Below are 72,089 nucleotides of genomic sequence, written 5' to 3'. Positions count from 1 at the left end.
CTGTAATATTTGGGATCAACCAAATTATTCTGAATTCACGAAATTAACAATCCCCCTGAAGCTTGTCGAGGTACTATTTGAATGACTTCACTGTCAGTCTTTTGTTAGGGTTTTCCACCTTATATTAGTTCAGAGATTGCTTATTCTGTTTGGTTAAAAAAAAGTCAGGGGGAAGGCGGTGGTAAATTTAGTGACACTTTAGGAGGAAGTAAATTTAGGACAAATTGCATCAAAATTATTTTCTGGAGTTTGAGAATATTTCTATGTTTAATATTTATAGAAACATATTTCTATGTTTCCAAAAGCTCTCGTGACTTGACTATAGTATGATTTTATTGTGACTTGAGTTTTTTTTAAAGCTAATTTTGGATCGAAGATCGTCTTCCCTCTGAAAGATCAGTTTATAGTAAGATTCATGACTCCTCACTTAAAAAACAAAAAACTTTTATTTTGGCTACTACTCTAATTCCAAACCATTCATGAAGATGGTTGTTTTTGTTTTCGTCATTAGACAGAGTCTTCCTGGCCTTTCAGCAAAGCTGGTAACTCTTCTGCCATTTCCAGATGAGTACTGAGAAGTTACTAGGCTTGTTAATTTTAGGAAAGACAGATCAGAGTTAAATAAAGGAGGAGAGAAAGCCAACACTCCCTTTGTCTAGGTTAGTTGTTCTCACATGGGAAGGGAGAAGGATTCTGCACAGCAGGGGACATTTGGTAATCCCGAGAGATATTTTTGGTCTTTGCAACATGGGGACACAACATAAGGGTGGGGAGCTGCTACTGGCATCTGGGGAGTAAAAGCCATGGTAAGCCATCTTACCATGCACAGGGAACTCCTTACCCTCCTTACCCTCCTTACCCTTACGCACAACAAAGAATTATCTGGCCCAAAATGTCAAGGATAATGAGGTTGAGAAAACCAGACTAGTCTAGATATTATTTCTTTTCTTCATTAAGTCACACTTAAAAAAATTCTTTCTTGCATCTCCTCTTCTGACCTAAGGGGTTCTTTTGAATGTTAGCTTCTGAGATTAGAAGTAATCAGTAGCTGCAGAAAAATATCAGGTTTTCTCCAAATCAGTGGTTCTCAACATTTCTGCACATTAGAATCATATGGGAGAACATTCAAACTATGTCCATGTCCAGACTGTACCCTGAGACCAATTAAATTCAAATCTCAAGGACTGAGACTTGATGACAGTATGTTTCAAAGTTTCCCAAATGATTCTAATGTGCAGCCAGGGTTGAGGACCATGAATCCAAATACTAGAAAGGTTATTTTCTATACCTTCCATGCACCCACAAAGAGAGAAGTCAGTGGAGGGGAATATAGCAATGTCTCTCTCAATGTAGAAATGCTTTTTTTTTTCCTCCAGGAGTTATGTTGACTATTTGAATCAAGAGTTATTTGAGAGTTTTCTTTCTTTTTTTTTTGAGACAGTCTCGCTCTGTTGCCCAGGCTGGAGTGCAGTGGTGCGATCTCAGCTCACTGCAAGCTCCGCCTCCCGGGTTCACGCCATTCTCCTGCCTCAGTCTTCCCAGTAGCTGGGACTACAGGCGCCCACCACCATGCCCAGCTAATTTTTTGTATTTTTAGTAGAGACAGGGTTTCACCCTGTCAGCCAGGATGGTGTCGACCTCCTGACCTAGTGATCTGCCCACCTCGGCCTCCCAAAGTGTATTTGAGATTTTTCACACATGTGGCTTGATCACATGTGATATTTCACTTTTTGTGGATGGTCAATGCACGGCCAAAATTTTAGGTATCTACAACTTTTCAAGGGTTTCCTTAATCTTTTTTAATGAAATTACAAGGGAAAGAGAATTATGTAGCCCTGTTCCAGTATCCCAGAGCTTGACTTTCACCCGTACTTGAATCTGAAGAGGACAGCAATGTTTCTGCTATGGATCTCACGCATCTATTGAACCTGGAAGCTCCTGAGCATCCTGAAAGGCAAAGGAAGGTTTTTCAATTTACTCTCTTTGTCCCTTCCACCCCCACTCCCTGTGCCCGTAGCAAATACTAGTTAAGCAGATGGTTTTGGTGTGATGCCCTGGAGGTTAACAGATGTGAATTCTAATGGCATAAGAGGACAAACATTTTCCATTGCTGCATTCAAACCAAGCGCATGGTCTGTTGCCCGCAAAAACAAATGGTGCTTTAATACGGGTGACTTTTAAAAACTCCACACCAGGGTCAAAAGACTTCTCAGAGTAAGGGGAGAAAAAGTTAGTAAGAAATACCTGGACATCACAGGAAATGAACTATTTTTAGTAAACCATCTACTTCTTATATCCAAAGAGTTGGGTATTAACATGATAAAACCGGAGTTCCAAAAAAATGAAAAGCTCAGCACTCAACCCCAAAGAGTAGGAATAATTTATTGCCACTTGATGTCCAATGCCCTTCTTGAAGTCAAAGTGTCCCTATAAACCTCATAAAATTAATCAGAAAAAAGTAAGGAAGAGAAACAAAAATCAGCCAAAACTTGCAGCATATTCAGCGTTCATCACTAGGTCAGCTTGCTCTCTGACTGCTTCCTCATAGTTGTTTGGTGCCTACTGTTCTCGAGCCAGGTAGACCCTTGATTATAATTCCCCTTAACTGCCCTATAAATAACTAAAACATTATAAAATGTTGTTTCCTACTTAAAATATTCTTTTAGGTGCTGCATACCAGTGAAACTACTAACATCAGCTGGTCTAAAGAACCCCACCGATGTCAGCTGATCTGGAGGACCTCACAAGAAGCTGACTCACCCAAGAATGAGGTTTCCACATCCTGATGTTTTCATCCTTCTGACCCTGACCAATCAACAACCTCAATTTTCCAGCCCCTTGCCTTCGATGATCCCTTTAAAAACTCTAGCCCAGAACTCCTCAGGGAAATAGATTTGAGGTCTCCTCCCATCTCCTCATTCAACTGCCCTGCAATCATTAAACTCTTTCTCTGCTACAAAACCTGCTGTCTCAGTATATTTGTCTGTTATTGCACAGCAGGCTAATATAAATAGGAACCTCTTGGTCCTGTAACAGAGCCCTAAATGTTTAGGAAAATAGGTCTCAAGAATCCAGGAATTTTATTTTAATAAATATCTTCAATAATATGCAGTCTTTTCATTCTCAGCAGTAGATCTAACACTATTCTGATCATCTGAGTAACTACCTTATAATTAAGTTGCCACTTATTATCAGTACATGAGGTTGCCTGTGTGTCTATATGCAAAACCTGCAAAAGACAAGTGATGTTGCACACTGTTGCCCCAAGGCTTTGGAAAAAGATGGGAGAATGGAGTCATCACATGGCACAAAGCACAGCAATCCTACAACATTCACTTTATAAATGGGTACACCGCACAGATAGCAGGTGTATACACTCCACCTTGAGACAACAGGTTATTAACAGTGACCAGAGCCATAAATAGACAGTAAAGCATTCTTTTATTCCAAATTTAATTAAAATATTTGATTATTAGGTTATTATCATTTGGTAATTTCTACTTATGAAAACATACATTCTCTGCTTTAGCATTTTTATTTTAAAATATAAAAATAAACTAAATTTAGTATTATACCAGAGGCTGGCCAGGCGTGATGGCTCACGCCTATAATCCCAACATTTTGGGAGGCTGAGGCAGGCAGATCACTTGCGGTCAGGAGTTTGAGACCAGCCTGGCCAACATGGTGAAACTCCGTCTCTACTAAAAATACAAAAATTAGCCAGCCGTGGAGGTGGGTGTCCGTAATCCTAGCTATTTGGGAGGCTGAGGCAGGAGAATCACTTCAACTCAGGAGGTAGAGGTTGCAGTGAGCTGAGATTGTGCCACTGTGCTCCAGCATGGACAACAGAGTGAGACTCTGTCTCAAAAAAAGAAAAGAATTATACCAGAGCCTACATCTTTCTAGCATTAAACCCCAAATCAGCGGTTTTGCTGAGGCAAATCATAATTTATCATATTTAATAGGTATTTATAAATTTGATTTTAATTAGTCTTATGTTTTGCTCGTACTTATTGTATAAATTTCTTTTGGTTTTACATAAGAGCCATAAGCGTATTCATTTTCATACTTAGATACTATTACAAAATGTTAGTAATTGCTGCAATTCTGTGAGCATTCTTATTTCCTTTATAAAAGATTCACACATTGGTTGATTTTGAGAAACACAGGACTAGAAGATTTTCTTTCAAACCAAGCAGGTTGAATTCACATATTTAGACTCCATCTGTGCTGGGAGTCTGGGTAAGTCAACTTAGACTTACAATTTCCACTCTGCTGAGAGAATCTGAAGACAGATTTTACCCAACTTTCCCTGCCTTGACCAGAAGTCTGTATTTCCTTCCCATTAAGCCCTAAATGGGCCTGCTGAATACTTGCTCAGGAATAAAGAGAAGAAAGAAAGTAGTTAAATAAATTTAAAATCTGAAAATAACATTACAAACAGAAAGAATATAGATTTTAATCTTTATTTTAAACTAATGCCCATATTTATTTTATCTAAAATCTCCTGTAACCTGTTTCAGGAAATTTTCAAGTCTAATTTCAAAACTAATGCCCATAATTCTTTTATCTAAAAATCTCCTGTAACCTGTTTGGCTTCATGATCTCAGCTCCCTGCAAAGTCCTCCTAACCAAATACTGTGGGGCATTCTCAGTCTCACAGATGCTCACAAAGATGCCTGCTCTGGTATCACATGTTGTTCGTGCCCCCACTCCCCTCCCTGCAGTAGCTCTGTAGTGACCAGTCCTCCGGTCATGGCTGCCACCATGCGGGACACTCCTCCCAGCGCTCTGGGCTGTTGAGTTCAGAGCAGTGAAGTAGAAGAGAATGCCCTCCCCCTGTTTTTATGTAACATTCTGTTAGCAGGATACCAAAATACAGTGGCCTTGTGCTTTAGTGTCTTACAGAATTTATTTTTAAAGGAAAAGAAAAAATAAACTTAGTTTTTAACCTATAATTCTCTATCCCTAGGATTAAGAAGTAAAATTACTAGGTCAAAAGTAGAAAAATCTCTATAGTTTCAAGGCTATATGAGAATTTCACTTCCAAAAGATGGAAACAACTTATAACACTTTATGAAAACTTGAGTGAAGCAGTTTCTTATAGACTTGCTGATACTTAACTTTTAAAAAATGATTTTACTGGCTGGGCACAGTGACTCATGCCTGTAATCCCAGCACTTTGGGAGGCTGATTTAGGAGGACTGCTTGAGACCAAGAGTTCAAGACCAGCCTGGGCAACAATAGTGAGACATTGTCTCTACAAAAAAATAAAAAAATTGGCCAGGTGTGGTAGTGTGTGTGTGTGTAGTCCCAGCTGCTCAGGAGGCTGAAGCAGGAGGAATGCTTGAGCCCAGGAATTCCAGGTTGCAGTGAGCTGTGATCACACCATTGCACTCCAGCCTGGGTGACAGAGAAAAACTCTGTCTCCAAAAAAAAAAAAAAAAAGAATCAAAGAATCATTACCACTTTATTCTATTTTCATTACCATAATTTATATTTTTATCTATTCACATTTACTAGAAAGTTACTAGTAAGGTCAAAGTCATAGAAAACTGATAGTAATGTAAATGATTCTTGTCATGAAAACGTAATTTGGGCTAGGCATGGTGGCTCAGGTCTATAATGCCAGCACTTCAGGAGGCCAAGGTGGGTGAATCTCTTGAACCCAGGAGTTCAAGACCAGCCTGGGAAACATGGTGAAATCCCATGTCTACAAAAAACTGCAAAAATTAGCCGGGTGTGGTGGTGTGTGCCTGTAGTCCCAGCTACTTGGGAGGCTGAGGAAGGAGAATCGCTTGAGCCCAGAAGGTTAAGGCTGCAATGAGCTGTGATCATGCCACTGCACTCCAGCCTGAGTGACTGGAGTAAGACCCTGTCTCAAAAAAACAAAACCAAACCACAAAGGTAGTTTGCATCTGGCAAAATGCAAGGGACTATTGCCTTGTAGATATTAACCTGTTTTGTACCTGCTAAGCAAATTCACTTCAGCATTTCTAATGGACTTACATATTTGACTGCTCTTTGGATTCTCTTTGAGCCAGCTGTAAAATCTTCATTTCCTCATTAATTAATAAGTAAAATCTTTGACATGTGCTTTTTTTATAGGACAACCATTATTTACCTTTTAAGAAATATCCTTTGACCAATGTATGTAATCTCAGCACTTTGGGAGGCCAAGGCAGGAGGACTGCTTGAGGCCAGGAGTTCAAGACCAGCCTGGGCAATGTAGTAAGACCCCATCTCTACAAAAAAATAAAAAATTAGTAGGGCATGTTTGCACATGCTTGTAGTCCTAGTTACTCAGGAGGCTGAGGTAGGAGGATCACTTGAGTCGAGGCTACAGTGAGCTATGTGCTGTACAATAAGGCCATGTCTATGCAGACATGGTGAAAAGGTAGAAATGAAATTCAAACTTACTTCAAAATAGTTTATCTTCCCTGGCACAAACTGAAACTTTTATGATGCTGTGGAGAGTATGAATTACTACTAAGTCCAGTTGACTAAAATATCTCGAAAACACAGTACATCTTGACACATTAAATAGAACCTCAAACTGCCCGTATGTTCTAAGACTCACTGAAAGTTTGTCAGTTGTTCTCGTGTTTGTTCTACTTGAGGTAGCCCACTCGCTTTCTTTCCTTCCTTCCTCCCATCCTTTCTTCTGTTCTTATTTCCTTCATTTTTCCTCCCTTCCTTTTTTTCAGTTGGCTTTCTAAGCTACTCTAAATTACCAATATAAATCCAATGCCTTCTTATTTATTTGCGAAGAGCAAATACCATTCATGTTATTCAGTGGCCACCTTGTGAAAGCTGACTACTTCTACAAGGATTGAATTTCTATCTATAATCATTAAGTGGGGCAACAGAACTAAGAAGACATAAACAGCACTTAACACAGTATATTACTTTGAAAAACAGATGAATTTTTTATGTAAAATGCTACTGAAGCACTCACTTAAACACAACCATTCAATTTTCTACCTCGAGCCCAAAAGCTCTCTTTGTTGGCCTAAGATATTTTTCTTTATCTAGCATGCCTGATGTTGCACGTCTCTTTCTCACTCTTCATTCTGCAAGACATGCTCAGATTCTCTTTCCATTCAATTTATGACATAGTTCATTGAACGCTACAGCCTACTTGAGGATTTTAAAAAAATATTCTCTAGCCCTGCAATAGAAATTCATTTTTCCAATAAGAAATGTGTGATGTCCCCATCAGCTAAGTCTCCTAATTCATCTGTCTGTGTGAAAAAGCTCTTCCCTCCAGGCCCCTTCAGAATTCATATATAAATTGCTCTCTATGTATTAGCATCTGCAGTGAAACTAGCTTTCACGCTTTTTAAAAAATAAAAAATATATATATTTTACAATTCCAGAAGTAGTAGATAATAATCAATTCAAAGTATTATTATCTAATTTTTTTCTGGTTCTCAGGGATCTATCCACAGTTATGAGAGGAAAGAATTTCTAAATGACAGTGTACTAACAAGGCATTAAAAATGAGACACGTTATTCTACACTCGCATTGTACTGTTACCAGTAGCATTTTTCTAATCAATATAATAGTTAATCTTAATCCAGGAATATGTCCCAAGTGTTTAAAATGGAAACTTGAATGATAGTAAATATTTAAAGGATCTAAACATGTTTTTTTAAAAAAAACACAAAAATAGGAACTTATAAGTCATTGTGTGCTAGCATTAGAAATTTTAAAAATTAAGTAAAGTGCCTCCAGTAGCATCTCTGGTGTGGCATAAATAGAAAATGCATTGTAAATATGAAATTACGTGGTCAAATGTGATTAACTTGCAGGGGAGGGGAACAAACAGGGCCAGTTTCCCTTGTAGTCTCATACTTTGTTTGTATAATCAATTGGCCTGTTTTATCCTTAGAAGGTTTTAAGAAAGGGCGTTCTGACTGACTGCAAGCTTCATTATATACTCAAACCCTTAATACAGTTTTCCCAAGATTTATAACCAGAGATGGACATTGACAGCTTCACCTCCCCTAACCTGATTTAGCTAGCCTACTCCATCATCTACATATACTTTCATTAATTCAACTGTTATTGAGTATCTCCTATGTACCAGGCATTGAGCTATGTGTCAGGTAAATATTTAAAGGATCTAAACATGTTTTTTTAAAAAAAACACAAAAATAGGAACTTATAAGTCATTGTGTGCTAGCATTAGAAATTTTAAAAATTGAGTAAAGTGCCTCCAGTAGCATCTCTGGTGTGGCATAAATAGAAAATGCATTGTAAATATGAATGCATATTTACATTGGTTGCTAAAGGGAAAGATGAATAAATCAAAGTCCCGAATCTCAAAACTTCTAAAATCTAGTAAGAGAGACAAAAATGTGTAAGTATGGTAATAATAAAAAATATAATATCTCATTGAAACAAGTAGAATTTTTTTTTTTTAATGTTGAAGCACTTCAGTAAAGAGTAGCCATTAAGCTGGACCCTGTCAGTTAAATAGAACTTTCACAGGCAGGGATGGGGGAAAGGAAATCTAATTCAATCAAATAGTTTGAATTATTACAAAAAGGAATGTACATGTAAATCTTAGGAATCGTGACTAATTCATCATTGCTAGTGCATAAGGAAAAAAGAATCTAGAAGAGTAATTATAAAAAGCAAGTTCCAGACCATGATAGAGTCCTTCCTTGCCATGATGTCTAACAGCATTGTCATGGAATTGTGTATGAGCTTTGTATTAGTAAATTCTGAGACCTTCCTGATGATACTGAATGATACAATTTGGAAAAAAAAAATTATTATCACCCTTCTTCTGATGACTTATAATTCATATTAATTGAAATAATTATGTCTTCACACATTTCTAAAGCTCTAATTTCAGCCTCAGGCCAACACAGTAGGATAATGGGTATGCAAGGGTTACAAAACAGAAAAACTGGATTGTCCTCCCAAAGCATTGCAGGATGAAGGATTATTTGAACCGGCTTATTTTCTCTATAGTCAGGAAACTCTAAACAATTTGCTTGATAATACATTTTTTAATATTACATGTAAAATATTACATTAAAAAAATACAACATTAATCATCTGTTAATTACATGTGATTTTTCGATGTTATGTACATAAAAAGAAAGTACTAGCCCTATGCTTCTACCCCCTACTCCAAAGCAGCTGGAAAGTAATATTGTTCAGTGCTGATATGGATGCAGAGAAATGGGTTTTCGTGGATTGCCAGTGAGGGTGTAAATTAGTAGAGCCCTTTGGAAAAATGTCTATTATCATATTGAAATGCCAAGAAATATGAATATAAATTTAAAAATTTGAGCAATCCTTATATGAAATCCCAATATGTTTATAAAGGTAGATGCTGTTATTTATTACTCATTGTAATGTGGGACTAAATAAATAAATGTTCCTTAAGATGGAAATGACAATCAATTTGGCAAAAGCATATTATTGAATATTATGAAATTCCCAAAAAATATGAGTTGGATATTTACACACTAGCTCACTGGAATGACTACTACATGCTGATGAGGAAGAAAATAGAGTTTAATGTGTGTAGTATACAGAGTAATCATATTTTTATAAATACTATCTTTAACCAAAACTTTACTATGAGTATATATGTATATGGGAGCATGGGAGACATGGTTCAGGGCTCTATTTCACGATGTTATTATGAGTGCCCTTGAGATACATTTTTAAAAACCAGGAAAATGAAACATACACTAGTATTTTATTCCTAGCTTAAACTCTCCTCTGTAATAGAAATAGAAAGAACAATTGTCTCACATTCTTTACGGAAGATGTTTACCATTCTCCCTGAGCTTCTGATCCACTCCTGTCCCTTGCATAGCGATGACAGTGCCTCCTAATTCAGAGAAAATATAAAAGCCCCAGCATAGGCAATTCATCACGTTTCTACCTACCAATGTATAAAGTTGTCCATATTCATTTCCAATCTTTTCATCTATTCCAGGCTGTCTTCTCCCCACTCAAAGCTATCATCTACTTCTGCGCACCCTGGGTTCTTCTCCCATCCCCTTTCTCCTTGATTTTAACATTTACATCTCTACCCAACTCTTCCCTTCACTCTGTAAACATGCATAATCCTTCTCCTCTTAAAAGCAAGACCAAGAAACAAAACAAAACAAAACACATTACTTCCTTTAACCTTGTGTTCCCCTGTTGGGGTGTTATGAAAATTATTGAATAATCAGTATGGCACCATGTGTACAAGAGTCTGAGTAAGGGCCTGAAGCACCTATTGAGCTATGAGTGTCCTTTTAGTTACTGGATCCTGGGGATGTCACTGAGTTCTGTGGAGCATCCAGGGTAGCTGGGATGGCAGGGCGCATTGGGAAAACTTGGGACAGTGACTGTCTACCATGTTTTCTATTGTCATTAATATCCAAACTTTCAGTTTCATCCACAGTTTATCACTGAAATGTTTTTCCTTTGAAGTATCCACTGATCTTCTAATTGCAGAAATGACAGTCAGCTCTTAAATATGCCTGATGATTGGGCTCTCTGCTCCATTTGTCACTTTACTGTCAAATGCATTCTATTCCTTCGGAATGATGTTCTCTCCATTTATATCTACGACATCTGCTGCTCTGCTTCAGTGATTCGAAGGTCTCATCTTCAGTTTTCTGGATTTCTGATTCTAAAAACACGCCCTGGATGACCCCCACCCAGGTCATTTTTTACCAATCACCATGACATCCAAATTCATGACTTTATCTCTCATTTCTCTCTTGAGATTCAGACTTTCAATCCTGGGATTCCTCCTCAGCCATATTAGAGCCAGATTCCACTTTGCAGTGAAGGCAATTGGAGCTCAGAATATGAGTATGACATAATAATTTTCTAACTTCAAAAAAGTTATTACTATGAAATACTATGTAACAGAGTTAAACATGTTGAAAAGTTAAATGACAGCAGAAGTTACACAAAATTTACCAAAACACAACTCCGTGTGGTATTTCATAGCTAAGGTACTAGAAATGCAACAGACTAGGGCCTCTTTGTGGTTATTGACATGATGTTTTGTTTTTTTCCTTCCTTTTTTGTTAATTTAATGTTTCCCCTGCGGCCTAAAAGACTAATGAAGCTTCTTAAGTTACTGCAGCAGTCCCAGACTGTAACTTAGGCACAAGAAGCTGGGTCATTAAGCTAAAGGTCTCTGGATGAGCATCATCTCTAACAAGCATAAAGGTGATCTTGACCCATATTGTCATTCAGGGAGTAACTTTCCTCAATCCCAATAATAAAACCATAATTGAGTTTCACAGATGAAAGGCAATCAGATCAAAAAGTTTTTGGTTAATTTTGATTTCCCGTACAATGAGATCTTGACAAGGTCTTTTGAAAACAGAGATCTCTAAAATTTTTTAATAAAAGAAAATTAAAAACAGATGTTTCTAATAGTAATTTAGATATTCATTTGATTTATCAGAAAGTTACTGGCAAACACAATTTAGAAAAGTTTACTTTGTCTTGGGAGTAAAAGAGATATATGTATATTTCTCTTATATATTTAAATATAAATTTGACTCAATATGTAAATATAAATATATATATTGAAATGTTAAATTATCATATATCTTACTTTCAATTTCTGATATAAGTATTTTCAAAAACCCCTGATTATTCAAAACCTCCAAATTATTCAATTTGGCAAAAACAATTTAGCAAATAATTTGGCCAAATTATTATAAGAAACCAAACAATTTAACTGCTATATAGAATGGGAACAGACTTCTTATTTGAGCATAATAATGCTTTTAAAGTTTTAAAAAATATATTTTAAAAAACATGTAAATATATTTAAAGTAGTAAATAAAATATTTTGAGTCTCAATAATTTGTCCCAGTCAGGGACTGGGATAAATTATTTAAGAATTCTGAAGGAAGTGAGTGTAAATATGACGGTAAATGTGAACAGAAAAGGTATTTTCTTAAACATAAAGTGAACTTCAAAATATATGTCAGATGATATTTAAAAGTGCATTAAAATTTACCTTAAGATTGAATTCACATTTATATTATGAAATAAATTTATGATTAATGAGCACCCATGATTTTATGAATATACTTATATCAAAAAGAGCTAATCTGTAAATCACTCAGTATATATTCATAATTGAAATATTAATAGTAATATGAAGTGCTATATTTTAAGCAGAACAGATATTTTTTGCATATATGGCCAGAGGTAAACCGACACTGCCACCAAATCTAAATGTATGCTCCTGTCTCTGAAATACAGCAAGAAAATTTGCTGTACTGCCGATGAATAAAGGGTTCATAAATTTAATATAAAACATCAGCAAATGAAAACTGAAAAGTTTAAATGAAAAGGAATGGAGGTCAAAACTATTAAAAAGTAGTGATTTTTCGGAAAAATAATTATTTTAATGTTGATATTTATGATATCAACCTCCTATATAATATCACTATTCAATAGTTTCTAATTACAACATTTAGAGTATTTATTGTCAAAATTTTTCTGAGTACATAGTGACATACAATATTTAAACTTATTCTTAGTGCTCAGTGTTTTCTTCTGTGATCATTCCCCCACACTATCACTTTAAATGCATTTATTTTTATCTTTAAATAAACTACAAAGCAGAGTAACCATGGCAGGTCAAGACATTAGTGAATGGTGTGCTTAAAGAACTGTAAAGTTCTAGTTCTAAAAGATTTATAATGACTCTGTTTTCCTCGTCATAATGGATTTAGCTAATTTTCTTTTTTTTATTATTATACTTTAACTTCTAGGGTACATGTGCAGAATGTGCAGTTTTGTTACATAGGTATACACGTACCATGGTGGTTTGCTGCACCCATCAACCTGTCGTGTACATTAGGTATTTCTCCTAATGCTGTCCCTCCCCTCACCCCCCATCCCCCACCCCCCAACAGGCCCTGGTGTGTGATGTTCCCCTCCATGTGTCCATGTGTTCTCATTTTTCAACTCCCACTTATGTGTGAGAACATGCGGTGTTTGGTTTTCTGTTCTTGTGTTAGTTTGCTGAGAATGACGGTTTCCCGCTTCATCCATGTCCCTGCAAAGGACATGAACTCATCCTTTTTATGGCTGCATAGTATTCCATGGCATATATGTGCCACATTGTCTTTATCCAGTCTATCATTGATGGGCATTTGGATTGGTTCCAGTTTTTGCTATTGTGAATAGTGCTGCAATAAACATATGTGTGCATGTATCTTTATAGTAGCATGATTTATAACCCTTTAGGTATATACCCAGTAGTGAGATCACTGGGTCAAATGGTATTTCTGGTTCTAGATCCTTGAGGAATTGCCACACTGTCTTCCACAATGGTTGAACTAATTTACACTCCCACCAACAGTGTAAAAGCATTCCTATTTCTCCACATCCTCTCCAGCATCTGTTGTTTCCTGACTTTTTAATGACTGCCATTCTAACTGGCGTAAGATGGTATCTCATTGTGGTTTTGATTTGCATTTCTCTAATGACCAGTGATGATGAGCTTTTTTTCATATGTTCGTTGGCCACATAAATGTCTTCTTTTGAGAAATGCCTGTTCATATCCTTCGCCCACTTTTTGGTGGGGTTGTTTTCTTGTAAATTTGTTTAAGTTCTTTGTAGGTTCTGGATATCAGCCCTTTGTCAGATGAATAGATTGCAAAAATTTTCTCCAATTCTATAAGTTGCCTGTTCACTCTGATGATAGTTTCCTTTGCTGTGCAGAAGCTCTTTAGTTTAGTTAGATCCCATTTGTCAATTTTGGCTTTTGTTGCCATTACTTTTGGTGGTTTAGTCATGAAGTCTTTGCCCATGCCTATGTCCTCAATGGTATTGCCTAGGTTTTCTTCTAAGGTTTTTATGGTTTTAGGTCTTAGGTTTAAGTCTTTAATTCATCTTGAGTTTATTTTTGTGTAAGGTGTAAGGAAGGGGTCCAGTTTCAGTTTTTTGCGTATGGCTAGCCAGTTTTCCTAACATCATTTATTAAATAGGGAATCCTTTCCCCATTTCTTGTTTTTGTCAGTTTTGTCAAAGATCAGATGGTTGTAGATGTGTGGTGTTATGTCTGAGGCCTCTGTTCTGTTCCATTGGTCTATATCTCTGTTTTGGTACAAGCACCATGCTGTTTTGGTTACTATAGCCTTGTAGTATAGTTTGAAGTCAGGTAGTGTGATGCTTCCAGCTTTGTTCTTTTTGATTAGGATTGTGTTGGCTATGCAGGCTCTTTTTTGGTTCCATATTAAATTTAAAGTAGTTTTTTCCAATTCTGTGAAGAAAGTCAATGGTAGCTTGATGGGGGTAGCATTGAATCTATAAATTACTTTGGGCAATATGGCCATTTTCACAATATTGATTCTTCCCATCCATGAGCATGGAATGTATTTCCTTATGTATGTCCTCTCTTATTTCCTTGAGCAGTGGTTTGTAGTTCTCCTTGAAGAGGCCCTTCACATCCCTTATAAGTTGTATTCCTAGGTATTTTATTCTCTTTTTAGCAATTGCGAATGGGAGTTCACTCATGATTTGGCTCTCTGTTTGTTTGTTATTGGTGTATAGGAATGCTTGTGAATTTTGCACATTGATTTTGAATCCTGAGACTTTGCTGAAGTTGCTTATCAGCTTAAGGAGATTTTGGGCTGAGATGATGGGGTTTTCTAAATATATACTCATGTCATCTGAACAGGGACAATTTGACTTCCTCTTTTCCTAATTGAGTACCCTTTATTTTCTTTCTCTTGCTTGATTGCCCTGGCCAGAACTTCCAACACTATGTTGGATAGGAGTGGTGAGAAGGGCATCCTTGCCTTGTGCCAGTTTTCAAAGGGAATGCTTCCAGTTTTTGCCCATTCAGTGTGATATTGGCTGTGGGTTTGTCATAAATAGCTGTTATTATTTTGAGATACATTCCATCAATACCTAGTTTATTAAGAGTTTTTAGCATCAAGATGTTGAATTTTGTCGAAGGCCTTTTCTGCATCTATTGAGATAATCATGTGGTTTTTGTCATTGGTTCTGTTTACGTGATGGATTCCATATATTGATTTGCGTATGTTGAACCAGCCTTGCATCCCAGGGATGAAGCCGACTTGATCGTGGTAGATAAGCTTTTTGATGTGCTGCTGGATTCGGTTTGCCAGTATTTTATTGAGGATTTTTGCATTGATGTTCATCAGGGATATTGGACCAAGTGGACCTAATAGACATCTACAGAACTCTCCACTCCAAATCAACAGACTATACATTCTTCTCAGCACCTCATCGTACTTATTATAAAATTGGCCACATCATTGGAAGTAAAACACTCCTCAGCAAATGCAAAAGAACAGAAATCATAACAATAGTCTCTCAGACCACAGTGCAATCAAATTAGAATTCAGGATTAAGAAACTCACTCAGAACTGCACAACTACATGGAAGCTGAACAACCTGCTAATTTTCTTTACTTAATATATTTTTAGTTTTCTAAGAAGGCAAGCTGGATTTTTTTTTCAAACTTTTAGGATTAATAATATATTAGTCATCGTTCTCCAGATCCAACACTATATAATTAGCAATGGAAAAAGTTAGGTGTGCATTTTTACCTATGTATTTCAATATAATTTCAAATTTATAGAAAATTTGCAAAAATTGTACAGACTCTAGACACTAATATAACTTTTGCCAAGTGTGATGGTTAATACTGAGTGTCAGCTTGATTGGATTGAGGGATACAAAATATTAATCCTGGGAGTGTCTGTGTGGGTGGTGCCAAAAGAGATTAACATTTGAGTCAGTGGGCTGGGGAAGGCAGATCCACCCTTAATCTGGTGGGCACAATCTAATCAGCTTCCAGGGAATATAAAGCAGACAGAAAAACATGAAAATGAGAGATGGTCCTAGCCTCCCAGCCTGCATCTTTCTCCCATTCTGGATGCTTCCTGCCCTTGAACAGCAGACTCCAAGTTTTGGGATTCACTCAGACTGGCTCTCCTTGCTCCTCAGCTTGCAGACAACCTATTATGGGGCCTTGTGATTGTGTAAATTTTATATATATACGTATATATGTATATATATACGTATATATATATACATATATACGTATATATATACGTATATATATATACATATATACGTATATATATACGTGTATATATATATATAGAGAGAGAGAGATACATTCCATCTATCTATATATATATATGGGAGTTTATTTTATATATATATATATATATGAGAGTTTATTTTATATATATATATGTCTCCTATTAGTTATGCCCCTCTAAGAGAACCCTGACTAATACACTAAGATAAACTAATTATTTACATTTTGCTCTATTTACTTTGCTCTATTTACTCATTCTTTCTCACTCTCCCACATACACTCCAGTGTATATATTGTTTTCTAAGAACAAAGAAATTTTCATATTCAATCACACAATAATTATCAAAATCAATAAATTTAATATTAACATAAATCATTCTCATTATGTCCTCAATAGTTTTTCCCGGTATAGGATCCAATCTTGGATCCGGTCCATGATCCTGCATTTATTTGCCATATTATCATGTTGCTTTAGTCTCTAATATGAAGTAAGTGTTTTTTCTGCTCTTATTTGTCATTCTTCCCCTTAAAATTTTCAAAGAGAAAAGCCTACTTCTTTTTGGAATCTCCTTCATATTGAGTTTCCCATTGGAAATGATGATGATAATGATGCCCCTTATCAAAATATTACCCATTAGTGGTAGCACATATTGATCATTCTTGGCTGAGGCAATTATTATTATTATACCTACGATTTAGTGACTTTCTAACCTCTTCTTTTTTTTCTACATATTTTGTTGATATTCTATTGCAAGGAGGAACTTCCCTTCTCTCTCATTTATTCATTTCCTTATATCAGTTTGGGTTCATAGATTTCTACTTTATTAAACACATTATGATCTTTTACTGTAGTTACTCATTTCTGATACTCAAATTGTGCCAGGTGTGTACATTTGGAGCCTCTTCAGTTTGGCCCTTGGGTGCTTTCCAACTGTATCTGAAATTCTTTGAGAAAGCATTTACTTTCTGGAAAAAAATATTCTAGGTAGATGTTGTAGTTTACCTACCCAGGCCCTGGAACCATCCATTTATCCAAGGAGTCCTCGTTATTTTTATTGCAGAATGATATTTGAAAACCAGGATCTGCGAGATAGTTATGATCATTGCAATCAATATGACATTGCTGCTAGGTACTCTTAAAAAGTAGAACACTGAAGTATTTGTGTGTGTGTATCTGTGTGTCTCTATCTATCTTCCCACCTACCTACCTACCTATCTATATTGGAAGAACATTAATATTATAGTTCCAATTCCAGTCCAATAAAACAAAGTTAAAATTTGTCTTTCCGTTTTCCATATTAGTACACATTGTCTAACAGTTAGGAATAGCCCCTCCTATCATCCTCAATATATTCATTCATTTGATTGCAACTAAAGTGCCAGAAAATAGTTTCAGGATTGCTATCCCACACCACTACAAAATAAAAAAAAATCTATTAACTGTTCATTACTTGTTAATATGTCATTATTTGTATATTATATGTCACTAACACTCACCTCTCATACACAGTTATTGTGTATGTATGAGGGGTGAGTGTGAGTAGTGATATACGGTGAAATGCACAAATCTTAAATGCACCATTCAATGAGTTTTTGAAAATGCACACTCCCATAATCTATAAAGATAAGAAACATTAAGGTAATCTGAGAAAGTTATCCTTCCACTCTACACAAAGCACCAGTGTTCTGATTTGTGCACCATTAGATTTCAATATTAAGTACTTCATGTAAATGGAATCGTATGTTGGCTTATTTCACTCAGCATAGTGCTTTTGCTATTCAGACATGTTGTTGCATGTATCACTAGTTTGTTTCTTTCTATTATATTCAGAACTCATTGTGTAAATATACCAGTTTGGTTACCTTTTCTGCTGTTGATGGATATTTCCATCTTACCATTTTGGGCTATTTTGAATAATGATGCTGTGAGTACGTATAAACAAGTATTTATATGGATATATTTTAATTTATCTCGGGTAAATATCTAGTGATATGTTGCCAAGTTAATGAGTAAGGGTTGTGTATAACTATAATAAAGTGTCAAAAACACATTCCAAAGTGATTATATCATTCTAAACCTCAATCAATATCGGAGTTATTCTATATGCTCAGTAAGAATCAGTTTAAGTCTTTAATTTCAGCTGATTTAATTTATGTGGTATGATATCTCATTGCAGTCTTGATTTACATTTCTATGATAACTAATAACTGAGCTATGGTCTTGATTTACATTTCCATGATGACTAATAACTGAGCAATCTGTATATGCTAATTGCCATTTCATATTTCATATATCTTCCTTTATGATCTAAGTGTCTATTCATGTCCTTTGTTCTTCTATTTGTTTGTCTTTTAATAATTAAACTGTAGGAATTCTTTATATATTCTAGACCAGCCTTTGCCCAATATAGATTTTATGCATATTTATTCTAATTTGTGCCTGTGCGCATATTATAAGTGTCTTTTCATGAGAATACTTTTCATTTGGATGCAGTTTACATAGTATTTTTAATGCTTTGGTTATTCTTTACTGTGCTGTAAGTCCAGAAGATATACTTTTGTATTCTTTTAAAAGCTTTACAGGTTTCATACTTTTTAAAATAATTTCTATCAATACATAACAGTTGTATATATTTATGGGATACACCTGATCTGTTGATATAAACACACAATGTGTAATGATCACATCAGGGTAATTGGGATATCTACCACCACAAGCATTTATCATTTATTTGGTTAGAAACATTCCAATTCCACTATTTTAGTTATTTTGAAATATAGAATTATTGTTACTTATAGTCACCCTATTATGCCACCAAACACTAGATCTTACTTTGTCTATCTAACTACACATTTCTACCCATTCAACAACTGCTCTTTATTTCCCCCTCCCCACTCTCCTTTCCTGCCTCTGGTAACCATCTTTCCACTCTTAGATTTTGTATTTATGTTTAAGTCTATGCTTCATCATGAATTGATTTGTGTGTATGGTGTGACATGCACACACATACACACACAAAGACTCATTCAATTGAACAGTGTTTTTAAATCATTTATTAACAGTGCTTTCCTTTACCAACTGAATTGCTTTGGCAACTTTGCTAAAAGTTCGTTGAACTTACTTTTTTGCTTTAGTGATCTATCTGTCTATTCTCGTGTCAGTTCTATATACTACTGAATACTCTGGCTTTAATTTAAACTTTGATGTCAAATAGTGTAAATGCTCCAATTATAGGCATCATTTTCAAGATTGTTTTGCTTATTCTGTCTTCTATATGTCCATATAGATATTTTAAATATTTTGTCATTTAATATAAAACAGCCTCTTGAGACTTTGGTATTTCACTGAAAACATACATTAATTTAGGGGAGAATTCACCTCTTAACAATACATATGTTCCTCAACTTATGATATCTCAACTTATGATTTTATGATGGTATAAAAGCAATATGCATTCAATAGAAACTATTTCAAATTTCCATTTTGCACTCTTGAGAGATGATAGATAGATATTTAGATAGATAGAGACAGATACTGATATTCCACATCTGTTCTTCCAATGTAAACATATTTACCTTTAAGTGCTTGAACATATTTAATATGACTGCTTTAAAGTCTTTATCTGCTAAATGCAACATGTAGACATCTCAAGTTTATGATTTATTTAATATTAACTGCCTTTTAATTTTACTTTTGGTCCTGTTTCTCATATTTCCTTGCATGTATATTTTTTATTATTTTCAACTGAAATTTGTGGACATGTATTAAACTCTGGATTCTGTTATCTTCCTCTGAAGAATGTTATTTTTAGTTAACTTGTCTGGACTAACTTCACAATCTGTCTCAATTGTGGTAGCCAGCATCTAGACTTACTACTTGGTTCTTTTAGCCTGCCAGTTATGTTGCTTCAGAATGTTTGGAGCCTCCCTTATGTAAGTACTGTTGAGGAGTGAACCAAAGATTTGAGAACAGTTTATACATGCAGAGTTTTAGGGGGACAGAAACATTCACAGCATCACTGCTACAAAGTATATTCTTCCCTTGAAGATCCAACACAATTACAATGATAAGAAAAAAGGGAATATTGTTTATACTATATCCCCCACCTTTACTCTCTTCCTGTATGTATCTTTTCATGAAAATCCAATAAGCCCTAGTTCAAGTTCTATCAATGAAAACAAATATTTCACTTTTCTAAACTTTTAACATATTTGTTTGCCATATTATCCATTTTGGAAGAAGATTGCATACTATTTTATACTTTGCTAAAAGTGTTTTATATAGGTATCATTTATTTATCCAGTATATTTTTCATATCCTTAAAGGAAAGCCTTTATCTTATACTGCTTTTGTGCTTTTGGATTATTTGGAAAAAATTAATTCATTGTCAGAGCTATGACTACATTGTAGAGTCCAAGTGTAACTGAATTGGGAGAACACAGAGTGGGATTTCCTATATGTCCTTCTCAAACTACAAGTGAAGAGCAAGCATATAATACATAGACACCCCCAAATTAGAAGTTATTCATGTTACAGTCAACTATAAGCCATCAATCATCAACTTGAGCTGCTTTAGAGCACGTGAGTCCCTGATTCATTTGTCAGAAAAAGACAGACAGACAGACAATGAAACCTGGATGTTGATGAATTTCCATGGACTCTCTTTGCTCTTTGGAAGGATGGCGGGATGGACTTTAATTTGCTTCACTTTTGTCTGAAGCTATACATATAGAAAAGAGACAAAATCAGGATGAGATAAGAAATAAAGCATAAATTTCACACCTGAACATACTTTGTGAATATCCTCAGTAAGCAAGTTAAATAAACATTTAGAATTCCAAGATAATATTAACATTCTTTGTGAAAGCTTTTTATTTTACTAGGAAAAATAGACAATTTTACAATTAAAAATATGTTCTATTTTGCATGTGTATGACATATTATACCTTGATTCTTACTTTAGTTCAAATTTTTTGCACATTTAAAAACCTCAAGCCGGATTCTACTCATAGTTACAGATACAGAAATCCTATAAAAAAAAATAAATTGATTTTATCAATATATAAAAAGGATCATATGTAATGTCTAAGTTGGATTTGGAGTTTTGATGATTAGTTAGCATCATTAGTTTAATAATCATATGAATAGATTAGAAGAAATCACATTATGTCTTCTAATAGTTTGAGAAAATCCATATGATAAAATTCAATATCCATTCATTAAAAAATTCTTAGCAAACTAAAAATAGAGGGAAACTCCCTTTATCTGACATAATATATACCAAACCTACAGAAAACCTCACACTTATTGATGAATAACTAAACTATCACTTTGATTTCGAATCATCATCAGGAGAAATATCTCCACTTTTATTCAACATTGTAGAAGTTTTAATCAAAGCAACAGAATGAGAAAATAAATCAATGTATAAGGATTGAAAAAAATGGGGAAAAGCCTTTTTCCCAGACAATAGAATAATATACAAAGGAATGTAAAGTAAACATCTAGGACTAATTAAGTTGTTTAACAAGGTTGCTGGATATAAATTTGACATACATTATTAAATTGCACTCCTATTTATAAACAACAGTATGAAAACAAAGTTTCAATAAATTGCAATAGCATCAGTGAATATCAATTTAGATATTCTGGGAATAACTGTAAATAGATGTGTGAGATATCTTCAAGAAAATTATAAAATATTACTGAGAAGCATTAAAGGCAGTTAACTAACAAAGCTACATACTATGTTCATTGTTTAAAAGTTGAAACATTACAAAAATATGAATGGAATGTTATCCCACCCAAAACCATAACAAATTTCATATAATTTGACAACATAATTTAAAAATTTATCTGAAAGTACATTCTTGAAGAATAAAGCTCAGCTAGGCATGCAGACTTATAATAAATCTCTAGTAATAACAAACTATGGTAGTAGCACAATGACAACGAGAGGCCCATACACAAAAGGAAAAGAATAATATGCTCAAAGATAGACCAATTTATTTATGGACACTTGACAAATGAGATATTAGCACTGCAGAGTAGTGGGGGGAAAAAAGCTTTGCAGAAAATGATGTGGGGCCAAGTGGAAATCAATTTAAATAGGAAATAAACTAAATGGGACTTGCATGGCCCTGTGTTTAAAATTCCATTCTAGGTCTCTTTGTGAAAAGCATGCCCATAAGGCTATGCAAAAATAATTAACAGCATATTTTTATTTCCTGGGGCAAAGACTAAATTTTAAAGCTCCCCCAAAGCACAAATAATAAAGTAAATGATTGATAAATTCCACTATATAAATATTGACAACATTAGTGCATCACAGACACCATGAAAATGGTGCAAATGTAAACCATAATGTCAGAGAATATATTTTTTAAAAATATAACTAAATAAGGACTATAAAAACAAAAATACCACCACCAACAACAACAATGACAATGACAAACTCTTACCAATAATAAGATAAAGACAGGACTACCTAAATGAAAAATGGGCAAAATATTCAAGCAAATGCTTTATAAAGAGGGAAGGCAAATATCAATAAATATTAATAATAAGCAAAATATAAATTAAAATAAGTAAAATATAACCACAAACTCACTGCGAGGTTAAAAAATGTAATCTGACAATACTATGTGTTGCTGAGGATGTGGAGATGTCATCTCATATCATGAGCATATAAATTGATACAACCATATCAAATGGCAGTGTGACATTATCTAGTAAATCTGAGAGTATGCAAAACTTATAATCCAGCAGTTTCTCTCCTCAGTGTGCACTGTAGGGAAACATAAGCACGTGCAACAATTATACACAGGCAGCTCTCCATAATATTATTCTGAATAGCCCCAATGTGAAAACACTCAAATAACCATCAGCAATAGAAAGCTCAATAAGTTGTTATAGTCATAAAATATTCAGCAACTAAAGTGAATAAATCACAGCTGTATGCAATAATATAGATGGATTTTACAAACAAAATATTGAGCAGTAGATGCCAGACACAAAATAATCCATATAGTATGGTGGCTGTTCAAAACTAGGCAAAACTCTGCTATTTAAGAAAGCATATGGCCGGGCATGGTGGTTCACACCTGTAATCCCAGCACTTTGGGAGGCTGAGGCAGGCGAGTCACAAGGTCAGGAGTTCAAGACCAGCCTGGCCAACATGGTGAAACCCCGTCTCTACTAAAAATACAAAAAATTAGCTAGGTGTGGTGGTGGGTGTTTGTAATCCCAGCTACTCAGAAGGCTGAGGCAGCAGAATCACTTGAACCTGGGAGGCGGAGGTTGCAGTGAGCCAAGATTGTTCCACTGCACTCCAGCCCAGCCTACAGTGCGAGAGCCCGTCAAAAAAAAAAAGCATATTACTTTTTTTTAATGAAAAGAAATGATTCTCAGTTAAGTCAGGATATTGGTTACATCTGGGAGGAAAGAAAAGTTTGCAATCTGGTAATATGCCCATGTTTCTAGATGGGGATGTTTCATTGCGCTGTCTTCTAACTTGATGATGTTTACATAATGTTCACTTTATATGCATCCATTAAATGGCACATATATACTTTACACTATGTGTCATATTTAACCATTGGAAAAAAATGTAAATTGAAAAAATCTTCCGATGACTATCTTCAAGACTTAGTTCCAACACATGAAGACTGACTCAACTCATTCAAGTAAACTTAGTTGGGTCCTCTTTGACTCTAAAACATCCTGTATTTATATATCTTATAATGCTGGCTTTGTCTTATTACGGTTTTACATGTTACTGCCCCCTGCACTGAGTTATTGACCCTCAAGGGCAGGGACTACATCTCTCCCAGTTTTGTTTCTGCAGGGCCTAACACAGAACTTAGTACTTGCTGGTGCTAAAATATCTTTTAATCAATGCTCGATCTCACCATGGCTATCTCCACCAGTCCAATGAGACCCAGCATTTCATTATTTGTCTATATCATATTTTTCTCCATTGAACACCGAAAGAAAACTATGCAGCATGGCTTCTCTACACAAAGCTAAATTTAAATAATCTTAGAACTAGAACATTTACATAATTGTAGCTATGATCACGTTTATGTAATATTGGGTCTTTTTAATAATGTCAGCTGTATATAACAATTATTATCATTGTTCATAATAAATAGAGATAAAAAGTTGGGTGTTATTTGTTATCAGTGAAGGCTGATGAAATATTTGTCCCAGTCTGATTTGGTGGAAGTGGATATAGCCCAGCAGTTGTGATATACAGGCCCTTGGACATTCTGGTAAACAAAAATAAACAAAGGAATTACAGTTCTTAGGAGGAAAAAATATGGTGCTTGTTTTCAAATCTCTTTGTACCAACGGCAACTTAGAATAAACAACATATACATGTCTTAGATCATATGCGGTAGGTAATGCTGTTCCCTAGATGCGCGTTTCCAGGACAAGAGTGCACTTTTATCCCAATAATTTATTCCAATAATCCGACTATTAAAACACCCTTTTAGGTGAAATTTTTCTTAATGTTTTATAAACTACAGAAATATATATGACAACAAAATATTAGTACCCTGGCCAGGATTAGAAACACAAAAATCCAATTACAGTTGTTTTTTTTTAAGAAAAAAAAAGGAAAGAAAAAATATGTGAACAGTTTACATAAACCAGGAAAAAGCTAATCATAAAGAAATTTAAAAAAAATACGTATAAAAAGTTCTTTATCACATAAGGTATGTTGAAGGAATGGGGGATATTGCAGAATTTTATTTTGGGGTGGCTTAGGGCTGACATTGACCAGTCCACAGTCCTATTAGTTGTGGTCCTCTATGGTTTAATTAAACGCTTCCAGAAAATAAAAGTGAAGCCTTTCATCTTGACCCTTTTTCAACTTTTCTCCTCTAAGACACTTAAAAAAAAAAACGCAATTATTATAGAACCCATCAGTTTGTATTTGATCTCCATTTTTTCCCAAAAATACATATCGACTTCCCACGCATTATTTCCTAATTTCAAAAATGGGTATCATGGATTGTTAAGCATGCACTTAACACTAAACAGGTTGACTGTTCTGGGAAAGATCTCGCATACTTAATTACCATTTCATTTCATCCGGTACAAGAATGCCATCTACAGACATGACTGCGCATTTCCATGAGCTTCTCTGAAAGAATTGAAAATAAATGCTATAAAGGATTCCAAAAAATGTAGTTATTATTCTGATTCTTTTGTAACATTTGTTCTTTTTTGGACTAAAATAAGTTTGAAGAACAATTCATTCCCATTATGTACCATGAAAATGTTCTGTGCAATCCATGCATTTATAATCCAAGAGAGTTCTAATCCCTGTCGAAAGACAGAACAATACGTTGAGAGCTGGCATTGCATTTTGGTGTTTTGGGGAAATCACAAAATAAAATGGACTAGGTATATGATATGGGCATTCCTACAAAGTGTTTAAAATGAAGCTAAAATTCAGAGTTAACACAGATGAAATAATTTAAATTACTTCCTAAATTATAATAATAGACTTCCAGAACAAAAATTGTTTATACTGGAGAGATGGAAAAAAAAAATACATGTTCTTAGTACAGACACTTGACATCTTTTTTCCTTTAACTCTCACACCTTCTCACTTGTGAGGCAAGTTTTAACTGAGCCATACCCAGGTTAATTAATTTACCAAGTCCACACTGCTAAGAAGTGATAGGGTGAAGATTCAGACATGTGATCACTAACCTCAAGTCTAATCCACTTTCCATTGTACTAAAGCCATAAATCTCAAGGGAAATCTTTCACAGCTTTAAAAATGGGGAAGGGGATTTGATACTCTCACTGTTCTAGGGAAACTTGCAAAAAGTGTCTTCTATGTAGCTTTAAAACACACATTATTACACACCAACTGCTAAGCCCTGCTGCACCGGATGTTTTTCTTGCAAAGACATACTATAAATAAAAATTGTAATAAAATGTGATCCAGGAAACAGCTGGATGCTGGGATAAAAACACATAAATGACTAAGTAGTAAATTACCTTCCACTTGATTTCAATGCTGGGTGAATTCATCCTTTCTTAAACTAGACAAAATAGGAAACAGCAATGAGTGAGCCCAACTGAGTGCATCCTTTCCCTCCCTGAAAGCAAATCCATCACATTCTTCATGTGATGCTTCCCTACTGAAGTACCATCTCCTTGAAAGAAAGAAGCAAAACCTAGAATTCTCCAATTGCCATTCTTTTATGCATTCACTCAACAATACTTTCCAGTGCCCACCTTGAGTATCACAGGTAGACAGTATACAATTTTGGACAAAACAAACACAGTACTTGCACATGAAGAGCTTACAGTAGCAGAACGGTGAGGGGTTGGGAGGCAGGGCAGTCAATATGCAAATAAATTACACACAGTAAATCATCATTAAATATTTATTAAATGAAGCCTCTCCTTGCTAACCTAGGCCTTACTGATCTCTCCCTCTCATCTTTCTGAGGATCAGAACACTTAAAATTTTGTAGTATTATCTAGCTAGGTAAGCTTCCCAGGGAATGGAACAATATGTTATACTCTTTTGCTCTCCTAATGTAACCAAATACAATATATCAGCAAGTACAGTGTTTCATGATGTTCCAGGGGAAGTAGAGGAAGTGGGAGGGAGGAGCGGCATGAGGGAAGGAAGAAGGAGTAGACAAACAAAGAAGGAAGTGGAGAAAGAGGTGATTTCATTTGATTATTTGCTTTTAGGAAAAATAAAATATGTCTAACTCATGAAAAAATGAATTTTATGTACATGGAAACTAAACTGAAATGGTAGAAAAACACAGACCTAGACAGAAGTACTGTTTTAGTCTTAAGTGAGAAACTGAGTCTCATGTAGGGTGTGGAGGCACCGCAGGAGCCAGAGCTGAGCCTGGTGGTGTCATTGACAGCAGCTGGAGGGAAGATACATCACATCGTGCTCACTAAAGAATCATAATGTCCAGATTTTCATTTCTTTGAGTCAGATGATTTATGTGCCTGTGGAGCAGGATACTATCACACCATCGATATCATTATTTTGTCGATACAATGCTATGAAAATACAAATATTAAAAGAATTCAAGGAAAGAAAGGAAAATAGAGGAGTAAACAGTATAAACTGCTTTGCCTCACTTATCCACCAAGAGCAATGCGTGCTCTGGTTGGCTGTGGTCTTTGACTTTACTTTGTCTTTCAGGCTGGAGTGCAGTGCTGCAATCATGGCTCACTACAGTCTCGACCTCCTGGGCTCAGGACCCCTGAGTAGCTGGGACTACAGGTGTGCACCACCAGGACTAGCTAATTTTTCAAATTTTTTTTGTAGAGATGGAGTTTCACTGCATTGCCCAGGGTAGTTTCAAATTCCTGGCTTCAAGTGATCCTCTCGCTTTGGCCTCCCAAAATGCTGGGATTAGAGGTGTGAGCCACCACATTCAGCTTCTTTCTTTAATGAAGGTAGTAGCCTTCCTAGTCATTCTATTGCAGGCTTATTGGTCTTGTAAAATTAGCATTGAAAACAATGGTTAATTTCCACATTCAGACTCATACAGTTCTTTAAACAATTGGAATGCAAGTTATGTCTATAATGTTCTTGAAATGTTCCAAATGGCACAGAGAAACTTGACTGTAGGTGTTTGCTACCCTCATATATAACAGCATTCAGTTAAAAAATAAAGTTGTGGCTGGGTGCGGTGGCTCATGCTGCTAATCCCAGCACTTTGGGAGGCTGAGGTGGGCGGATCACCTGAGGTCAGGAGTTCAAGACTAGCCTGGCTAACATGGTGAAACCCCATCTCTACAAAAAATATGAAAATTAGCCAGGCATGGTGGCGGATGCCTGTAATCCCAGCTACTCAGGAGGCTGAAACAGGAGAATCACTTGAACCTGGGAGGCGGAGGTTTCAGTGAGCTGAGATTGTGCCATTGCACTCCAGCCTGGGTGACAAGAGTGAAACTCCGTCTCAAAAAAAAAAAAAGTTGCAGTAGAATACATATAATCAAAAGCTACTGCATTCCACTAAGAACTTGCAAATGAATTTTAATATCCTGCTTGTAAAAATGCTGAATATTATGGTCTCAGGTTCCTTTTCCCCTTCTATGCTGTTGGAACTAAATATACAAAGCCTGCAAATGAGAGGTAGCTAGCTAGATATGGATATGTATCTACATATACAGAGAGAGAGATCAACAGACATACATATAAATACAAATATACGTGATATAGTTTCAAGAGTACATGAAGTATCCCTGAAAGCTATATTAAAACTTTCAGTTAAGATAATCCAACATCACTCTAAATATTATGTTATCAAAACCAGTGTACACATGAACAGGGTTTAACTTTTGTGAGAGAAAGTATTTTAAATGCTTAAATAGCTAAGCCTTTAAAAATGCTATGCTTATTTTCTTATTTATTTGGTTTTCTAAACTAATTAGGTTATTTCCAATGCAAAATTTCTTGCTTTTTACAAAAAGAGTAGATACTGGGAGAAATTTGAATCAGTTCAATGCCTGGCACCTTTTCTAAATATCCCCCATTATATCCAATACTTGGCAAAATTCATCCCTAACCTCAGCTCCTGACCTGAAAACCATGTGTGAGGATGCTTCTGATATTGATCATCCTGGCTTCTGCTCTGTCAAAGACCAACCTGGCCTTGGCACCAACCACCTTGTGAAAGAATACAGTTCTGTTCTGCAGATCCTCTTTAGTGAGGTCTGGAGGTTCTCAAACAAGAGTTTGAGACTTGGCAGCCCAATACATGGCTGCCTCTGTACTGCACCACAGCAGCTGAAATCTTAGCAGCTAGTCAAAAGCTAGTGAAAATGTCAAAGTTACAAAGCTCCTCTCAGGGCTCCAAAGAAGCAAGAGCGCTTTCAGCAGGATCATAACAGGTGCATCAAAGTAATGCCAAGGGGAGAAAAAGACTTCTTGGACCTAGCAACAAATAAAAGTTATAAAAATAAACATGCACACATAAACCCTGTTTTATATTTGTCAAAAAGGCCCCTTTCAATATTCAGCAAGTAACTGCAAGAGGATCAAAAGAGACCTGTATAAACTACAAGAGGTGAGAAGTATAAGAATTGTTTCCAGCTTAAAGAAGATTGAAATGTCTCACTTTGGAATTTCAAGTCACAGAAATGTAGTACTTCTGTGACACTTTGGGCTTAAACTGCACAAAATGTATTTTTAACAGGCAAAATGTATGTGAGAGACAATGAATATAGACTTCATTTGGGCTCTGTGTTTCTTGACAGCATTCCAAAGATGTCAAGATATTTTTACCAATATACTCTTGCAAACTGGGTCAGAAGGTAGAAAAAGCGAGAGCTTTCTGATTTTTCAAATGTTGTCTTCATTTCTGCTATTGAGGTTTATGTTACTACTACAGTTAAGTGATTGGTGATAAAGATTAACAGAAATCGAGAAAGCTACCCTCTTTCTCTGCTGGTGAATAGGATGAAAATGCTGAGAGAGGGAAGTAACTACAGAATAAAAACTCAATGCAGGAAACTGTGGAATACTGAAGAATATACCAAACAAAAATGAATACGTACTAGGAAAATGCTGGACTGGAATTAGAAGAGGACAAATTGGACATTATTGTAGATTCCACTACAAGATTTACATTTGGGAAGTTATTTAAGCTTTCTGAGTCCTTGTTTCCCCATTTGGAAACCATGAGCAATCATATACGTTCTAACCACTTTACTAAAGCAGCTAGTATGCTAAAGTGCTTCATACATATTTTTCTAATAAACCATATTTTAAGTTTTCCTGCTTTTTCATTTTCCTAGCAGTGTTCCTTTATTCCATACTTTCAAAGCAAAAAAAAAAAAAAAAGTATGTGTTTTAAAAAACAGGCACATAAATATAGAGGGGCACAACTTAATAGTTCTAAGAAATAGAACAAGAAGATTTAATCAACTTAAAGACATTTTTATATTTACAATCTGGGCTTCTGCAAGGGTTAGTCTGAATCTGTACTAGTTAATTTCATCTTAGGTAACGCATTCATAAATATTTTCTTCAATGAAAGTTTAGATCTTTCCAATTCAGCCTAAGGCAAACCTTTCAGGTACTACCTACCACTTTATTCACAGTCCATCTGGTATATTTTGTTACACTAGACTCAGCAACCTGTTTCAGAGCATGGGTCTGACTCATTCACACTGCAGCTCCACATTGTGTGCATGCTGAGAAAATGTTCTGAGTGTTGAAGTGTCTGTATGTGTATTTAGACCTTTGCTTGATGTAGTATCATAATTCAGGAAAGAAGATGTTACCAATGTGTGACTGCTTTTAAGTTACAGATTCATATCAGAGACAACATTTTGGAGCTTCTTCTTTGGATTATGATTATTTAACACAGTCCACAGTGTAGTGGATAGTTATAATGACTTTGTTTTGCCCATGGCAGCATTTTGTTCAAGGTCATTTGTACTAGAGAAATCAATGACCTATTAATGTAATTCCCACAAGAAGTGATCCCTCAAAAATACTCTAAAGTTGCTTTATGTTCATGCTATTAGGATAGTAGTGGTTATAAAATTAAATAAAGTGGATAGCAACTGAATGTTGTAATAACACACTTTACACCTGTTAAAAAATTACACCACCAATAGAGCTTCTAGCTTCTTCCATTGTCTCTAAAGAATTATTTCTGTTAAGGTGCTGTTAATAGATTGTTTATCATTACATAACATAATTGAGAAAAAATTCAGATGAATACAAACTTAAAACATCTGTTTAAGAATATATTATATGAAATTATCAAAATTAAAGAAACACCTCACAGATAAGCAACACTTATCTGTCTTCTCTGTCAGAAAACTAGAATTAGTGTGCTTACTATTACTTTCATGCAAATTATAAAAATTAAAAAGCCTTCATATATCAGATGTCTTTAGGTCAAATTCTAATTGGTATTCAGAAACAAAATTATTTTAAGGGCCAAGACACTCAAAGATTCAAGTTTTAATTCTAGATTCAATTAGCACCCAGACTATTTTTTAAATTGTAAAATAGGTCATTTTACTTTTAAGGAAGTTGTGACAGTTTTAAAGATTTTGAAATTTAATAAGGCAGACACAAGTTAGTGTTATGTCAATGTTTTCCATTCATTTTCTAAATAATGTTGAGAATGTGAGAACTTTTAGAACATGTAAAATATTTACTGGGTTCTTTTTTTTTCAGTTATACAAAATCTCTGGGATTCTAAATTAAAAGGAACAAAGAAATAAGAAAGGTGTTCCTCAAAACCCTATTAAGTGATAAAGTATTAAATATTAGGTTAAGATTTCCCTTCATTGGTATTAATTATTTTCCCTTAATGTTTTGCTGTAACATCTGGTGACATATGGAAAAGTTTATGTTGTACAACTAAAGTAATGATTTAAAATATGTATAACCTGTTATATGGATATAGCATAATTTGTTTAATCATCCAACTACTATTGGACCTTGAAGTTATCCTCCCTTTTTTATTATCCTGAGTGATACATCATAGTTATTTCAAGAGATTTTTACTCTATTTTAATTATTATGTTCCTGTATTAAGCCAAGGTCTTTGAGAAATTAAATTATATCACCTTTACTCTAGTAACTAAATTGGTTAATTCAGCAAAAAGAGCGAGTTCTCTTATACAGACTACATAATTGAAGAGTTTGTAGAAAGAACGCTGTCTTTGCATTCAGATTGGACTTTAAGTTTAACCATTCCTTGACACTATAACATTAGGTATCATGACTTAATATTCAAATATTGTGCCCTAATCTGCAAAATAAGAGATATAATAATATCTCTTTGACTTGTAAGAAGCATTAAATAATACAACTTACATAATTATCTGATAAGAATTCTAGAACGTAATAAACAAGCCATCATAGTCATTTTCTATCCTACCAAAGGTAAGAAAAATGACATCGTAGGGCCTGGTCATCATATACAACACACTTGAAACTCCAGGTTTAGTGTTCTGGTATTACAGCAATTAATTCTCTGAAACCAAATTGTTTTCCTATTTTCTGAATTCTCTCCAAATTTCTCTTAGTTTCAATGTTAGAAAAATATGATTTCCTCCCACTTGGAATAGAATCACTTAAGACAACTTTATACCACACCTACTAAATCTTGTTTTTTAATTGCACATAATTCCCTGAGAAAAATCTGAATCCCTGAATCTTAGATTTCACACCATAACCTTCCCTAAAGGCTCATTATCATATCTATCAAAAAAAGAATGAACTATTTCCTAATGTCCACTTCTTAACAGATTAATATTACAGAAAGTCAATTTTCATTTTACCTTTTATGTCACATATTCATGAGAATTTTTCACATATATATTTAAAATTTTGTAGAGTATATTCAGTATATGTTTCAACATGTCTTTGGGCCATATGCATTCTGTGCTAAAGTTTCTCTTTATAAAAAAAAACAAAGCAGGAGGTGGGAGTTTTATGGGTGGGAAATGAAAATTCAATTAGTATATTCTAAGAGAGATTAGAGAGGAAAATAAATTTTCCAGTTAATTCTGTAACACACAAAAGTAAGCCATATAGCTGAGAAATTCATCTGAGCTGACAGTTGATTATATATATAATTTTTCTCTAACAGAGCCACAACTAACGAGACAATTATAGTTTCACCAAGTCAAATGTCAGCCAGAGGACTTACAGTTTTGACACTTGGCAAGGCAAAGCAAAGAAAATGTGAAGGATCCTCACTTACTTGTTAGCCAAACTTAGTGTCAGAAAAAAACTATTCATCATTGGTTGTCAGTCACAGAGTAGTTCTCTGTCACTGGAAACTTCTGCAGACAGGATAATTACTATGATTAAATGGCAGTGAATTTAAAATATTTCAGTAGTGGTTAAAATAACTGTTGAACACTGATGGTATAATAACAAATCAAAGGTGCAAAACTGTCCACTAATTATCCGGAGTATAAAATATCTGATGCTGTATAAGTATAATACCAAAGCACATTCACAAGGCACATGATTCACAAAATCATGCTTTTTGGAAACATAGTAAAGAAGATAATCCTTTTTCTACCTTAAAAAAATAAATTTTAGACCATGTCCTTCAAGGTATACAGTTTGTATTGTTGACAATTAGCTGTAGCCGTCGCTTTCAATTTATTTATCTATATTTTCTGATTATTCCTCTAACACAAAGATACTGAGGGCTTTCTCTGTGTTAGGCAAGAGCTGCAAAGCTAAGTCCTGGAATACAGAGATGTGAAACAATGCTAGCACTGGCTCAGAAATAGTTTATTGCTTCATGCAATTTTTAGCTTAGTCCTATTCCCATAAACATTTCTATGTGAGTGGCAGGGACTAGGGAGTACCTCACTCTCCTCCAGGGACAGGCCATGTCCTAAGCAGTAGTTTGAAGATATCACTTTGGAGAATTTAGGTCTGGAGACTGTAGAAATCAGCAAGGTTTCAAAGAATCATTATTACATTGCAAAGTCTCATGGGCAGGAGTAGATAAGAAGTAATATGTTGTATTTCCTCTTTTGTAGTATGAGTTAGTTGATCTCAATTTTCACTATGTTTTCTGTCTGTATCTTTGAATTATGTGTAACAACCTAGATAGTAAAGAGCCGTCAAGAGGCCACGAGATTTCAAATAAACAGGTAAGAACATACTCCAGGAAATTGTAAAAGAACTAATTAGAGTCCACGTGTTTAGTGTCAGTTCAAAGACGCAGAGAAATAGGTGCTCAGCAGATGGAATATGTTAGAACCCATAAAAATGACCAAGATGGGATGGCACAAAATCAGCAGAGCTATAATCAATAACCAATGAATTAGTACTCTCTTCTGTCTTTCCCATTGTATTTGGGTCTTTGTAGGTTATTCAATCATGTTTGAAGTGAGGAAAAACCATTATTCATTCTCAAGGCAAAAGAGTTATATATGCTTTTGGGAAGAAGGAGGATAAGGGAAGGTTTTTAAACTTTTACGATGGGCCATACTACCTGTAGTATACAAATCATCTAAAATTCATTTTTTTCCTAGAAAGACAGATCTTAAACAGGCTAGAAGTAATAGATAATGTGGTTCATCAGCACTGTATATCTTAAATTCAGATTTTCTGAATCCATCCAACATTAACCTAGTCCCACAAGATAACTGCAAAAATGTCTTGTTGCCAAATACATTCAACAGTGAACTATACAGTTACCTCCAAGAAATTCACTGCACATTGGTCTGTTCATTGCTTTAAGAAATCTTGTAGTTAAAAACAAACAAAAAAATGTACTTAGTATGTTTTAAAATATAGCATCTCCAAGATTATTTAAAACTTATTTTCCTTGTTGTTTCTCTGAATAGCTCTCAAAAGAACTGTTGGAAAATATTGCTTAACATGATTGATCTTCCATTTGACTGACCTGCATTTACACCCATGCCTATTTTGTGTAGGTGATCAATTCGTTTGTCAAGAGTGCTTTTATAATTATGCATGAGTATGCACAACAGATTGTCATTCCTCAAAAATGCTACTATTATCACCTGTAATTAAGTCTACCAAATTTACACTAGAAAACAAACACAGAGAGAACAATGGGTAGTTGCTAGATCATTTAGCAACCAGAGGTAAAAATTAGTAGCAGAAACAAAATTGTTGTCATTTCTCAAATTATTTTGCAAAGGACGTTGTTGCCTTATTAACTAATATTTGATTGGGGTCATTTACAACCATTAATCTAGAAAAGAAATTATTTTACTGCAATGCGCCTCCTCTATGTATGTGTGTGAATGAGTGTCTGTCCATTTTCTGTATTTAAAGTTCCAAGTTACTTATTCATTCATTAGGTAATCTTTTCATGTGGAACAAAATTTTTGTGGTAATTTATGATAATTGAAAAAAAGATTTGGCGTGATTATAACCCTATTTAGATATTTCTGCCTGCATCTATATAATATCAAAAAAAGTAAAATCTGTTGATTCTCACAACTTACTAGCCAAGTCTTAGATGCTGGTTGAAAATGAAGATACCTGGGTTAGTTCCCAAAAACTATGATTAATTTGGTTGGGAGTAGGAGCTAGAAGTCTATTCTTAATAAACTCTAGTGAATCTGATATTAGTTAGTGTGGGAAACAGGCTTAGAGAAATATCGATCTATTGCAAAAGACGCACTACTCTTTGGACACCTGAAGAAAACAGCATGCATTAAATGCATTAAAACTCTATTAAGGATACTTCCATAAAACGGTTCCAAAAATATATTGATATAGCATATAAGATTTTGATAATTTTCAGGGTAATGCTGATAATGTTTTTAAATAAATCAGTTCATTTGTTTTGGCTTTTCCTTCTCCCCGTTTCTTGCTAAATATTGCAGATCTTCCACCTTTTAAAAAATAGATGACACTTCCACTTCCCACTCCCACTAATATACTTACAGCTCCTCTTTAGTGAAAATTCTATTGAATGTTCTTGTGCTCCAACAGAAAGGAAAACCACAGTAGCACTTTATTACTTAATGTTGGAGAAGTTACTCACCTTGTCTGAAATTTATTTCCTGTCCTGTAAAATTGTGCTAATACAGTACAGTGTTATTTTAAGGATCAAATTTAAAAATGCATGTGAAAGGTCTTTCAAAAATAAAGAGGTGTTGTAAGAATGTGAGGCATCACCCCCCGCCATGCATTCATTTGAATCATGCCATTTAAGAATTTTTTTTATTGTGTTAAAGTAAAAAAACTTTTAAAAATGAATTAAACCAAAGTTGAATTAAATTAAAAATTAACAGTATCAAAACCCTATTCTGCTATTCTATGAAAAAATCAATTCACTAAACAAAAAATGTACTGCATTTGGCCAGGCGTGGTGGCTCATGACTGTAATCCTACCACTTTGGGAGGCCGAGGCGGGTGGATAGTCTGAGCTCAGGAGTTCGAGATCAGCCTGGGCAGCATGGTGAAACCCAGTCTCTACTAAAACACAAAAAATTAGCTGGGCGTGGTGGTGGGCGCCTGTAGTCCCAGCCACTCGGGAGGCTGAGGCACAAGAATCGCTTGAATCCAGGAGGTGGAGGTTGCAGTGAGCTGAGATCACGCCACTGCACTCCAGTCTGGGTGACAGAGACAAGTCTCGGTCTCCAAAAAATTTTTTAAAAAAGTATTGCATTGTTAAAGGTTCACACAGAACAAAACATGCTGTTTAAATTTCAGTAAAAAAAAAAATTTTCCACGTATTTGTAAAAAGGAGAATCTTAGTCCGCTGCTGAAGAACAACATTTTCATGAATGTTTTGCTTGAGCTTGTAAAGCTAAACAAAACTCTGGTACTTTATATAAGAGAGATATTCTTAGAAGCCTCTGCCACCTAGTGTACAAAGGTCATCCTAGAAATCTGAATGACTTAATTGCCTTATATGCTACATCTTGTCTTCAGAGAATTATCTTTAAGTATGTCTAGGTCAGATTTGAAGTTATAATTTGAGGTGGGAATAACACACACACTGCATTTTCTAAAGAGCATCTGGCATAAGAATCAATACAACATTTCATTTTCACTTTAGCAGCACTTTAAAGTCCCATTTATAAATGTTTTAATACGGCACTAAGAGACTCCTGGGTATGTTTTAGTCTTTCATTAATATACACCTCTTGTGTGTTGCAAGATACATGCTTACTGAATAAGCCTTTGACCATTCAAAGTCAAATTAATGATCCAATAAAGCAAAGCCCATGGTATCTTAATGGCAGCAAAATACACTCTTTAATTTAGAAGATAAAATATTATATTTTCCTTTCCAACAACTCGTAAGTATACGCATAAAAGAAGTACCAAGGGATTCAAAGAAATAGTGAAGCTTCTTTAGCCATATTTTTACACACAACATGTCTCCCCACCTCTCATTTTTAGCTTTAGATTTAATTACTTCCAGCTCAGTTTTACAGAGTGGAAGGTGGAACTTGAGGGTTGGCAGTGGAGGAGTTTGTAAAGCTATACTCTTTAAAAATGTGTTTAAAAGTAAAACGTCAACCACACCGCTCCCTCTTTCCGTCCTGTCGTTGTTTTCAAGGCACCCACTCCTCTGCCCAGTTTGCTAAAGGCAGAGGGAGATGTGTGAAGGTTATGTTCTGCCGTGTGGTTCAGAGAAGCAAAATTTTCCGGCAGCTCTAAATCAGTTCACAATGAACCAGATCTCAGCAATGCGCTTTCGCTCTCTGCTCATTCTGCTACCTGACGTTCGTGAGAGGAACCAGATGGCCTTCATGTCAATCTGGCCTGCCAGGTCTGGTACTGAGATTTCATCTCCTTCCCTTCAGCTGCCTGAGCCTGAGTGAAGTTCACATGCACACATCTCCAGTAAAATCTCACTGTAATGGGCAGGTCTTTCTTGCACTTTTGCCCTGCCAAACCTGCCTCTCTTAGGGACTCAAGACGGCATAATTCCTTGTTATTTTAATGTGCTCTGCAATGATTGAACTGTTCTCAGGAGATCATTTTTGCACATCAAAACCCATTAAAATTAGCAAGAATTGTCGGGAAATGAGCAAATAAAAAAGAATAATTCATCTCTCTCTCTCTGTTTTAAATTCGCCAAGCCTCCTTTTGATGGCTAAAAGCAACTGGTAGCAGAAAGCATGCATCAGTTAAAAAAAACATTAGCTTTAAGAAAAAGATGTCAAGAAATTCTTCCAAATTATGTGTTATGATAGCAAGCTGGTGAGCACTGGGATAAAAACCCATGTCATAATTGTAGAGGATGTGCTAAGACGTTGGGGGAGCAAAATCCCTGAGTGAGTACAGATGATACCTATAGCAATACTACTGCGTCTTTCTGGGGAAAACATGCAGCAAACATCCTGATCAGAGACTAACAGGCCCTCACAAGAGTGACCTTTTTTTAAAATTGAGAATAATTTTTATTGTTAAGAAAGCATAACCAGCAATAAAGTACTATTTTTGGTTCTAAATGATAGAAAACCAAATATATTTTGTTCATGGTACAAGGAAGCCTAAGGTCAAGTTGATTACAGAAGCGACTAGTTCCAGATATTCAATGAGATCTTCATCTCTCTTCTGTTTCTGTTGTATTTCTATCTGTGCATCTGTCTCCTTTTCTCCGTGTCTCTTTGCCCCTGTATAGTTCTTTCTGTGTATCTCTCTGCATTTTTTGTCTCTGTCCCCCTGTTGGGTCTCTTTCACTGCAATGCCTTTCTCTCTATTTTTCTAATTTATTGCCACTATTTATCTGCATTTTTCTATCTCTGTGTTTCTTTATGCATAACTCTATTTTTCTGCATTTCTCTTCCTTACCACCTCATATCTTTTCTCATCTCTCTCCCTCTGTGCGTGTGTGTGTATGTGTTTGTGTGTGTGTGTCTGTCTCTGTTATATATGTTTCTAGAATGTCTACCAGAGACAATTTAACAATTTTAGGAAATTTAATTTAACAATTAATTTAAAAATTAATTTAACAATCTAACAATTGTTAAACTTAATTTAACAATCTTAGGAAAGATTCTGATTGGCCAAGCCTGGGTAACATGCACACCTTTTAAACACACCATCCTGTGTATGGGACACAGACAGCCAGCATTGTGGAGAGTAACTTTTTTTAAATAGTGAAATTTATGGTAAGAAATAACATTTATATCACAAACCAATACATACACACATACATACATATGACCAGGTACAGACGTGTGTATGTCTGTGTGTGTATAAAATCAAATGGAAAATTTCACAAAAATAATACTTAAGTTAACTATGAGTGATATATTCCTCTTTTTGTATTAAAATATAAACATTCTCTCTAAAATAAGACGTAAATTGATTTCATCACCCTCTAGTGGGATACAACTTCACAGTCTGAAAATCACTTTTTAAACTATCTTCATTTTAGAAATTTTATGAACAGTGTGAATCATTTAAATTAACATCTCAATACTTATAGTACTAAAATGATTTCTCACCAATAATATAAAATGATGTAATCATTTAGTTAATGACAAGTTTTGGTTTCCATCATAATTACTAAAAGTTAAGCAACCCATCATCGAATAGTTTGAGTTCTGGGTACTTGCAACAGATTATTTTGACTATTTTTAAAACATCTGCTTGGTAAGAAGGAAGCAAAAGCACCATCATCTATTTATTTTCTACTATATTCTTTACTCTTACTTTTGTGTTAGTCCCTTTAATCTTTGTAAAAATCCAGTCAGAGATATTAGTATAAATATTATTATCTTCTTTTTATGAATGAGGATGCTGAGAACAAATGATGCTCAGGTAACTTATTTAAAACATTCATTTCTCAAGTAGAAGAGACAGAATGAGTCCATGCCTTTTGATTGCAAGTCCAAGTTTCTTTCTTTAATATTATGCTAATACTCAGTACTACATGCTATGTCTTTTGATAACTTAAATATTGCTCTATAAGATCTGACACGTAAATACACAAATAAATAGTTCCGTGATTGAATCCTTACATGTTTAGTACATAGGGACATCCACTTTAACCATGCCTATGTAAAATGCAACAAAGAAGATAATCTTGTTTAGAAATGTGGTATAATGAGGGGCCCAGCCACAGAGAGCTGTCACCTCCCTGTGGCACTGTGGTATGCTGGGACTTGGAATGTGGACATTGGGGTGAAACTACTTGAATTCAAATCCCAGTACAACTAACTATTTGGTATGTGACTTTGCCCACATCCACTTAGCAATAGCGAATAGTGACAACAATAATAGTCCCTGCCACAAAATGTTACCACAATGCCGAGTATATAGGAAGCATTCAATAAATGTTGGTTATTAGAAATATTTCCACCATCAAGATGTAGCTATGTAGCTTTTAAAAATTGTGACATGAAGATATATAGCAATTAATCACTTATGTTTCTATTGTTGGTGAACCATCAATTTGATTTTGTCATCAGCTACGTGGTCCAATCCATAATTTCAAAGATATATTTCTTTGACACAGCCAGAAAATTTTTTCAGAAGGGAACAACATGTATAAGAAACACAAGGAAGAATTGTGCCAAGAAAAATTATGAATGCTGTAGAAAATTTGATCTTATTCAGGCCAAAAAACAATTGTAAATTCTGAAATATGCTCACCATGTCAGATGGCTGAGGTTTCAAAAAACAAAATTAAACAGACCAAACATTCTGATTTCTGAAGAAAATAGACACACACACACAAAGTATGGATGTCACAGGGAGTTACTCCTGCTCAACATCTGGTTTGGATTTAGATAAAACAAACCATAAAGAGAGTGGTGATGAGATTAAACAAATGCTTTCTTACTGTTAATGGCCTTGATATTTGTTACGTAATGACTAGACTATGAAAATCTTCCCACATTATTTCTATTTAAGAGAATTTCAAAGCTAATAGGAAAGGGCAGAAAAATTGACGTCTAGACTGAAACTTAACAAGTATGTAGATTGTCTAAGCCTTGAAAAATAAATATATAAAAATATAAAAAGTTAATGCGATTTTAAAATATTAAAAGAAACAAAATTTAGCATTATAGTTAGGAGCTCAAGACACACCAGCCATTTATCTTATAAAGACACCGTGGAGACAGATGAGAGAACAACTTTGAAATGTGTAAAGTATATTTACTACATATAAAGTTGAAAAAGTTGGCTCTAGACTTACATGTCTAAATATTTGCCAAGTGTATCTAAACCTTTAGAAAGAAACATTATTAAAACATTTTTAAACACATGAAGGAGAAAAATTGCACAATCTGCTTTTAAAATGAATCCCACATCTAAAAGCTCTTTTAAAAAATCTCTATTAACTAAAGAGATTAAGCATATTATGTACTCTGCACAAAAATAGCCACACTAATGATTAAAGGATCGAAAACATAAACAGTGAAGATATTATAAGAGGAAATTGGATTGCTGTGAGTTAATAAAGAAGGGTAATAGGAGATGACTTATAGGATTCCTACAGATTCCTTTCTCTGGGTCTTAGTAAAGTGTATCATGAATTTGAGTGGCATGTGTTTACTATTTTAGACTTCTGACCTTTCAGAAGTTGTCAACCTTTATGGTAGCAATAGTGATGCATGTTTCTTTATGTGGAAATACACAATAGGAAAACTAGATGACAGAGATATTTAAACAGCTATTTAAATGAACTAATCTCATATCTCATTAATCCAAAGCAAATATGTTTCACTTTCAGGTATATAAATTTACAAATATTGTATCTTTATTTTTCTACATATAATGTCAAGGTACAAGTGTCTGAGTAAATTTCTCATTGAATTATTTTTCATTGATGTAAAAATCAGATTACTAACTCTGTCTGCAAGAAAATCATAAATCAGAGCTTAAAATGTCAATTTCGTTGAATTTCAAAGCTATGACTTTGTTATTTAATAAATTATGTTTAGAAAATTGTGAAAGGATCTTAATTATTTAGATGTAAAAGAAATAAAAAACTAGGGTTGATGCTTTCATTTTAATACTAATGAAAAACACAAGTCAGGAAGTTATGTTTTCAATATTAACATTCCCATAGTTCTTTGAACCATTGAAACAAATTATTAAATATTAATAAAAGTTGTCATCCTTTATGGTAGCAATAATGCTCATTTTTGTGTTTGGTATTCAGTAGAACACTGTCTGAAATAGAAAAGAATTGAGTTTGTTCTCAAACTGCAATCACGTTACCTAGAATCTATTGCAAACAACCTATTATCTTTAATAAATGTATTCAACAAATATTGTTGGAGGAGCTATAATGTTCAAAACACTTAACTACATCTTATGCTGTACATAGATTGAATATAGAAGGTATCACAATTAGTATAGATTCTATGAAATGTCTAGGTCTTAATTATTACAGATCCTGCTATAAAACTTTTATAGTCTAGGGGTAAGCAGACATGAACAAAAAAATCACATGCATTGAGAGGTAAATAAATTTTGAAATTTTTCTATTAAAAAAAATCTCAAATTGTATTTTAGAATCAGGGAATACACCTACAAGTTTGTTACATGGGTATATTGTGTAATGCTGAGGTTTGAGGTATGATTGGATCCCATTGCCCAAGTAGTGAGCATAGTACCCAACAGTTTTCAACCCTTGCCCTCCTTCCTCCCTTCTCCTTCTAGTAATCCCTAGTATCTATTGTTTCCATCTTTATGTCCATGAGTATCCAATGTTTAGGTCCCACTTATAAGTGAGAATATGCAATATTTGGTTTTCTGTTCTTGCCTTAATTTGCTTAGGATAATGTCTTCCAGCTGCAACCATGTTGCTGCAAAGGACATGATGTCATGCTTCTTTACGGCTGCATAGTATTCCATGGTGCATATATGCCACATTTTCTTTTTTCTTTTTCTTTTTTTTTTTTTTTTTTTACAAACTGAAGCTCTCATCTCTTTATTCAATAAGATGTGTCTTTACAAGTTTAAAAAGACTGGACACCATTATTCTTTATGAATAATGCACATAACCATTTTAAAAAACATTTTACTTGGCCGGGCACGGTGGCTTACACCTGTAATCCCAGCACTTTGGGAGGCCAAGGCGGGGGCGGATCACGAAGTCTGGAGTTCAAGACCAGCATGACGTGACCAATATGGTGAAACCCCGTCTCTACTAAAAATACAGAAATTAGCCAGGCGTGGTGGCACGTGCCTGTAATCCCAGCTACTTGGGAAGCTGAGGCAGAAGAATTGCTTGAACCCAGGAGGCAGAGGATGCAGTGAGCTGAGATTACACCACTGCACTCCAGCCTGGGTGACAGAGCAAGACTCCATCTCAAAGAAACAAACAAAACCACTTTACTTACTGTATTGTGACATGTTTATTAAGCATGAACCCCTATCAGTACTCCTAAACTGTAAACAGTAAGGAACTAAGGTGTCAAAAGAAACACATTAGGGATCATATTAATCGACAAAAACCTTTACATTTTCTTATTGCATTTATACAATCAACACACAATAAGCAAAACTGAATCCTTTCTAAGCAAACATTTTTGCATATACTGCCTTCTCTATATCTTTCTGTGCCTTTATCTTTTGTTTGACTTTCAGCAATTCTGCCTGGATAGCTTTATCTTCTGGTGCTATCTCCTGAGCTTTCTTAAGATCAGCCAATGCTTGATCATATTCTTTTAATCCTTGCCATCCTTGAGCTCTGCGGTACAATGCTTTGGTATTTGATGGGTCTATTTCAAGAGCCTCTAAACAACTGTCAATTGCTCCCTGCCAATTTGACATCTTCAGTTTACAAGCACCAATATTCAGTACACAGCTTAAAGCTATAGGTTGCAGCTTGGCTCTATCTGCTGTCTCAATAACAGCCTTTGACCTGTCCACGTATCTTAAAACTTTTGCATATTTTTTAATGGCCATCTCCCAGTTCTGGGATTTGAAAAAAGTATTTCCAATGTTTTTTAAGTCTTCTGTTATTAATAAAATTTTATCTACATCTTTTAAATCTATAGCCGCATCCTCAGGGAAATCTGGATGACTGTCGCCAGAGCCATCTTTTGGGAATATTCCCCAATCATCTCCTTCCTTCAATTCTCCACATTCTGCAATAACACACAATTTAGCAGGTTTTTCACCTTTCACTTCCGCATTTTCCAATATCCTTGCCACTCCTATTCCTTTACTTACTTGGCCAAACAGCACAAGTTTCCCATCCAAATGAGGAGTTGGAACTGTTGTGATAAAAAACTGAGAACCATTTGTGTTGCGGCCTGCGTTTCCCATGCTCAGTAAACCCTCCCGATCATGCTTAATACTTTCTCCACCTGTCCCATTCTGATTTGAGAAGTCTCCACCCTGAATCATAAATTTCTTAATAATTCGATGAAAAGGGCATCCTTTGAAATGGAGAGGTTTCCCAGTCGTGTGTCCAATGCCTTTTTCTCCTGTACACAGTGCACAAAAATTTTCTGCAGTTTTGGGTACGATATTTGCAAACAATTCTAAGAATTCGACCAACTCGCTCCCCTCCGATGTCCACGTCAAAGAAGACTCGAGGGTTACTGGGGTTGGAGGGCTTGGCTTGGGGGGACGGCTGCGACATCTCGACTTGCAGACATGTTTAGGACGGAAGATCAGAGTCCACATTTTCTTTATCCAGTCAACTGTTGATGAACACCCAGGTTGTTTCCATGTCTTTGCTATTGTGAATAGTATGGTGATGAACATATGAGTGTATGTGACACTTCTTAAAAGAAGACATTCGTTTGGCCAATAAACATATGAAAAAAAGTTCATCACTGATAGTTAGAGAAATGCAAAACAAAACCACAATGAGATACCATCTAATGCCAGTCAGAATGGCGATTATTAAAAAAATCCAGAAACAACAGATGCTGGAGAGGTTGCAGAGAAAAAGGAACATTTTCACACTGTTGGTGGGAGTGTAAATTAGTTCAATCATTATGGAAGACAGTGTGGCAATTTCTAAAAGATCTAGAGGCAGAAATACCATCTGACCCAGCAATTTGGGTCAAATGGTATCTCTTTGGGTATATAATCATTGCTGGGTATGTACCTAAAGGAATATAAATCATTCTATTATAAAAATACATGCACATGTATGTTCACTGTAGCACTATTCATAATTGCAAAGACATGGAATCAACCTAAACGGCCATCAATGATAGACTAGATAAAGACAATGTGGTACATATACACCATGGAATACTATGCAGCCATAAAAAGAAACTAGATTATGGCCTTTGCAGGGACATGATGGAGCCGGAAGCTGCTATCCTCAGCAAACTAAATGGGGAACACAAAACCAAGCACCAAATGTTCTCACTTACAAGAAGGAGCTGAATGATGAGAACACATAGACACATAGTGGGGAACAACATACATTGGGGCCTGTTGGAGAGAGGCAGCAGAAGAAGAACTAATGGATGTTGGGCTTAATACCTAGATGATGGGTTGGTCTGTGCTGCAAACCACCAGGACACACCTATGTAACAAACCTGCACTTCCTGCACGTGTACCCCAGAACTTAAATTAAAAGTTGAAGAAAAATAATTTGGAAATTTTTAAATGAAATGCATGTGTAAAGTAAAATGTTAAGATGCTAAAACAACATCTTCTTTCCCTTCCTGAGCAAATTTGTTCATCATACTCTTCAGATTATCCTACACTTTTGGAACCACTCCTTTCACACAAATCCTACGTCACTTACTTAGAAAAGCAAGATAATCTCCCTAACCTGCACCTTCCTATTTACTCAGCACCCAACAATGTGCACTTATTTATCCTTTTCCTTGAGCCCTAATATAAATATTTACAAAAACTGTAGCTATGTGTCAACCACGCTGTCAATCTGATGAATCTCACGGGTGCTCTTTTGATGTCAACATAACCAAATAACAAGACCACAGGGCCAGTGAAGGTATCACAAGCATCTCAGCTGTCGGCATGATGTCTGCTCTGCCTCACCATCACAGTTTTCCTTGTGTTTCGGGATGCTCATCTAGCAGAAAAAGCACTCCGTCTACATCAACTATGGCTGAAACTCATTCAAACCACTGACTCCGATCATAGAGGCAGATGTAGAGCTCTTAATTTCATCTTTCAAGAATCTGCTTTCAAATATCTAAATTGGATGTTAAATATGTTAAGTATCTTTTTACTAAATATCTTGGCCAAATCAATGTTATCTGCCTTAGTTAAGAAATTCCTAAAGATCAGGGATTTGTCAAAATAACCTTAGATGATTCATTTGGAAAATAAAAATTTAGAATTTTAATTTCATTTGTTTATTAATATAGACTATGAGGGAGGGAGGTATATTCTCTATATTAATTTTTTTATTTTTTTCTTTGAACTGCTAAAAATAAGTTTTTCAACATCAACAAAAATGCCACTACTTTTTGTAACAACGTCTGTAAACTTTAACACAGTATTTGCCACAACACTATAATTAAACTAGTACTCTCTAAATGATATAATATTAAAATGGAATTACACAGGAAGGGAGGTAATCTAAAAATGAGGATTCTGGAGGTCAGTAATATTTCTATACCTAAGCTGACTTTGGGGAGGGAAAGATTAGTATGAAGTTTTTCTTTAGGCAAATATCAAAATGACTTTTTTAAAAGTGAGATAATTTATGTGACTCTGTGGCATAAAATATTTTATAAAGGTAAGAAATTATGGTTATTGTTAAATAGTATAGCTCAACATATTAGATAAAGTTGAGTAATACTATAATATATGAGATGAAATTGAAACTTACCAAGCGCAGGTAACAAATACAAAGGAAAAATACTAATTTTAAAACTAGATACGCCCTTGCCAAAGAAATTAAGCCTTCTTATCCTTGGAAGAAGACAAAATATCAAGTCAAACTCTACCATTCAAATAAAGCAGAAAAAAGGATAAAACCTAAAGCAAACCAATAAATATTGAATAAAAGCCAAAAGAAACAAAAGAAGCTCTGGTTTAATTTAGTCAAAGGAAGACATTTACTTCCTCTTCCTCTCATACTTTATTATTATGGAAGTAAAGAAATAATTATGTTTTAAACTCACAAATACAGAAATAAGGAATGCACTAACAGCAAAGAGAAAATTGTAACAGGTTTCATAAAGACAGCATGCGGAACAGTGGTGCCCAGTCAAGCAGGTAGAGAAAGCCCAGAATGCTCATGGAATGGGTTGCAGCCAAGGAGGGGTGAGTGTTCAACACGCAGGATGCAGGGGCAGGGGAGGGAAGGGCAGGGTTAGCACCTCATTCACCAAGTATACTCGCAAGCTATGACCCATAGTAGGCAAGCCAGAAAATAAAGGTGTAAGTAAGCATTTTATTGAAAGCAACTGAAGCAACTCATATACCCTAGAAGAAGTCAACATATGATAATCAAACATGCAAAGGTAAGAAGGGGATCTAAGAAGGTAAGTGTTTTTCTTTGCATCCATCCAAAAGCAATCAACAAATCATGGCTAAAATAGATATACCAAGGAATAGCAATAAAAACATCTATTTAATAATACGAAGATATAACAAAATGATCCCGAAACAGAAAGCTACAGTTTGTTGCCTATTGGGTTAGGATAAGGTAAGTCAGGGGAATTGTTGCTTTCCATGACAAGCCCTTTAATGCTATTCCATTTTTTGAAGTGCATGGCTTATATGAAATTAATAAAAATAAAAAATAAAAATTATGGACCCATATACACTTTTTTAAAGAAATAAAATTTGTTCCCTAAATTTCAAGATGTATCAACAGTTAATGCCTGAGCCAAACTTCCACTCAATAAGTATTCATTGTTTTGTGATAATAAAAACACTATATATATAAGAAGTACCCATACAGTGGCAGAACTATTATAAATTTATTCTTATTTTAATTTAATCTTAGCAGACATCTGTGGTTCATCCATAAAGACAGTGACTTTTGATCTTGTCAAGTTTCTTCAGTAAATAAAATTAACTCTCCTTCTTTCCTTCCCTGCTAGGCTGAGATGTGAGCATAGAGAAGAGAAATATACTTTGAATGAGCCATCAATAAATGATACTATTTCACTCATAGCCAAAATACATGGGTCTAGGAATAAAAGGGTGAAAGTCAGAGTGGTCACTCTATTATAATTAGTGCCCCATCAGCAGAATTTGTGCATTGTAATGCCATAATCAGGGGCTCTGCTGGTTTAGGAGTTCTTAATCCCTATGGGAGAAATGCCACCACCAGAAGACACAGAGCTTTTAATTAATTGCAAGTTGAGACTATCATTTTGCTATTTTGTCTTCCTCCTGTGTTACTAAACCAATAGTCACAGTTAACATGTGTTACTATACTAGATGGGTTGGTTGATCCTGGTTATCAAGAAATAACTGAGTTGCTGCTACACAGTGAAGTCAGGAAAGACTATTTCTGTAACCAGGAGTTTCACAGGAACACCTCTGCTTACATCCATGTTCAAAAGTAAAAGGTAACGAAAGACTAAAACAATTCAATAAAGCCAGGAACACTGAGAAATCTTCAAGAATAAAAGTTGAGTTATCCAACCAAGCAAAAATTCTTATTCTCTGAGACACTGAAAGCATGAAATCGGTTATGAAAGAAGAAAGTGATAGTTATCAATATGACTTTTAACCAATTATAAAAACCAAGGCACTATTAAAAACAAGGCTCATATTAGAGTTATGAATATACATACATATTTTAACCAATTATTTATTTTTCCCTTTGACGTTCTTCTATTTTATATCACTCTATTTTAAGATTTAGTTTATAAGTCACTAATCCTGAGTAACCACATTCAGATCTGCTAAACCATCTAGAGAGAGAGACGCTGAACTTCGAGATGTATGTGGTGACTGATAGGGTGCTGGACCTCTCCTGTTTTGTAGTGGAAGAAAGAGAGTATTTTCAATTGTACAATTGACAGTTGCCTCTTACAATTGTTGATGTAATTAAACATCAACATGTAATTGTTGATATAATTAAACATCAACATGTAATTGTTGATATAAAGCAATTAAATATGGACAGAAATATGAGAATGGAAGCTTAGTTACAATACGGTTGGGTCACACTAGTCCTTTACTGCCCTGATCTCAGATCTCATACTTGCATTTCCACCCTGCAAGCAACATTTCCTAGGCTTCCTTACAAGCTGGCTTCTAGGTAGGTGTAGCCAATGAGAGACTCTGAGAGGGTTTTGGAGTGCTACAGCATGTGAGAAGCCAGCATGTATATAAAGGTATATAGTTCTATTTTTCTCATTTTCTAGGGGGCATCTAGGTAGTGGCTGCCTTCTCCATGGTTCCAGTTCCTATAACATTGGCTTTATCTTGGCATTCCTTCCTGATTTCCACCTGGCAGCACGCAATATGAGCCCAGGTTCCTCAGAAGGGCCCTTGGCTCCGCCATTGCTATCTCTTCTCTTTGTTCTGCCAGTTCTAGTGTTAGAGAGAAATGAAAGTATTAGGAATATAGAGATCCTCGTCTCTGCGAACCACTTTTGTTCTGGGTCTCACGGCTTTTAATTTTAAAATCAGCCAACAAGTGAGTACCTTGTGTTTGACACTGTGAGGATAGAAAACAATAATCCAGTCTCTGTTAAAAGTCTGGCTAAAGGAGTGTCACCCCTTTCTAAAATTTATCAAAGACACTTTCATTTACATAAAGTTTTTTGAGGTCATGTAAGCACCAAAAAATGAGGAGAAACACGGGTATGGAGGATACCAGCATTTCAGACAAAGTTAGCTCAGATTATGTTGTTAGCACAGCCATTCATCACAGGAAATGTGTAAAAAAGAAATGAATAGCTACTTAGAATACATTAACATATATTTGTATTTCAAGAATGCAAAAACTAGCTTGCTACCACAAAGAGGCTATTCTACTACATTTCCAATATACATTAAATATTTAGGTTGAGGAGAAGTAATTACAAGTTCTCAGTTTATCAGACTGTATTGATGCTTTTCATTTGATTATCAAAGAAATAATAAATGTTCTGAACATATCATAGAAAATGTAAAGTCCTGATTTATGCCATAGAAATCATTACTAACATTATACCACTAACATAAGCTAGAATACAGCTCATGAGGGTAGGAGCATTGTTTGTTTTGTTCAAAGCCGTATCTTCAGCAACTAGAAGAAGGTGTAGCCTGTAGTAGAAACATAAACATGCCTGCATGAATAAATGTCTGAATGCAAGAGCTAATGATAAGTAAATGAATGAAAAAGTTGAATATGCAAGAAAAGCATCACTAACTTACATCTAAAACACTATTCTGAGACAAAGTTTTAAGAGTTTATGCCTTAGGCAAATGACCTGAATAGCCATTTCTCAAGAGAAGACATTCAAATAGCCAACAGGCACATAAAGAAATCTTCAACATAACTAATAATCTGAGAAATCAAAGTTAAACCACAATGAACTATCACCCCACACCTGTTAAAATGGCTGCTATAAAAAAATATAAAAGATGAATGTTGGCTGTCATAAAGGATGTGGAGAAAGGAAAGCATTGTGGATTGCTAGTGGGAATGTAAATTAGTATGGTCATTATGTAAAACTGTATGGAAGTTCCTCAGAAAATCAAATATAGAACTACCATATGACCCAGCAATCTCACTCCTGGTATATATCCCAAAAATATGAAATTGGTATGTCAAGGAGATATCTACACTCTTATGTTCTTTGCAGCACTGTTTATAATAGCCAAGATATGGAATCAACACAAATATCCAGTAATGGATTCATGAATAAAGGCAAATATTGTATATATACACAATGGAATACTACTTAGCCTTTAAAAATAAGGAAATCCTGTCATTTGCAACAACATGAATGAACCCAGAGGACATTATGTTAAGTGAAATAAGCCAGGCACAATAACACAAACACTGCATAATCCATGTGGAGTATGAAAAAGACAGCCTCATAGAAACAAGGAGTAAATTGGTAGTTACCAGAAGCTAGAGGTTGAGGATTGAAGAAATATTTGGTCAGAGGACACAAAATTTCAGTTAGATAAGAAGAATAAGTTCAAGATATCTATTGTAATCATGATGACTATAGTTAATAACAATATCTGGCCAGGCGCAGAGGTGGCTCACAGCTGTAATCCTGGCACTTTGGGAGGCCAAGACGGATGGATTACTTGATGTCAGAAGTTCAAGACCAGCCTGGCCAACATGGTGAAACTCCATCTCTATTAAAAATACAAAAATTAGCCAGGTGTGGTGGCATGCATCTGTAGTCCCAGCTACTCAGGAAGCTGAGGCAGGAGAATCGCTTAACCTGGGAAGCGGAGGTTGCAATGAGCCCAGATCGCGCCACCACACTCCATCATTGGGGACTGAGTGAAACTCTGTCACAAAAAAAATAAAATAAAATCACAATATCTTGCATGCTTGACAATTGCTAACAGAGTAGACTTTAAGTGTTCTTACTATGAAAAAAAATAAGTATTTTAGGTAATGTATATTTTAAATATCTTTAAATATCAAAACATCATGATGTGCACCATAAATTTATACAATTTTTACTTCTCAGTTAAAAAAGATGAGTAAATAAATCATTTTAAATGTCCATCACAGGAAACACCTTTAGAGTAACTCTGTGCTTTTGCTTTATTCACAGAGCTTTTTGTTAGAACTATGGAAAGGAATTACAACATAGAGTGCTAGAAGCACAAGTGGCCTAATAATAATTTTTATTTTTACCGTAAGTATTGGCATATCTGACACATCTGTCCTATTGTTGAGTATGACACCTTAGGAATAAATGTGACTGGAAGTCATTCATTTTGAGGTGACTCTTAAGAGTCTTAGGGTCCTGAAATCAAGAACCAGGCTTATCTATCTACTCTGACACTAAAAAACAGATCCTAAAATAAATTTCATGAAAAAAATTAGATACCAAAGATTTCTAGTTGGGGAAGTTTTGAGGTTGTCATCAATATGTCCATATTCAAATGGAGATCAATGAAGACCAAATAAAAGAATTGTGGGCTATCTTGAAGATAAATCATGACTCGAGCTTTTGAGGAACTAAGGTGACCTTCACAGTCAGTGGAAAGGATCACAATATGAAAAGTTATTTCAATAGAAGTATACTGACTTTGGGCTGGGCACAGTGGCTGACACCTGTAATCCCAACACTTTGGGAGGCCGAGGTGGGCGGATCACCTGAGTTTGAGACCAGCCTGGCCAACATGGCGAAACCCCATCTCTACTAAAAAAATAAAAATAAAAATTAGCCGGGCGTGGTGATGCCTGGCTGAGGCACGAGAATCGCTTGAACCTGGGAGGTGGGGATTGCAGTGACCCGAGGTTGCACCACTGTATTCCAGCCTTGGCAAGAAGGTAAGACTCTGTCTCAAAACAAACAAACAACAACAACAACAATATATACACATATATATACGTGTATATATATGTGTATATATATACTCATATATATGTGTATATATATACGTATATATGTGTATATATATACGTATATATGTGTATATATACGTATATATGTGTATATATACGTATATATGTGTATATATATACGTATATATGTGTGTATATATACGTATATATGTGTATATATACGTATATATGTGTTTATATATATGTGTGTGTATATATATACACGTATATATATACACATATATACACATATACACATATACACATATATATATATATACTGATTGAATAACCTTGTCTAATGTTACTGCTATGGTTTGAATATGGTTTGTCCTCACAACTCACATTGAGGCTTGGCCCCCAATGTGGCAAATGTTGGGAGGTGGTGCCTTTAAGAAGTGATTAAGTCTTTAAGAGGAATTAATACCTTTTTCTGGAGACTGGCTTAATTTAGCAGGAATAGATTAGTTCCCCAAAAATAGGTTGTTATGAAGTGAGGTTGCATCTTGTGTGTTTTGCCCTTTTGTGAAAGTGCCTAGCTCCCCTTCTGTTACTCCGCTGTGTTTTGTTTGACTCAGCATGAGGCCCTTACTAGAAGCTACCAGATGCAGCTGCCCAAGCTTAAACTTCCCAGCCTATAGTAGGAACTCACTATAAGATCTCACTATAAGATAGTGGGCCAAATACACCTCTTTTGTTTATAAATTATCCAGTCTCAAGTCTTCTGTTATAGCAACACAAATGAACTAAAACAGGTACACATAATTTTTATTAAAAATTTAAAGCCCTTTACATTGTTTGTATAGTGGAAAGTCAGCATGTATTTTTACCTCAATGTTTTGCTAGTGTTTTCTGTATTTCTTAGGGAATAAAGCTAAGTTTAGCAGTGGGAAAAAAAAGATTTTATTCCTTTCCTAAATTCTCACAATGGAAAAAATTAATGCTAAATAACTGTGTGTTTTTAGTTCCAATTATCTGGAAAAATTGTTTTCATTTTCTGCCTCACCTTGATACATTATAAATACTATTTAAGATCAGATCTATTGAGCAGCCAGACCAATATTATTTTTTATGATGTTATCAAAGGGCTTTTTGAGTAAATGTACAGTTCTAATTTGATAAATTAGAAAGCATTAAAGTACTCTTAAACATATTAACTTTTCTTATTAACCTTTATAAATTAATTATCCATAAATTTCCTTAAAAGTAAGATTTCTCTTTTTTTTAATTTCTTTTTTCTTTTTGATACGTACTCTAACTCTGTCACCCAGGTTGGAGTGCAGTGGCGCGATCTCGGCTCGCTGCAACCTCCACCTCCCAGGTTTAAGCAATTCTCCTGCCTCAGCCTCTGGAGTAGCTGGGACTACAGGCCCTGCCACCACGCCCGGCTAATTTTTCTATTTTTAGTAGAGACAGGGTTTTGCCATGTTGGCCGGGCTGGTCACCAACTCCTGACCTCAGGTGAGCCAGCAGCCTCGGCCTCCCAAAGTGCTGGAATTACAGACCTGAGCCACCATGCCTGGCCTAAAAGTAAGATTTCAATATGTGCTGTATCATAGAATAAAAGCTATTAATATTTAAAAGTTAACAACACATTATGTAACACAAAGTTTCCTTTTATTCCCCCCAAATGCATTGTTTTGAAGATTTAAGTGTTACCACTGGTGCAATATTCTGAAACCTAATAAACAAGGCCCAGCCACTTCTACCTACACACTTCACAATTTCTTGATCTTCAATAACATTTTCTCAGAAATTTTCCTCTCCCAGTTATGACGAATTTTAAAAATCCAGAAAGACCTCAAAAATGATATCTTTTGAATAATAGTGTATGTATATCACTGTTTAGCAAGTAGCAAAACAATGTAAAGTAAAGTTATAGGATAATTGTGGATTCCCCATCAAGGATTATGCAGCAAAACAGTTACCAAAATGGGAGATGAATTGATCCAAATTAGCTACATTGAAAAACTATTTTTTCCGTTTCTTATTTTTTTCCCAATGCAAAAAAAAATGCATTGCTGCAGATTGAATGTTTATGTCTCCCCAATATTCATTTGTTGAAGCCCTAATCCCCAAACTGATGGACTTAAAGGAGGACTTAGGGAAATAATTAGGGTTAGATTAGGTCATGAGAGTGGGTCCCTCATGATGGGATTAATGTCCTTATAAAAAGAGGAAGAAATAAGACATCAATCTATCGTCCCCATGTTAGGATACAGCAAGAAGGCAGCCTTCTGCAAACCAGGAAGAAGGCCCTCACTACAGACTAAACATGTCAGCACCTTGTTCTTGGACTGCCCTGCTTCCAAAACTGTGAGAAATAAACATTTGTTGTTTTAAGTCACCCAGTCAATGATACTTTGTTATAGCAGGCCAAATAGTCTAAGGCATGCATTTTTATTGGAAAGAATTGAAACGTACAAATACAGATTAGAAATTATAGCTTTAAAAAAAAGCTCTCACCCTCAGGAGATAAAAATGGTTAAAATTAGCTGGTAAATTCTTCAGTGTCCCTTTTATGCATAAATATGTGCATGCTTATTATATAAAGGGGATCATATTATACATGTGATTTTAAATGTAAGTACTGTCATTTAATTTACATTTAATTTATCATTACAAAATGATAGAATGTTAATAACATTTCTCTGTCACTTATTTAAGCCCTCTTCGGTTATTGAAAAATTACATCTTTGTTTTTCATAATTTTACATAAATATACGTGTTTATAAATATTTATTCACAGTTGATTTTTCCCCTTACAATTTCTTGAAACAGAATTGCTGGATGAGATGATGCCAATATGTGTAAGCCATTTGATACATAGGCAAAACTGTCTTACAAAAATGTCTTGCGTCTTTACATCCTAATCAGCAGTGTTGGAGAACTTATTTCTCCCTCTACTTTCTTTAGCGCTGAGTATATTATTTAAATGTTGACATCAAAATCAAGTGGCATTTATCCTAGGAATGCAAAGTTGGTTCATTCATAAACCAATCAATGTAATTCATCATATTAACAAATTTTAAAAACATATGATCACCTCAGATACAGAGAAAGCATTTGAAAAAATCCCAAATCTATTCATAATAAAAACTCTAAGCAAACTAAGAATCTCATAAAAGGCTCATATGAGACCATATATATGACATTGCAGCTAGAGATTAAAAACTAAATGATTTCCCCTTAAAATCAAAAGTCAGACAAAAATGTCAACTCTAAACACTTCTATTCAACATTTAGTTGATGTTCTAAATAGTTCAAAATAACAAGAAAAATTAATAAATGCCATTCAGAGTAGACAGCAAATGCAAAACTGTATTTACATACAATATGATTGTCTACATAGAAAATCCTATAGAGTCTAAAAAGGAGACATTAAAACTAATTAGAAACTTTAGCAATTTTGTAGGATCAACATAAACCCATTAGTCATATTTCTATACACTAGTAATGAACATTGGAAATTGAAATAAAAGTAATTGTACCATTTGCAATAGCCTAAAAAAAAAAAAAAAAAAAAGAGAAACACTTGTGGATAAACGTAACAAAAGATGTGCCAGACCTGCGGACTGAAAACTTCAAAACATTGCTAAGAAAGAATGATGAAAACCCTAATAAATGGAGAAGCATTTATAGATTGAAAGACCCAATATTGGCCGGGCACGGTGGCTCACGCCTGTAATCCCAGCACTTTGGGAGGCCGAGGTGGGCGGATCACGAGATCAGGAGATCGAGACCATCCTGGCTAACACGGTGAAGCCCTGTCTCTACTAAAAATACAAAAAATTAGCCGGGCGTGGCAGCGGGTGCCTGTAGTCCCAGCTACTCGGGAGGCTGAGGCAGGAGAATGGCGCGAACCCGGGAGGCGGAGTTTGCAGTGAGCCGAGATCGCGCCACTGCACTCCAGCCTGGGCGATAGAGTGAGACTCCGTCTCAAAAAAAAGAAAAAATAAAACAAAAGACCCAATATTATTAAGAGATCAATTCTCCCCCAAGCAATGAAATAATCAAATGTAAAAGCAAATGAACTTCAATCCTTAATTCACATTGTATATAACACATAATTTGAAAGGGATTCTTGACATAAATATTATAGTTTAAAGAAGAAAAGTTTCCCGAATAAGATATAGGAGAAATAACCAACAAGGAGAAACCCTGTCTCTACTAAAAATACGAAATTAGCTGGGCGTGGTGGCACATGCCTGTAATCCCAGCTACTCAGGAAGGCTGAGGCAGAAAAATCGCTTGAACCCGGGAGGCGGAGATTGCGGTGAGCCGAGATCGCGCCACTGCACTTCAGCCTGGGCAACAAGAGAGAAACTCGGTCTCAAAAAAAAGATTTAAAAAAAAAAAAGATATAGGAGAAATATTTATGACCATTGGTATGGTAAAAATTCTTAATCACGATATGAAGAACACAACACATACACAAAGTGAAAAGGCAAGTCACAAACCTAGAGAAATGGTTTTTTAAACATATATTTAATGTATATAAAAACCTTTCAATAATCAATAAAAACCTCATTAAAAAAATCAAATAGGCACTCTCAAAAAGACGTACAGGTAGCAAAAAAGCAAAGTGAGTAAGGAAGGGAGAGCAGGAGGGAAGCTGATCAGAGAGGTCACTGGGAACCAAGTACCACAGGACTTATTATGCCATCCTAAGGCTTTCAAGTTTATTCTGAGAAATAGAAAAACTTTGGGGCCAGGCTTGGGGTGGTTCATGCCTGTAATCCCAGCACTTTGGGAGGCCAAGGTGGATGCATCACAAGGTCAGGAGTTCGAGACCAGCCTGACCAACATGGTGAAACCCTGTCTCTACTAAAAATACAAAAACTAGCCAGGCATGGTGGCAGGCACCTGTAATCCCAGCTACTCAGGAGGCTGAGGCAGGAGAATCGCTTGAACCCAGGAGGCAGAGGTTGTGGTGGGCCGAGATCATACCACTGCACTCCAGCCTGGATGACAAAGTGAGATTCTGTCAAAAAAAAAAAAGAAAAGAAAAGAAGAAAAGAAAGAAAAGAAGGAAGGAAGGAACGAATTGACTTTGAATTATTGTAGTAGAGGGTGATGGACCTGACACAGATTTCCGCTTTGTTAGGAAAGGAAGAAAGGAAGGAAGGAAGGAAGGAAGGAAGGAAATGACTTTGAATCATTGTAGCAGAGGGTGACGGACCTGAAACAGATTTCCGCTTTGTTAGGAACAGATTATGCAGGGCAGGGGGAGGAGCAGAGAAGCAAGGGTGGAAGTAGGGAGAGCAGTTGGAATTAATGATGGAATCTCAGCAAAAAATTCAGAAATCCCAGAAGGAGATGATAGTGTACCACACCGGGGTGAAAGATGGCTGCATTTTGAATGTATTTAGATCTGTGCAGATGGGCTGAATGCACATTAATGTGGAATGTGGATAAGGTGAAAAGTCAAGACTGAAGACAAGATTTTGAGTCTGGGGAACAGAAAGCTGGAATTAGCATAAAAATGTGTTAATGACTGAGATCAAGGGTTTAGGAGAGAAGATCAGTTTTGTTTTGAACATCTGAAGTTTCAGATATTTATAGACATTGAGCTGAATATGCCAAGTAAGCAGTTGGATATACAAGCCTGAAATTTGTGAAAGACTGAGTTCATAAAATAAATATGTTAATCAATATCATATTGATGTATTTAAAGGCGTAAGTCTGAATGATATCCCCAAGATTGCAAAGAGTACGTCAGTGGTTTTCAGCTGAAGGCAATTGTTTTTCCCCAGGGGACAGATGGCAATGTCTGAAGACATTTTTGGGTGTCACAGCTGGGGAATGAATTACTAGTGGCATCTAATAGGTAGAGGCTATTAGAGACCAGGGATACTGCTGAACATCCTACAATGCACAGGATAGCCCCACATATAAAGAATTGTCTGATGTCAATTCTTTATATGTCAGCAGAGCCATGGTTTAGAAAGCCTGCTTCAAAGGGTTTCTAAGAGAAGAGAACAGAACCAGAGCCTGGGCCCTCAGGTGCACCAATATTAAAGATGGCGGAGAGAAGGGAAGAAATTAACAATGGAGGTTAGGAAAGATGACCAGTGAGAAAGAATCACAACCAAGAGAATGTGGAATCCGTGCAGCCATGAGAAGAAATGTACCAAACAACAGGGAGAAATAAAAAGTGTCAAATGCTGCTGCTAGGCCAAATAAAAAGATACTCAAGTAACCACCACTGGGCTTAGCAATGCAGAGGTCACTGGTGACATGAAACAAAGAAGTTCGGTAGAGCAGTGTGATGTGAAAGCAACTTCTGAATGTTCGGCAACATATGATACATTTTCTGATCTGGTTATTGCCAACCTTTGAATTCAAAATTAAACTAAAAATCATATATGGCTATAACCGTAGCATAGTGAATCAACTACTCTCTGACATCCTAATCAAATAGGTAATTTTAAGTGGGATGACTTTTTCCTGCTTTATTCCTCCCACTCCCCAGTTTACAACTTGTTAAATCAACTGGAATAAAATTAATATCTACCCAGAGACACAGGACCTTTTACTCAGATGAAGAATATTTTTCAAATAATTCTTTTGATACCAATTTTTTTAATCTTCAAACTTAAAAAAAGACAATCTCAAACAAAATTATACTATATTTTGAATAGATGAACACTAAACTATTTTTTATATATACTTTAAGTTCTAGGGTACATGTGCACAACGTGCAGGTTTGTTACATATGTATACATGTGCCATGTTGGTTAGCCGCACCCATTAACTCGTCGTTTACATTAGTTATTTCTCCTAATGCTATCCCTCCCCCATCCCCTCACACCACGACAGGCTCCGGTGGATGAACACTAAACTTTTTAACTATCAGGATTGTCCATTTTCTATCCTTACTTTTAGTGGCTTAAATAAACCTCATTTTCTTTTATGGCAGTACATGTTTCTCACCTCTGTTCACAGAGTTTCTAATCTGTCTCTGATTTAATATGTCTCATAGTTTCTAATATGTCTCTGCTTTAAAGTACTTTCTAAAAATTTTATCCACACTACAGACTACAACTTGTCCATCTGGGAAGACATTATCTAAATACATTTATGATTATAAATACTCTTTTAGGACCTTTATACTAACCCCACACCCCGTCATTGGTAAGAAATCATATTTGAGAAAAATGTGGGAAAGCTAGCATTTGATTTGATGGCATTAATCACTGATATACAGATGTGCTAATTATTGACTTCAGCAGAACTTTTAACACAAATACTTTAATGATTTTTTTAAGGGGAAAATGTTGGTTATATACTTTCTGACAAAAAATAGTCAAGCACGGTAGCTCACACCTATAATCCCAGCACTTTGTGAGGCCGTGGCAGGTGGATCACTTGAGGTCAGGAGTTCGAGACCAATCTCGCCAATATGCTGAAACCCCATCTCTACTAAAAGAAAAAAAATACAAAAATTAGCCGGCTGTGGTGGCATGTGCCTATGACTCAGGAGGCTGAGGCATGAGAATCACTTGAACCCAGGAGAAGGAAGTTGCAGTGAGCCAAGATCGCACCACTGCACTTCGGCCTGAGCCACAGAGTGAGACTCCATCTCAAAATGAATAAATAAAGAAATAAAATAAAAATAAAAACTTTTTTTTTAAATTTAGGCAGAATTGTCTTTTGTCAGTATATAGATATATGTGTATCTTCATTGGACTCAGTGGGGACAAAAGTTTTACTTCAAGTGCATATAATTTCATATTATCTTTAAATTTTGTCTTCAAATTGTATTATGTTTATAATTCAAGTTTATTTTTTTCAAAATCAATGTCACAAACAGAATAAATGTTAGGAAAAAAACTTTCATTTTTCTTGATGAAAGAAACATAAAACATATTACCTTTTATTTATTTTATCTGTGTGATGCTTTCCTTAAGAAAGGCATCTGTTAATTAATTTTAACCCATAACCCTGAAACTTAATAATTATAGAAACTAGAGTAGATTCTTTTACTTATCTGTGCTGCAGTTTTCTCACATAAAATGAGGAAAACACACTTATTTCATAGGGTTGGCAAAAGGGAAAATACTGAACTAATTTTAGGCTAAAAGTTTCATAAATTAGGTACACAAAATTAATACCTACTGATTTGGTTTGGCTCTGTGTCCCTGTCCAAATCTCATCTCTAATTGTAATCCCCACGTGTCACAGGAGGGACCTGATGGGAGGTGATTGGATCATGGGGGCTCTCCTGATAGTGTTCCCTCATGCTGTTCTCGCGATAGTGGGTGAGTTCTCATGGGATCTGATTGTTTTATAAGTGGCAGTCTCCCCTGCTCTTCCCGCTCATTCCTGACGCCATGCAAAGAAGGTCCTTGCTTCCCTTTTCCCTTCTCCCATGATTGTAAGTTTCTTAAAGGCTCCCTAGCCATGCAGAACTGTGAGTCAATTAAACCTCTTTCCTTTATAAATGGCCCAGTCTCAGGTATTTCTTTATAGCAGTGTGAAGATGGACTAATACACGTATTGTTCACTTTTGAATGAGAAAACACAGTCAGCTTGGAAAGTAGAGGGTTTCTCTTTTGTTACTCAACTGTAGTATATGGCTGCTGCCACTGGATGGCAACCAAAGACACAGAAAGACCAGGAATGCCTGAGAAACAGCCTACAGAGCTTCAGTATTTCCAAAGAAATTCTAACACATCAGACTAAAAACGAAATGCATTCAGTAGGTAAAAAAATATATACTTACAGTCTGTGAATTAAGTGGCAATTGTTTAACTAAAATATATTATCCTTCAACAAGTCATATTTTAATATATTTTGAGAAAAAATATCTAAAGTAGTGATGGTCTCGTTCTTATTCATCAGGACTAGCTCAGGGTATAATAAATTTTTAAATGTTCAGCTTCCAAGGTGTTTCTTTGATGGAAACTTCACTTAAAGAAAGAAGAGGTGAAGAACAGTGGAAGCTTATTGTTTATAGTAGATTATTGAGGTGAGGCTGCCGAGATTAAAAGTCACAAGTTTTGGAAACAGGTAGAATTAATTTTAACCTACAGACTTTAAACTTAAGAATGCACTCATGCCGGGTGCCGTGGCTCACGCCTGTAATCCCAGCACTTTGGGAGGCTGAGGCAGGTGGATCACGCGGTCAGGAGATCGAGACCATCCTGGCTAACACAGTGAAACCCTGTCTCTATTAAAAATACAAAAAATCAGCCGGGCGTGGTGGCGGGCGCCTGTAGTCCCAGTTACTCAAGAGGCAGGAGAATGGCGTGAACCCAGGAGGCGGAGCTTGCAGTGAGCCGAGATCACACCACTGCACTCCAGCCTGGGCGACAGAGCGAGATTCCATCTCAAAAAGAAAATTAAAATTAAAAAAAAAAGAATGCACTCAGGTAGATTCTTCTACTTGTCAGTGCTGCAGTTTTCTCATACATAAAATGAGGAAGATATGCCTATTTCACGGGGTTGGTAAAAGGGAGAAAATGAACTAATTTAGGCAAAGGTGCCCATTGTTAGGCTTGGCATATAGAAGACACAAAGCAAATGGTAGCTATTACTTATTCTGTGATAAAAATGGTTAAGTTTGGTTTATATTCGACTGGATCAAAAGTGAAATGATCCATATATGATCTTTTACTTATTACATCTGTTGATGCTGTCCTGAAGAATATCTTATAAATAAAAGGTTAGATTTGTTAGTCAGTATTGAACTAAATCAGTACATCTTTTCTGTAAAATGTGACAGCACCTAACCATTCTCAGTACAGCATATGCACTGTCATAAGTATGGCATTTGTTTTGTTAACTTTTTAGGTACAGTTCTTTTAAACTGAAAGCCAGTGTTGGACAAGCAAATGCAGCTTCAAAATGGCAACAGGATAAGGATACATTCTTTTTTTTTTTTATCCTTTAAGTTCTAGGGTACATGTGTACAACATTCAGGTTTGTTACATATGTACACATGTGCCATGTTGGTGTGCTGTACCCATTACCTTGCAGGGTTGTTACATATGTATACATGTGCCATGTTGGTGTGCTGCACCCATTAACCCGTCATTTACATTAGGTATATCTCCTAATGTTATCCCTCCCCCCTCCCCCCACCCCATGACAGGCCCCGGTGTGTGATGTTCCCCACCCTATGTCCAAGCGTTCTCATTGTTCAATTCCTATCTATGAGTGAGAACATGCGGTGTTTGGTTTTCCGTCCTTGTGATAGTTTGCTCAGAATGATGGTTTCCAGCTTCATCCATGTCCCTACAAAGGACATGAACTTATCCTTTTTTATTGCTGCCTAGTATTCCATGGTATATATGTGCCACATTTTCTTAATCCAGTCTATCAATGATGGACATTTGGGTTGGTTCCAAGTCTTTGCTATTGTGAATAGTGCCGCAATAAACATACGTGTGCATGTGTCTTTATAGCAGCATGATTTATAATGCTTTGGGTATATACTCAGTAATGAGATCGCTGGGTCAAATGGTATTTCTAGTTCTAGATCCCTGAGGAATCACCACACTGTCTTCCACAATGGTTGAACTAGTTTACAGTCCCAGCAACAGTGTACAAGCGTTCCTATTTCTCCACATCCTCTCCAGCACCTGTTGTTTCCTGACTTTTTAATGATCGCCGTTCTAACTGGTGTGAGACGGTATGTCATTTGTGGTTTTGAGTTGCATTTCTCTGATGACCAGTGATGATGAGCATTTTTTCATGTGTCTGTTGGCTGCATAAATATCTTCTTTTGAGAAGTGTCTGTTCATATCCTTCGCCCGCTTTTTGTTGGGGTTTTTTTCTTGTAAATTTATTTAAGTTATTTGTAGATTCTGGATATTAGCCTTTTGTCAGATGGGTAGATTGCAAAAATTTTCTCCCATTCTGTAGGTTACCTGTTCACTCTGACGGTAGTTTCTTTTGCTGTGCAGAAGCTCTTTAGTTTAATTAGATCCCATTTGCTTATTTTGGCTTTTGTTGCCATTGCTTTTGGTGTTTTAGTCATGAAGTCCTTGCCCATGTCTATGTCCTGAATGGTATTGTCTAGGTTTTCTTCTAGGCTTTTTATGGTTTTAGGTCTAACATTTAAGTCTTTAATCCATCCTGAATTAATTTTTATACAAGGTATAAGGAAGGGATCCAGTTTCAGCTTTGTACATATGGCTAGCTAGTTTTCCCAGCACCATTTATTAAATAGGCGTCCTCTCCTTTCGTATCTAAAGGAGTTTTATGGACAGGCTGATGGCAGTTATGTGCATGTGGGGAGAGCTTAGAGTGGGAGCCAGTCATTACACTGGTGGACCTTTAAATGCCACAGTAGGGAGGCTTCCTCCAAAGGACCGACAACTACACTAGCAGCACCCACTCTCACCAGGCAGTGTACACAACTCTCTTTGGAGAGAATCTCTGATTTTTTTCTTTGGGGTAAGTGACTGGCTGCATCCATGATTTGGGGGAAGGGGCATTAATTGTCCATACTGGATCTTCATTTATTCTACCTGTTCCAGTCCCATTTCCACTTTGCCCTCTGTGATGCCTGCACTGCACTGGAGCCTGGCGGCTCCCTGAGGTTCTCATAGGCGGACGGGTCAGCCACCCCCACCCCCCAGACCCTCTTCGTATTTTCTGGGCTTGTGCCCTCGAATCTATCCCACAGATCTCTAAATCCTCTTCATCTTCCAGATGAAATCATTCATCTGCTGACGACTTCCTTCTGCCCTCTTTGTTATGTGGCTTAGACTTTTAAAAACACTGATCCATTTGTTGAATGGAAGAAGAGGATATAAATGTGATTTATCAGACCCCATCTTGAATCCCATTCATTTCACAGCTGCTGTCCTAACTCAGGCTCAGGGTGTGCAGAGGCCAAGTCTACACTGTATCTAACCCTAGTGCAGCTCAGGATTTGGTTTTCCCCAGCCCGTTCTCCTCAGGGTCTCAGCTCAGGCCCTCGGGGCAGCAGGAAGATGGGCTCTCCTCACCCTCCAGGCCCATTGTCCTTCTGTGACCCCCGCCCCCCCACCGTCTTCAGAACTTCCCATGCCACAGCTTCGCCTAGTCCAGCCACAAGGAGAAAAGAAAACGAGGGCAAATCACCAGGATTTGGGGGAGGGAGGCAGCTGAGGTCCCGCTCTGCACAGACGAGGCACCCTGTGCCTCTCCCACGGCTTACCACATCTGCCTGGGACTCAATGAAAGGGCTAGAGGGCCGAAGGTGACAGCGGAGTCTCCAGCACGACCTTCGCCGAGGGCCTCCAGGGGATTTCGATTTCTCGCGCTGTGGGGGCGGAAGACTGGCTCCCCTGGGGATGTGTGTGAGTGTCTGGGAGTGTGTGCTCCCCAGAGCCCCTCGGAGGTCAGGGTCCTCTCCATTCAGGACAGCCAGGAGAGAAAGGCTTGGAGTGAGGCCCTGGGGCTGGGGGCTAAAGTAGCAGAGTATCAGAAATGGGGTGCTAGGGTGGTTACTGGGGACCGGCAGGGAAGACTTGGAGTCCAGCATGGGCCTAGGGGTGCTGCGGTGGGGAGGCAGCAGGGGGCCTCCTCTGCCCGATGGGGCTTTCGGAGGCCGCCATCCCCAAGGGTTCCTCGCTCTAAGGTCCCCGCTTACAGCTGCGCGGGGCCGAGCGAGCAGGGCGCAGCGCCGCGGCCGGGGCAGGGTGCGGAGCCTCGCGTTCACCGGCTTTACCCGCGAGACCAGACCCCTGCAACTCCCCAGCCAGCAAGGCCGGGACGTGCCTCGGGCATCTGTGTGCTCCCCAGGGCCCAGGACGTTCGGGGCGCTGAGCCGTCCAGCGTCTGGGTTTCAGCCCCGGTCCCGGAGATCCTCCCGGCTGGACCCGGTTCCTGGGTGCACCCGCCCGCCCTGCCGATGTCCCAGTGCCGGGGCCAGGGGGCGCAGGGCCTCGCGAACGCCCGGCACGGACGCATCTTTTTCTTCCCTCTCTTCCCCGCGCGCGATGTCGCCGGGAAGCGTTTCCCGGCCCCAGTGATCCAAGAGCGGGTGAGGCAAAGCGGCAGGGACCTGGGCCCGGGCTCGGCAGCCGCAGCTCAGTGCGCGTGCGCCAGGTAGCGGCGGCCCTGCTTGCTTTCCATACTCCGTTTGCGGTACGTACCCGCCGCTATTCAGCTTCCGGGCTAATTAGCAGTCGTGGTGTGTCGCTAGGTGCGGGTTCTCAAGGAGCTCAGCCTCCCGGACGGAGCCGGCGGCGGCAGGGCGAGGACGGCGGCGCGGCGAGGACGGCGGCGGACCGGGGAAGCCCCGCGTCCTGGCCAGGTAAGCTGGGGAACCTTGGCTGCCTGACTCGCTGGCGGCGGCAACCTGGGGCCGCCCGCGGCGCCGCGGGGACCCGGACGCGTGGGGGGCGGCGCGGAAGCTGCAGGCCAAGAGCTCCCGAGCCCTGCCCCCCGGACTCGGCGGGGCTGCGGGGAGGCCGCCGCTGGGATCTAGGGGTGCAGCCCGGCGGCCCTACGCCTCTCGGACCGGCCCATTCTCCTCCCACGACGGGCGGGCGGGTGCGGCAGGGACCAGGCGATGCTTTCGCATCCCGGGAGGGGCTCACCGCGGCGAGGGGCCACTCTCGGCGTGGGCAAGTGGCGGTGTCTGACGGGGCCGCCCGCTCGGATCTCGCCGGGCTGGCGGGGCCGCTGGTGCGTTCCGCTGCCCCGCTTGGCGCCGGCATCAAGTCCCCGTGCCGGGCAGCCAACTACTGAGTTTGGGGTCGCCTCTGGGTTCGCTTCCCGGGGAGAACCCGAGCCCGGATCTTCTCCCCTTCCCTCTCCCTGTATAATAAGGCCCAGAGGGAAAAAATTCTCAATTAAAAACCCCACACTTTGTTGCCCCTGGGCTGCAGGCGCCGGGTTGGAGGCACGGCGCGGACCTGCCCCTCGGCAGGGCCCCTTCTCCACGCCAGGCACTCCCTGGCAAGGCTGCTGGAGGGAGATCTGGCCGCAGATGGTGGAGAACATTGAGGCCCCCAGTCCCCAAGCAGGGCTCCATGGGTCGGGCGGCGGGCCTTGGTAGTCCCAGGCGAGGGGCGAACTTCCTTTCCCCGGGGCCGACGCGGAGGGAGGGTGCGGGGAACGCCCGCTGAGGGGCCTGTCCGGCCATACCCCAGTGGAGACCAGAGCCTTAGAGGGGCCTGCTAGTCTTAGTATTTACTGGCAGAAGGAAGGCTTATTTTTTCAGATCTCTTCAGATACGACGTGGCAGGCACCAGAGGTAAATCTGTGGTTGAGTGCAGTCAGCTCCTAAACGGGCATGCGGTGGATGAAGCGCCCCAAACTTGGCATCTTGCGTCTGGCACTTTGTTTTTGGGCTAAACTGCCTCTGGCGTCTTCAACCTCCTGTGCCTCTTTCTGTTTTTGTTTTTGCTTTTTCTCTATTTTCTTCCTCTTTGAGAAAGGACAGTGGTTTTAGAAATAATGACCTGAGAGCTTTGCAGGTTGAAGTGGGACAAGTTTTCCTCAGGTGCAGGTTGGCAGTTGCCAGGAGCCTACAGGTGGCTTTTTCTCAGGCCTCTGGGTCAGGGTCCCTCCAGTGAGGTGAGGCAGGGGTTTCTCCCCTCCCAGAGGTGTGGCCACTACGCAGGGGGACAGGAACTGGGTTTCCCAGTCCGGGGAGTCCAGGATGCCCTGCCCTCTGTGCTGATTCCTGGGTGACCGTGGGGGCTGCCTTCCCCGGCAGCCTGGGCTGGAGAGGGTCTCCTGAGCTTAGGATCTGCGGGGCAGGAGGGCTGGGGTGATAAGGACACGTGGAACCTGCTGGGGCTCCGTGCAATGTCCAGGGCATGAGTAGATAAAGCTGGAGCTTGCAGCTGTGTGCCGGCAGCCCTCGGTGGGCTCTAGCAGTACTGGCAGGGGGGCCCTTGGAGTGGGCTCCCTGGCTGGGCTGGGACTGGGTGATGGCAGTAGCAATGGGGCACCAAGTCTTCCCTCTCATTTGTTAGGAAGTGCGGTCTGTGCCTGTCCCCACTGTGTGGCTCTTGGGCTGGGAGAAGCTGCAGGCTGAGTCCCACGGGGTGTGAGTGTGTGTGAGCAGGAGTGTGTGCTGGAAGGAGGTAAAGCTGGTGACCATCAGCTCCTCATTCTCTTCCACCTTGCATGTTTTCTCTGATACCCCAGACCCAAGGTGTGGCCTGCTAGTTGTTTACATAACCTTCTTAAGTAGCTCTAACCTTTAAAAAAAAAAAATCAAAATGTTAGTTTCACAGGAATAATTGGTGGGGATGGATTGTGAAATGGAGCTGCGTAAATATCCAGTTTGCCAACGGAGCTAACAAATGCTGGATAAAAGTAAAAGGTAATTGTAAAAGACACTGATCACACCCCTGGAAGCTTAGAGATGGGATAAGACACCTTGATTTTTCCCAGACAAAACTGAGGAAGTCAGAGGAAAAACAGTTGATGGTAAGGTTGGCATCAGGCTGGGCTTTGTTTGGATTGGGCCGTGATGGCTAAGGTGAGGGCTGTTGGAGTGGGGAGAGTGGAGATTGAGCCTGGCTGAAGAGGCTCCCCTCCAGGCCTCAGCTCCTCGCCGGCACTGCTCGCTGTCCTCTGCCACGCATACCTGCCCCGGTGACTTAACAGGTGTGGGCCTCAGTTGACACCATGGTCTGAAGTCTTGGAGAAACCTTTACTGTCCAGGGGAGGAGAGGACTGGCGGTCAGTGGGGATCGAGACCCTGCACACATCACTGGGTGGCTTGAATGTCTTTGGCAGAGATCACATGCCCTGCCTTGCAGCCTGGTCCTTAGAGAAATGGAGAGAGCTCTGGGCCTGGGCGGCGGCCCAGGCTGTACCACTCACAGGCTGTGTGCCCTCCGTGCAGTCTCAGTTCCTCACCCTTGCCAGGTGGCCGTGAGGACTGGGAATGTGGAGGCACAGGTAGGGTGTAAGGTAGTCACGGATGACCAGACAGGCCTCTGCAGTGTAGGTCAAGTTTGAGATGGTTGCTCACCAGGAGGCAGCCTGTGTGCTCAGCAGGGGCTGGAGGTGCTCATTGTTCCCTTGGATGGTGGTTGGCCTGAGTGCCTACTGGGAGGTTTCTCTGGCTCCTTCCTTTCCCAGAGTTCCTCCCCACCCCCCTGCCGCCCACCGCCTGGGTTGGGTCCAGCTCGTGTCTCAGAGCAGCCTGCTGGCACAGGCTGAGTCAGCTGTCGTGGGCACTGTCTTTTCTCGCCTCTTCTGAAGCCAATCCTCTCCTCTCTCCCTGTCCAGACACACAAGGGAGGCCCGGGAGTTAGGTGACCTCAAGGTCATGCAGCCAGGCTCTCTCTGTGGAATCCTACGTACTGGTAGGGTGCCATTGCTGTGTGCATTATGATTTCTGTGCCGGCTGTGAGGTTTCCCAGGTTGGGCTGTGGGGTACCCCTGAGTCTGCAAGTTGGCCCAGGCCAGGTGTGTCACCACTGCCCAGGCCTTCAGTGGCTTTCCATTGCTCCCTCCACATCCATATTTCTCGGCCTGATTTTTCTCAAGTTCCGCCGCTCGCTCCCAAGAATGGCCCTTCCAGGCTGTCCTGGCTCCAGGCAGACAGGCTCATTGCCCAGATCTGCCCTGGGTTGTCCCCACCCCATCCCCACCTGTCATCTTGGCCCATGTCCATCCCGGAGATCCTAACTGAATGTGGGCTCTTTCCCTCTTATCCTTTGGTCCTCAGATTTGCCAGGCCACTCTTGCCTCCAGGCCTTTGCACATGCTATTCCCACCCCCTTGGCATCAGCCACCCCCAGATGCCCACCTGGCCGGCCCCTCACTTATTGCCCGCTCCCTGACAGCCCTACATAAATTAGCGTTACTTCCCCTTCTCTTGTTAACCTTGCTTTGTGTTTCTCCTCAGTACTCAACATTCGGTGTGTTATTTCTATACTTGTTTGTTTATTGTCAGTCTCTTACCACTCAAATGTAAAAGACTTTGTTCACCTCTGGATCCCCAGTAGCTAGAAAAGTGCCTGGCACACGGTAGAGCCTTAGCGCTGTTGTTGGATGAGCGAGTGAATGAAGCACGGGAGCATTAGTGTCCTTGCAGCACATGTCCTGCTCCCTGTGCCTCCTTTTCCCGAGTCCCAGAGCTGGAACCAGCTGTGTTCACCTTTGGATCCTCCTAGAATGTAGCACAGACCGTCACTCAGTGGGCAGTCAGGAAAGAGCTGCGGAGTTGTACAGTGCAATGTCAGTTTCACATAGGCTAGAGGAGAATGTGTTTGGGAAGGTAACCAGCCCAAAGAACGAGCTTTCTTATTCTGCACTGAGATTCCTTTTTGGATTTTCAGTTATTTGGGTTCTCTGTATCCAGGTGGTCCCTGTTGCCAAAGTCAGCGCTGCGTCTCCCTGCAGTCACCTCGGATGTGGATGCACTTTGGAAGGAGGCACCCCCACACCCAGATTCCCTTCTCGCTCCATCTGGATCTTTCCAAACTTGTCTTGTACCTAATGTCAGACTCTGTCCCAGGGCTCTCAGCCACTCTGCTTTCCCTTCCAGAAGCCTCCTCCTGCCTGACTGTCTCCTGCCTGTGTCCTGGTTGGAGAAGATGCTTTGGTTTTGTGAGAAAGGGACTGGGAGGTCGGAAAAGAGGATGGGATTTGGAGTAACAAGAGCTCAGTTCCAGCCTGGCCCTGCCACTAATCCCTGGGGCCCAGGACCGGTCATCTGGCTCGAGAGTCTTTCTCAGCATCTGCAATACGCGCATGAGGCCTCTTGCCTGTGGTTGTTTTGAGGCACAGACGAGATGCAATATTGAACTGATGGGAGATATTTTATGACAGCAAGGGCTCCATGGTGCGGCTTCTCTTATTGTCCTGGGAGTTTTAAGGATCAGGTTTGTGAGTTACAGCTACGGCCTAGCGAGAGAATGCAGAGGAGGCATGTCATAAAGTCTAAAGGGCTGTTTTAATGTAAGGTGATGCATCTGTTGTTTTGTGTTTCAAGGATCAAAATTAAGAGAAAAAATACGTGGTTGAGATACCTGCGTTGAGTGACTGTGAAAATATTTTCATCTCTAGTTTTCTGGAAACGGAAACATTCCAACATTTAAAGATGGTTTTGATGGCGAAACCACTGGAATGAAACACACATCATTGGGCAGTTCTGTGTTGAGTTCCATCCCTCCTTGTTTGTCATTTTAAATAATTTCCCGACAAATCCAGAAGGCAGGTCTTGTCTTAACTTCGCAACGAGGAGGCTGGGGACAGGTAGCTGAGCTGTGGGTTGCCTAGGAGCACTCTGCTGTGACAGGGCAGTGCTGGCCTTTGAGCCTGAGCTGGAGAGAGTGTGAGGCTCGTGTTTTCTCCCTGTCTCCTGCTGGGGCCCATTTTGTATCAGATTTGTTTTTAACGGGGTGGGCATGACTAGGACTTATGACTGCTGGTGGGCATGTACAGGGGCTAATTTTCAACACGTGCTGAGAGACTGATGGCTAGCATCGGAGAGTCATGGAAATGCCACAGATGACGTGAGCCCTTGACAGCGATGGGGAAAGGGTGTGGGAGCTTGCCCTCCAGGAAGATGGCTGACATGGTTGGTGGGACACTAAGGTGTTTTCCATTTTGCACTTGAAGCCAACATGGATTCTTAGCACTTCTTGTCCCTAGAATCAACTGTGCAGAGAGACGCTTGGTTCTGAAACTCTCAGGCAAAGACAGTTCTGAGGAAACTCTTATTAGTAAATAGTGAGTCGGAGAACACTATTGACATTTAGGATTTTCAGTTGAGATATATATGTACTGTCATGCGTCACATGACATTGTTTTGGTTAATGATAGCGTATATGACAGAGGTCCCATAAAAATATCATGGGGCTCAAAAATTCCTATTGCCTAGTGACATTGTTGTAAAGTTGTAGTGCAGTTACTTTATTTAAAAAAAAAATGTAGCCTAAGTGTACAATGTTTATGAAGTCTGCACTAGTGTACAGACTGACTCACCCGAGCAACTTCCATTCATGGAAGGTCCATTCATGGAAAGTGCCCTAGACAGGGGCACCATGTTTTATCTTTTATAGCATATTTTTACTTTGTGCCTTTTCTATGTTTAGATACACACATTCAGCACAGTAACATGCTACCTAGGTTTGCAGCCTAGGAGCAATAGGCTATACCCTATAACCTAGGTGTGTTGTAGTAGGTTTGTATAATGTATGCTCTATGATGTTCTCACAATGATGAAATTGCCTAATGATAAATTTATCAGAATACATCCCTGTCGTTAAGTGACGCATGAGTGTGTATGTGTGAGATATATAATTTTTTTCATTTGGTTGGTTTGGCATTCCTGGAATTGATTCTCCAGCAAGGCAGCTCTAAATATGAATTCCTCTGAACTGTTGTATGCATTGTTAATTTAATAAACAAGTATCGCTTATGGTTTCCCGCAGTTGGTTTGATTATCAACTGTCTTGGAAAAATCCATTGTTTCAAAGATAGTAAAGCCACTAGTTGAGTAACCGCATGCATTTAGGGATGATGGATTTCTCAGATCTCTCTGGAAGCAAGTGTGTGCATTGTGCAAATAAAACACAGTTTCTGTTTCTCAGTCTTTTGGTGTAATAAGTGAGCCACGTGCTCTAGCATCTGTCTGGATTATCCAGAGCTGGTGGCAGCTGTCACTGGTGTGGTGCAGTGGGGCCAGGCATGTGTTAGGAACTGGAAGCTCTGGGAAGCCAGGCTCTGCCTCCATGCGTGAGCCAGCTGTATAGCATCACTGCTCAGAGTTTGTCTTGACTCATCCCAAGAAGGGCATGTGGAGATCTGTGTCCCATTCCTCACCAGCCACTGAGTTACTGTGGATGGAGGAGATGAGATGTGTGCAACTGTTCTGCTACAGTAAAGCACTCAGTCAGTGCAGTCACCAGGGTTAGGGTGTGTGAGTGTTTTACCAACTTGCCTGCTGGGTTTCAGACACCTGGCACTACCTCCAGCCTCTAACTGATTCTGGCTAGTACGCGTGAAAGCTGTCAGCTGAGTGATGAATAGGCCGATTTTGGCCACAGGTCCCTGCATTTCTCACCTGGCCTGACTGCTAGATTCTGAGCCCCTGAGGCAGGACTGAGTGGGTCACATTGATGGCTGATTGTCTTGGGAATGGCATTGGGTGAAGTCAAGGTTTTCCTGACCCACAGCTCCTACTAGAAGTGCCTTTCT

The 72,089-nt window shown here is 37.9% G+C and overlaps 1 pseudogene; it reads right to left on the bottom strand.

The window, feature by feature from the left end:
- Window positions 1-42,463: 42,463 nt before the first annotated feature.
- Window positions 42,464-44,173, bottom strand: LOC129013816 (peptidyl-prolyl cis-trans isomerase D-like; annotated as a pseudogene).
- Between the last annotated feature and the right edge of the window lie 27,916 nt (window positions 44,174-72,089).

This window comes from Pongo pygmaeus, chromosome 16 (assembly GCF_028885625.2).
Source record: "Pongo pygmaeus isolate AG05252 chromosome 16, NHGRI_mPonPyg2-v2.0_pri, whole genome shotgun sequence".
Lineage (NCBI taxonomy): Eukaryota > Metazoa > Chordata > Mammalia > Primates > Hominidae > Pongo > Pongo pygmaeus.
Note: the sequence above shows the minus strand (reverse complement) of the source record. Positions and strands in the feature narration are given on the sequence as shown.